The sequence below is a fragment of the Azolla caroliniana genome, unplaced genomic scaffold (genome assembly GCF_043228905.1).
Source record: "Azolla caroliniana isolate FFs.n. ecotype wild unplaced genomic scaffold, voAzoCaro1.0.p SCAF_7, whole genome shotgun sequence".
Taxonomy (NCBI): domain Eukaryota; kingdom Viridiplantae; phylum Streptophyta; class Polypodiopsida; order Salviniales; family Salviniaceae; genus Azolla; species Azolla caroliniana.
Genome location: NW_028230442.1, coordinates 5,943,144 through 6,015,232, shown reverse-complemented (window position 1 = coordinate 6,015,232; position 72,089 = coordinate 5,943,144). Strand labels below are relative to the sequence as shown.

The 72,089-nt window shown below is 38.9% G+C and overlaps 5 protein-coding genes across 10 annotated transcripts in view; all 5 read left to right on the top strand.

Moving 5' to 3' along the window:
* Positions 1-9,308, top strand: part of LOC147861703 (ATP-dependent DNA helicase Q-like 2) — a 13,054-nt gene extending 3,746 nt beyond the window's left edge. For 3 of the 6 annotated variants that reach the window (XM_087322185.1, XM_087322184.1, XM_087322189.1), the window contains 16 exons: positions 137-241; positions 2,096-2,218; positions 2,311-2,399; positions 3,324-3,360; positions 3,430-3,463; positions 3,570-3,622; positions 3,698-3,775; positions 4,279-4,344; positions 4,448-4,514; positions 4,619-4,672; positions 4,749-4,856; positions 4,946-5,037; positions 6,006-6,084; positions 6,169-6,389; positions 8,063-8,309; positions 8,737-9,308. In XM_087322185.1, the coding sequence (XP_087178311.1) occupies positions 137-241; positions 2,096-2,218; positions 2,311-2,399; positions 3,324-3,360; positions 3,430-3,463; positions 3,570-3,622; positions 3,698-3,775; positions 4,279-4,344; positions 4,448-4,514; positions 4,619-4,672; positions 4,749-4,856; positions 4,946-5,037; positions 6,006-6,084; positions 6,169-6,389; positions 8,063-8,290 (1,434 nt within the window). In that variant the 3' untranslated portion in view covers positions 8,291-8,309; positions 8,737-9,308. Of the gene's footprint in view, positions 1-136; positions 242-2,095; positions 2,219-2,310; positions 2,400-3,323; positions 3,361-3,429; positions 3,464-3,569; positions 3,623-3,697; positions 3,776-4,278; positions 4,345-4,447; positions 4,515-4,618; positions 4,673-4,748; positions 4,857-4,945; positions 5,038-6,005; positions 6,085-6,157; positions 6,390-8,062; positions 8,310-8,736 lie in introns of those variants that run through there. The other 3 variants (XM_087322186.1, XM_087322187.1, XM_087322188.1) reach the window with 3 other exon arrangements.
* Positions 9,309-10,877: 1,569 nt separating this feature from the next.
* Positions 10,878-13,617, top strand: LOC147861702 (pentatricopeptide repeat-containing protein At3g09040, mitochondrial-like). The gene has a single exon (XM_087322879.1). The coding sequence runs from the start codon at positions 10,924-10,926 to the stop codon at positions 13,477-13,479; it is 2,556 nt and encodes an 851-aa protein (XP_087179005.1). The 5' UTR covers positions 10,878-10,923; the 3' UTR covers positions 13,480-13,617.
* A 2,395-nt stretch (positions 13,618-16,012) lies between these two features.
* Positions 16,013-26,372, top strand: LOC147861701 (isoamylase 2, chloroplastic-like). Its single transcript, XM_087322364.1, has 27 exons — positions 16,013-16,160; positions 16,278-16,371; positions 16,468-16,551; positions 17,423-17,521; positions 17,918-18,010; positions 18,832-18,905; positions 18,974-19,120; positions 19,205-19,367; positions 19,498-19,599; positions 19,780-19,876; positions 19,956-20,040; positions 20,139-20,275; positions 20,382-20,451; positions 20,756-20,858; positions 21,011-21,126; positions 21,348-21,414; positions 21,508-21,708; positions 23,398-23,522; positions 23,605-23,700; positions 24,248-24,277; positions 24,383-24,446; positions 24,611-24,717; positions 24,814-24,919; positions 25,002-25,081; positions 25,155-25,286; positions 25,830-25,907; positions 25,980-26,372. Exons 1-27 carry the CDS (start codon positions 16,120-16,122, stop codon positions 26,059-26,061), a joined length of 2,673 nt encoding a protein of 890 aa, XP_087178490.1. The 5' UTR covers positions 16,013-16,119; the 3' UTR covers positions 26,062-26,372.
* A 25,611-nt stretch (positions 26,373-51,983) lies between these two features.
* LOC147861700 (auxin response factor 7-like) lies at positions 51,984-57,173 on the top strand. The gene is made up of 13 exons (XM_087322071.1): positions 51,984-52,163; positions 52,274-52,380; positions 52,563-52,724; positions 52,832-52,897; positions 52,991-53,200; positions 53,345-53,429; positions 53,726-53,816; positions 54,112-54,273; positions 54,651-54,776; positions 54,860-55,128; positions 55,257-56,026; positions 56,184-56,374; positions 56,515-57,173. Exons 1-13 carry the CDS (start codon positions 52,040-52,042, stop codon positions 56,615-56,617), a joined length of 2,466 nt encoding a protein of 821 aa, XP_087178197.1. The 5' UTR covers positions 51,984-52,039; the 3' UTR covers positions 56,618-57,173.
* A 14,576-nt stretch (positions 57,174-71,749) lies between these two features.
* EMB1273 (embryo defective 1273) overlaps positions 71,750-72,089 on the top strand; it is a 3,804-nt gene continuing 3,464 nt past the window's right edge. Inside the window, exon 1 of the mRNA XM_087322996.1 lies at positions 71,750-71,881. Within this exon, the coding sequence (XP_087179122.1) occupies positions 71,860-71,881 (22 nt within the window). The 5' untranslated portion in view covers positions 71,750-71,859. The remainder of the gene's footprint in view (positions 71,882-72,089) is intronic.

Below are 72,089 nucleotides of genomic sequence, written 5' to 3'. Positions count from 1 at the left end.
TAGTGAAGTTATTATATTTCAATGTATATATTGTGGACTGGATTCAAAAAACAGCTTGTTTGGGGGTTTTCTTCTTCATTATTTGAGCATTTTATAATGTTAGTTGCTCACAAATTATGGATGCTTCTGTAGAAAGGCTACAGCAACTGCAAGGGTTCAATTTGATTTAAGGGAAATGCTTCAAATGACAAAGTGCGTCAGATTTGTCAGCTCAGTCAACAGGCCCAATCTATTTTATGAGGTGAAAATTTTAAGAACTGTTTTGATTGATCTTTAACTTTTGTTGAGTGTTCATAGTAACAGTTTATGAAAGATCTTTTTTATTTTCCTACGTATACATTTTACAACAAATCATAGTTAAAAAAATGCATATTCTATGTCTAGAATATGTTTTAGAATACTCTGAAATATTTTACACGTATTCAATGTTTTAGAACTGTTATTTTTCAAAATTTCACACATTCTACGTATTCTACTTATTTAGCAAGTATTTGATGTTTCAAAAAAGCTTTAAAATTTTAATATTTTATTTTTTTGAAAAAAAAGTTCAAAGTTTAAGAAGTATTTAACATATTTTACATGTACTCTACGTATTTAAAGTATTGTACATGTATTCTAAGTATTTACGCATTTAATGTATTTTATCTGTAGAATACGTATTCTAAGTATTTAAAAAAAGTTAGAATACTTAGCATACACATTCTACGTGTATTTTATGCTAAATATTCTACAACAATGCAACAAATAAAATTATATTCTGAACCTTTTGATGAATATCATAAAATCAAAGCTAGATTCAGATGATAAACATTTGAGGTTTGAAATTACTGATCCTTCTGCACACGGATACTTTTCTCTCCTTTATGGTGTAGAGAGTTTTTGGGTGGAGACATTGCAGATGTTCACTTGTACAAGGCTGCATGATGTTGTCAAATCGCTTTGATCATGCTATGTTAATGTGCATCAACTACAAATATTACACTATAGCCTCAATAGCTCAAGAATTGCCACAATGATGATACAAGATTATGGGATAGAGCATTGAAATCTAAGAGGAGACTCCAACATAATTGAATTTCAGGAGGATAGCCAAAGGAGGAGGAGAAGAATATTGGACAGTGGCCTCTAGCACCCTATGGTTAACTCACTCTCACTCTCAACCCAATAAATCCACCATCCAAATGGAAGTTAGAATAGAGATAATACACATTGCGTCTTGTGTCCAAGCTGCCTGAAGACACTCAAATGTAGTTCATCATCTCGTCATTCCACCATACCAACCCAAATCAGACAAATGTCCTCGAGTCTTTGATGAGCTCCAACATGTTGCTACCTGAAGGAGATAGTTTAGCATTCTCACTCTGGCTCGTGAGCTGGAAGCATATTATGCACTGTGTGGTGGAACTGTTTGATCTTCCAGCACGCTAGCTTCAACAAGAAGTGGGCATCAAACCAGGACATTGCAAAGGGGTTACAATAGATCAGGCAATAGCAATTTGTTGCACACATAATCTCTAACCTCATGGACCATGATCCCCCACCATTGTCATTTACAGACCATTGCAGGTGCTTCCCTTGCTTTGGTGATCTGTCCATTCTGGACTGACCTATTCGAGAGATTTTTCAAAAATAAAAATGGCAATCTATCCGACTTGAGAATCTTATATTTATAGACAATGGGATTCTCTATTCACTTCTATTTTTATTTAGTTCCATTTATTTTGGTTTGTTGCCCTCAAAGATGAGACAACATTTGAAGATGTAATCTCTTGTTTGGTCTTATAGCCCAATTTGGCCTATTAGAAGACTTTGAATGTCTTTTTTTTCTTCTTCTTTCTATAGTTCTTCTCAGATGTTTAGTGTGAAACATAAACAAGTAAAAATTAATGTACTAGGAAATAAAACACAAAATTAAAACACATCGGTAATTGTAGTGTGTATATGATTAATGAACATTATAGTGGATGTGTTTGCATATGTACAACTGTATATATTTACTTTAGAAAGAATAATTATTGATTATATGTGAAAATGTTAAAGTTCTATTATTCATTGTATTCACTTTGCTCACTGAAATCTGAATTTATAATATTAGGTGCGTGAGAAGTCATCAAATGCCCAGACTGTTAATTTGGAAATTGTAGATTTCATAAAACAGTCATATAAGAAAGAAGACTCTGGTATAGTGTATTGCTACTCTCGGAAGGAATGTGAACAGGTAATACTGGTTGCAATATTATGAAAATCCACACATGAACTTCGCACGGGGACATGCTTGAAAAGTGTTCCATCGAACCATTTCTGATTTAGGTTGCAAAAGAACTTCGGGAGCAGGGAATTTTAGCAGCATTTTATCATGCTGATATGGAAGCTAATCAACGTGCAGTTGTACATACTCGGTACATACAATTGTGTTAATTTGGTATCTACCTGTACACAATTAAATGGACTAGTATTATTGTTTTTAGGAATCTTCAGATTAAGATACACCATTTTGAAGGGGATCTTGTATGAAATTGTTTTTCTGGTATGAAAAGTTCAAGGAGGTTGACCGTTGTGAAATAATTCAAAGAAATGCTCATGCCCAAGGTTGACCATATCATTAAGATACAGAGAGGTTTATCGATCGACCAGGAAGATAGTTAAATGGAAAGAGAAACTTATCCCTGCAGGTAAATACCTGAAAGAACGTTCCCAAATTGTTTGCTGATACTAGGTATCGAAAGTTGTGCAGTACATTTGAGGTTATTACAATTTGTTTTAAATTTTGATCCAGAGCTGAACCTATATACTAGTACAAACCATGATGAGCAGGAGACCCAGAACCCAGATGAGTGGGAACCTTGCCTGAAACTGGTCACCTGTAACTCTAAAGCTTGGTGGATCGTGGTCAGAACTTTGTACCTTTAACTTTGTATCTTGCTAGATTTAACCTGCTCAAGAAACTTTTCTATTCCAAGATGCACAATGTTACACCGTATCTTGCTATATTTAGTCAACCCTAGAAACTTGTCAGATGTTGATGCCATATGTGATGGATGAGCTTGATCCGAACATCTTGATGGTTACCAGACCAAGATACAAAATGCAGCTCATGGGGGTATTCTTGGAGCACAAAATTCTTCAGTTAACGTCTGCTACGATTGTGAAGGATTCCTGTTGCTCTCCCCCCCTTTTGTTACTTTTTCAAGAACTTTTCACTCTGAGAGGAGAAAGCTTGAGAGGTTTCAAATTTAGTGCGAAATTGATCTGCTATTAATTCTGTCATGTTGGTCTTTTTAAGTGCTTGTTGATTTGTATATCTGATCAGACCTTAATTTCAGGTGGAGTTGTGGAAAGTTGCAAGTGATTGTTGGCACGGTAGGTAAATTCTTAACAAAGATCAGACATCCGATTCTGTGGTTGTTTCTCATGGTGGCAATTTCACAGGTGGCATTTGGTATGGGGATAAACAAACCTGATGGTGAGTTCAATGATTTTTTGTCACTTTACAAACCTAAGAAGTATTGTAAAGATGGTTTCATTTAGATTCAGTTCATTGCCTTCCATTTCTATGAAAATTTTTCCAGTGCGATTTGTTATCCACCATAGCCTGAGCAAGTCGTTGGAAACTTATTATCAGGTTATCTTCATTTCATAAAATATTCATTTGATGCAATGCTGTTTGGTCACTGTTTACTGAAGAATGTGATAACAGGAAAGTGGTCGTGCAGGTCGTGATGGTCTTCCATCACACTGTCTCCTTTTCTACAGACCAGCTGATCTTCCTCGTCATGTATGTACAGACGAATACCATCTAATCCTAAAGAATTTCATTTTTAGTGTGATATCTGAAAGAAGAATGCAAAGTGATGTGTATTCTTATAATAATCGCATTTCAAAATATTCCCTCTCTTCAATAAAAAAGAAAAAAAGAAAAGGAAAGCAAGTAGGAAGGACATAGTAAAGGCATTTATAGATCATTTGATATATGTGATTTCTGGAGCATTAAAGGAAATCCTTACGTTACAACTGTTCAAGGCTGCATGAAATCATGTATAGCAGAGCTCACTGATTGGCACAACTTGTGAAAACCGAACCAAAAGTTAACCTCCCATTCTATCTACGATTGCTCTGAAAATGGGTATTCCTGGAAAACCTTTTTAACTCTCACCTCTGATGGTTTGAAGTGTCTTCTTCTCCTCCTCTACTTGCTTTTCAGTCTTTTAACTTTACTCAGAAAAGTAAAGTCATGCTCATGCCAGTGTTCTGTAATAATTCTGGCTTTTTGCTCCACAGAGCAGCATGGTCTTTCATGAATATGCAGGATTGCAGAACATTTATAATATGGTTCGGTTCTGTCAGGTATATTTCTATGTTATCCATTATTGGTGCTCCTATTATTAACTTTGATCAGTGCTAGTATTTCTGATGGTATAATCTACTAAGAATGAAAACCTACATGCAGTCAAAGCGTGAATGTCGACGTGCAGCCTTCTTCAAGCATTTTGGAGAACAGATGCAGGAGTGTAATGGTAAAACAATTCGTTTTTGATGTTCCTACCTATCAAATGCATGTGTACATCAGGTGATGCACATGTTCTTTTATAACTAAATATTTGTTTGTTTCCATGACCAGGCATGTGTGATAACTGTGCAGTTAGAGGTGACATTGTCATTAAAGATGTTACAGGTGCATATAATCATAAATTCATTTTCTTTTCATTTGTTTGAGATTCTGAATGAATGGAATTATGATATTTTTGTAGCTCATGCGCAATCTATCGTGATGACTGTGAAAGAGGTTGAAGAAGGAGATAAGAAGGTAACAATGTTACAGCTGGTAGATCTATGGAAAACTCGATCACCAAAATCTGGTATTCTAGAGAAATTGCGGGTAAATCTGGCATTTTTACAATTTTATTACTTTTTGACATTTAACTTCAGAGTGATTATCTTTTTCCAGGACAAATGCAACCAGATATAGAGCTCAGAAAAGATTTAAAAAAGCATGAAGTGGAGCAGATAATAGTTCAGCTACTTCTAGATGGTTTTCTGGTACCTTCGTTTCTTTACTATGTCAATAAGCGCTGACATCCAACATTAGGCACTCCCTGCTAATCATACACTTCGAATGTCAATAGTAATATCACTTCAATGTTAACACATTTTCTTTCAGAAAATTATTTCTCGTTTAAGACACAAATAAAATACAATCTCCATATTATTGAAAAATAACTACTAGCAACTTGGAGCTTACAAATTTAAATCGGTGGAAGATTTTCCAGAAGCCAGTAGTCTTACGGAAATAAACAGTAATATGGATAATTTCATCATATAGTTGATGGTCAAATATAAAATATAAGTAGAATAAATAATTTAATCATTTCAATAAACTTGTGGTTAATGAACTGAAATGCAAGAAGTTTAGGGAGACGTGCGGTAACAATCACTCCCTAGTGTGAATGTGCGTGCATGTCAATGAGTTAGGGCCTGAAAGCTAAAGATCCATCAACCCATAAAGTTGCTCTTGTATCTTTACCGAACAATGACCCTGGTATCAATTGGAAAACCAGTTGTCTATCAAATTGATTAAAGATGAGTTAAATTTTGTTTGATTTGTGTTAGTATCTTGGCGTGGTACATTGTCGCTATTGGATAAACATCCAAAAATAAGCATCACTAAAAGAATGGATTCAAAATAGGATATTTTTCATTGATATTCTGACCTATCTTCCTCCTTGAGTACTTGTAAAGAACTACATGTTCTGTGGAAAGAAGACTGATCTGATTGTGTGTTTAGAACACCATCAACTCCCATAATATAAACCCAAAACTGAGTTCGGAAAACCAACTATATTGCCATTGTGCCCTCGTTAGAGATTATATAGTCATATGTTTGTTTGCACTGTTTTTTTCTTTGTTTTTGTATAGTCATGCCCAAAGTCTAAAATTTTGCCTATTGAGACTCTTTTGAATCAGTTGATTGTTGGGGCAGAAATTTTAACTATTTTCATTGATTTCAGAAGGAGGTGTTTCAGCATACTGCATATGCAACCAATTCATATGTCTCATTGGGAACAGTTTGGCAGTCACTATTACATGGTATGCAGGGGATAATAAATGATACCAATCTTTGAATTAAGCATATTTGCCGTAATACACCTTAAGATGTCAGATCGTTGACAGGGAAAAGGAAAATCAGTTTTGAATTGAGAGAAGGCAAAGGATCCTGTGACATCCACATAGGCAGTGGCTTACAAGAGATTTTAGATTCAGATATGGCCAAAGAACTCTATAGCTTGCGTGAAGAATTGGCATTGAAACATGGACAAGTCTTTCCATATTCAATCCTCTCAACTCAGCAGATTGCTCAGTTGTGTGTACAGAAACCCACCTCACTTACACAAGTAAGGATTTACTTGTTCTTTAGCATTATCTTAAAGTGGCATTGATGTATGGTTTTAATTTGTGATTGGAAATGCTGAAAGAGATCATGTCTAAACTAGTAGTCAAAGTTTCAGAATACAGACCACAATTGGCTATTTTAATAGGCATGATGCTTCAGTTCTTTCTAAAACTGTATAACAGGGTGTTATACTAATTCGGGACTTCTCAACAGCAGATATATTCTATTCTAACACTATGCATTGAGATGGTTTTCCTTGTTCTTTAGCATTATCTTAAAGTGACATTGACTTATGGCTATAGTTTGTGATTGGAAATGCTGAAAGAAATTATGTCTAAGCTAGTAGTGGAAGTTTCAGAATACAGACCATGATAGGCTATTTTAATAGGGGTGATGCTTCAGTTCTTTCTAAAACTGTATAACAGGGTGTTATACTAATTCGGGCCTTCTCAACAGCAGATATATTCTATTCTAACACTATGCATTGAGATGGTTTTCCTTGTTCTTTAGCATTATCTTAAAGTGACATTGACTTATGGTTATAATTTGTGACATTGACTTATGTCTAAGCTAGTAGTGGAAGTTTCAGAATACAGACCATGATAGGCTATTTTAGTAGGCGTGATGCTTCAGTTCTTTCTAAAACTGTATAACAGGGTGTTATACTAATTCGGGCCTTCTCAGCAGCAGATATATTCTATTCTAACATGATGCATTAAGATAGGTTGTTCCATTACCACCATTTTCATGTAAACCACAAAATGTTTATTCCTAGCCTTGCAGTCAATCTAACGCAAATGGCTAGTTATCCACTGTCTAAAGTATTTTCTTGTCTTTTGAACCATTCTTTTCTATGCATGGTTCTAAGAACTTCTAAGCCTCTAATACCTGGCGAAGCATGTGAGTGTAATCAGTGTATAGTATTGCATATTTTCAAGATCAGAATCTTAGTGCGGTCCAAGGATGGTTGATCCAAGTTTGAAAGGGTTTTCTGCCCACACACAGTCATGTATATAAGGAATTTCTATTTCTTCTAAACATCTTAAAATTTATTAACATTTGGAACCCCTTAGGAATCAGTTTGTGTGGAGAATTTCGAGTTTTCTCTAAGAAAATACTCCACAAGACAAATGAACATGTCCTACACCCGTGGATGGTGGAAGCATTGGAAAAGATTGAAAAGATCACAAATAAACAAATAACAATTGACAGCAATTAGATAGATAAAGATAAAAGTAAAATAATAGAATGACAACACTAATACTGGAAACATAAAGAGAGCAAAGATGCCATTATCAAGCGCAGTCCACTGTTGAGAATGTAATGAATTATGAGGAGATTGAATCACCAACCTAAAATTAAATTAAAGTCAAGCTCATGCCTTCTAGCCTTCTGCTATCGCTTGCTTTGGGAGCATAACATGGCTATAATAAAGGGCATCATGGGTGATAGATGCTCTGGCGTGTCTATCCGACTTGAATTCCTTTTCAAAACTATAACCAATTTAGCTTAGAAGGCATGCTTTATTTGGTTTTTTCATAAGAAGAAACAAGGATAACTTAGAAGGTATGGTGACTCCATTTCCGCGAGAAATCTTCTATCAACATTTCATTTTAATTTGATCTTTCCATTGGTTGCTTAGTATTCTAATTGCTTAATGTTGATTTACTGCAGATTGAGGAGTTATTGGGCAAGAGGAAGATTGATTTTTTTGGAAAAGATATTCTAGACACATTGAACAAGATTGTAGGAAGTGAGCTCTCATCAAAAGAGGCTTGTACCCCTCACCAAGATAAGAAAACAACAAAAAGCAAAGTTCGTCCAAACCTTGAAGGCTCTAACAAAAGAAGGAAGAAAGAAACTGCAGAGAAATGTATATGCATTGATGATAGTGACAGTTAGAAACATGCATCTGCATAAGGTAATTATTAGTATGAAGGAAGAACCTTTTTACCTATTTTTTTATCTAATTAGTGAGGCAATCACATGGATGTAAGCCATCTGCAAACCTCAAATTTATTTGTAAAGCTCCTGCCCTGCCCTTTAATAATGAGTCAAACTCATTATCAAGGCATCAATATCTGTGAAATACAAAAAGACATAAGTGTGGTATTTTGGCAAAAAGAATGGCATTTTGAAAACAAGTCCCTGAATTTTATATCCTGAAAGAGCAAAAACATGACAATTGAGGGGGCAGTCTCATATATAGATTTGGCTGTACTTTTCTTCCCTTCTTGTTAGACTTTGTCGACAAGCATGTCAAATGTTATTGTCTTGGGGTAGTCTAGTGAACTCTATTCAGTTTTTGACCAGATTAAAAATTCTCTGATCACGTCGTTCATGTGCAGTTGCGCTAATCTCGCTTCAAATATTCAGAGGTAAGGCTACTTATGTACTCATCGAGGAAAACCTTGCAAAGCAGTAGAGGAAGCGGTAAGTAGGTGAAGAGTAGGTGAAGAAGAAAATGGTAGAAGAAGAAAAACAAAGCGAATATAACCACTAAAGCTTTCAGTGATGCTCTCTTGGACGGAAACTCAACAGAAGACTGCCAACAATGGAATGGACTCCTGATAAATCCGTTTGATCAAAGTGTTTTGGATATATTTTTTTGCAAAATGATTCATTGGACATCAATTGAATGACTCTTCATACCCCAACATGGTGCAGGGTAATGTTTCTTCATAGAAGTTGAGAGGGGTGTTGATATTAAATGTGTACCCAAATAACTTTGATACAAAACATGAAATCTGGTAGGGCCAAAAATGAATTTGCAATGCAAGCACCATGCATATTTAAGAAAGTGGAGTTTGCTATATCAAATACAGGTCACAAATTGCAAAAGTTTTTTGAACTGCCAGTGTTAGTGGAAAGATAATGGACATCTTATGAGCAAATGGTACCACCAGTTGGATTCAACCTTGATATTCCACGTCTGCTCTTTGCCAGCTTTTTGTGCGTGATTGAACGGTTTGCGTGGTTCTAGGCACTAATTATTTAATCCAAATGAATTTACTCTCCACATGAGATGACTACAGGATAGATTTGTGAAGTCTCAAAGGTGTTTGAAACTTGAGGCCCTTTTTTAGGTAACTCTATTATGTGGTTAATATGGGATCTCTTGTGTTCTAGTATAGACTTGGTCTATACTACTGAAGGCATTAGGCATTATATCAGCAATACTTTACACACAAGCATGTGGTGCATTTAAACAACTTATTTGATTTGAACTTGGAATGTTCCACATTGTCTAAGCTGACCAAAGTTGATTTGAGTGATCTATAATGATGAATAGACAGAAAAATAAAATATGGATCTCTATTCTCCTTTTTGTAAATGACACATTACTAGAACTTGCAACTGTTGATGGGACAAGCCAATGCATATGCTACTTGGACACTCAACTTTCACGTGGCATATCCTAGCTATTAGTAGATCAAATAATTAAAGAGAACTATACGTAGAGAATTGCATTACTAATGCACCATATATAAAATGTATCTTAATTCTAGAGAGGTGACAAATGATGAGACAACTTATCAAGTTTGGAGAGCACCTAGAAGATGCTGACATGCCTTTGTTAGAGAGGATCATTCATATCTTGTAGATGTAAGTTTATGAGAGCCATCCATTCTTTGAACAAGAAAGGATTTATAAAAACTGAGTGTATGTACCAGTTTAGTTGTTTAAGAGACATGAATACATTTTGTTTTGGTGATTCAACGAAGATTCTTTTGGATGGTGTGAATGGATTTTGTTTTGGCTGTTTACAACCATGATTGAATGAGACTCTTAAGGGGTCAACCTGTTGTAATCATAGGGAGAGGAAAAACGTCAAAGTATGCATTATGGATTTACAAATTACCACTACATTCTCAAGTTTTTGGAAAAATGTAGGACATTTTTAGCATTTTCCGATAAATACTTATGAAAGCATTCCCCAACATTTTCTAATTATTTCTAAATACCCCTGGTATTTGTCAATTTAGGGGTATTTTTGGTATTCTTCCATAATATTCATAATTGGGAAAATGCCCTTCCCCCGGACCAACCCCAACTATTTTCATAATTCTCTGCATACCCCTCATTCTTCTAAGAAATGTTTTCTCTGCAATCCCACACCTCCTCCTTCATCTCAGGGGGGTACTGCTGAATCTGGTCTAAACACTTCCAGCCAGAACATGGTTAGCATAAGATGGCAGCACGTAGGTCCTGTGACAGAGACCTCCTGTGGAAGAAGTATTTCAGGGATCCCTTGCAATGGTTTCACAATCAGGTAAACTCAACGGCTCTTCAATCACCTACTTCACCATCACCATCACCATCACCGTGGTGGTTGTCATAATAGCAACCGGCTTTTCCACAGGTCACTAGCTCTAGATGCCCCGAGCTCCACCATGCAAACACGATGGAAGAATTATGGATTGATGGGTTCATCCCTTTGCGGGTTAGCCAAGAACTCATGAGAAGAAAAGGGGCAGGGCTCCGATCATGCAGAGATTAGGGGGGAGGAAACGGATGGTATAAGTGATGTCAGAATGTACAACAATCTGGACATTACTACTTTTGCCTTACTCAAAGCTTGTGCCAAAAAGAAAGACCTACGCCAGGGCATCAGTGTCCATGCGGGCATTCTAAAGCAGGGATTGCTCGCTAAGAATTCTTACTTGGGAAGTGCCTTGATCAGTATGTATGCCAAATGTGGTGCACTAGCGAAAGCACAAGAAGTACTGGACGAGCTCCCTGTTAGGGATGCTGTCTCTTGGAATTCCATCATTGCAGGATATGCCCAACAGGGTTGTGCTAAAGATGCATTCAACTGTTTTGAGCAAATGAAGAAAGAGGGCCTTTCTCCAAATGCAGTCACCTTTATTTGCATCTTGAAGGTATGTGGTAGTTCAGGAGCGGTTGATAAGGGTGTGGAAATTCATAGTGAGATCATCAATAAGGGTTTGTTAAGAAATGTTGAGGTTGGGAATGCTGTGGTGGATATGTATGCCAAATGTGGTGCATTAGGAAAAGCACACCAAGTACTAAATGGACTCTTAGTTCAGAATGTTGTCTCTTGGAATGCGTTAATCTCAGGATACATAAAAAATGGGCAAGATGAGGAAGCATTGGACTGTTTCAAACAGATGCAAAGGGAAGGCTTCTTTCCTGATGCTATAACCTTTACTTGCATCTTGAAGGCTTGTGCCCGTACAGGATCACTCGAAAAAGGCGTGAAGATTCATGAAGAGATAGTTAACAAGGGCCTCTTGGCTAAAGATACCATGGTTGGCACTGCCTTGATGGACATGTATACCAAACTTGGTGAGCTGGAAACAGCACAAAGGCTGTTTGATGAACTTCCATTCCGTGACATAGTCACTTGGTCTGCCTTAATCTCAGGATATGCTGAGCATGGGCAGGGTGAAGAAGCCCTCAACTGCTATGAGCACATGCAAAGGGATGGCCTGTCTCCAAATGAAATTACATTATCATGTGTCCTTAAAGCCTGTGGTATTACTGGATCATTGGAAAAAGGAAAGAAAATTCATGATGAGATTATGACAAAAGGATTGCTGAAAACCAATATTGCTCTTGGAAATGCTTTGGTAGACATGTATGCAAGATGTGGTGCACTAGAAAAAGCAAAGCAAGTATTCGAGGATCTCCTGATGAGGGATGTTGTCTCCTGGTCTGCACTCATAACCGGATATGTTCAACAAGGACAGTGTGTTGAAGCATTAAACTGTTTTGAGCAGATGGAAAGGGAGGGCCTCCGTCCAAGTGCCATCACCTTCATTGGTGTGCTGAAGGCTTGTGGTAGTGTAGGAGAAAAAATCAAAGGTAAACATTTACACAATGAGATTGTTAATAAGGGGCTGCTGGGAAATAATATTGAGTTGGGAAATGCTTTGGTGGATATGTATGCCAAGTGGGGTGAGCTAGAAAAAGCTGAGGATGTCTTCAATGAGCTTCTAATTGAAGATGCAATCTCTTGGAACACATTGATATCTGGATATGCTCAGCATGGGCAGGTGGAAGAAGCTTTAAACTGTGTTGGAAGAATGCAAATTGAAGGGCTCTTTCCAGATGTTATTACGTTTGTCTGCATCCTGAAGGTCTGTAGTGGTGCATCAATCATTGACAAGGGAAAACAAATTCATGTTGTGGTTATGAACAAAGGCTTGTTCGCAAAATATAATGACCTAGGATCTGTGTTAGTTGATATGTATGCAAAATTTGGTGACATATGGAAGGCTCAGCAAGTGTTTGATGAGGTTGTTGATAAAAATGTAGTCTGTTGGAATGCACTAATTGCAGGCTATGTGCACCTGGAAAAGGTTGAAGAAGCTTTCAAGTGTTGGGAAGCTATGCAACATGATGGTTTTTCACCAGACTCGGTCACTTTCATTTGCATGCTGAAGGCTTGTGGCATCATGGGAGCACTTGATAAGGGCAAACAAATTCATGATGAGATTGTTGGGAAGGATTTGGTAGTGAAAGATACTGTTCTTGGCACCGCATTGGTGGATATGTATGTGAAGTGTGGTGAATTAGGAAAAGCACAAGAAATGTTTGATGAGCTTTCAATTCGAGATGTTGTCACGTGGAACTCTTTGATCTCAGGATATACTCAGCAGGGGCGAGGGGAAGAAGCACTGAACTGTTTCAGACGTATGCAATGTGACAACATTTCTCCTGACGCAGTGACATTCCTTTGCGTGTTGACTGCATGCAGTCATTCTGGTCTAGTTGATGAGGGTCTAATACATTTAAGGAGTATGAGTAGAAAATATGGCCTTGAACCAGTCATAGAGCATTATACGTGCATGTTAGATCTTCTTGGTCGAGCTGGTCACTTGGACAAGGCAATAATTATGATGAAGGAAATGCCACCTTCTGACTACCCAGTTTGGAGTGCTCTGTTGGCAGCATGTGAAAAATGGGGGAATGTGAAGCTTGGCAAATTGGCCTTTGAACAAGCAGTAGCACTAGATAACATGAATAGTAGATCATATGTTTATATGGCTAATATTTATGCGGCTGCAGGTATGCTTGAAGAGAAAGAAAAAGTTGAGGCCATGAGGTTGCGAATTTCCATGTAGGAGTTATGATACTAACAATGGAAATAGCCTACACAGAAAATGTCCACAAGTCCCAATCATTTTTTCGGTTAAAAGTAAGAAGTGCCTAACTTAGGCAATTGTCAATGGAGGTGCATAACCATTTTTGGCTAAAAATAAGATGTGCTTTAAGTTAGGCACTTGTTAATGGAAGTGAATAATCATTTCCTAATTTCTTGCCATGTTCTTTGAATCCTATATACCCCTAAGCTCTCATTTGTAGGTATCTCCAAAAAATTGGAGAAACAAAGAGAGTTTGAGATAAATTAGAGAATCAGAGAGGTTTGTCTTTTAGATTTGCTTAAGGTCAAAAAGAAAATTGTTTTTGAATGCCATGATGCACCTCATCAAGGCACACCTTGGATTACATATAACACTCACTCTTGTCTCTTCTCAGTTTTTATTGGCAAAAAATGCATCGTGAAAATCAAGGCTATGTAGGGAAATGCTTTTAATGTTGGATGAATCAGACTAGTTTACTTCTAACTCAAAGAAGCATTTGGGTTGTAGTTGATTGACTACAAAAATGGTCAAGTTTATTCCTACCAATACTACAATAATAACTCAAGAATTGGCTTATCAATTCATTGATGAACTATTTCATTTCTATGAGTTACCAGAGGATATAGTTATTGATAGAGACTCTAAATTTTCTAGCGTATTTTGGACTCGGCTCTTTAAAAATCTCAAAACTAATTTGAGCATGATTTCATTTGATCATCCTCAATCAGATAGACAAACTAAACAAGTTAACAAAATAATTGAGGACATGCTTCAAGCTTAAGTAGCCGAAAAACCAAGTAAATGGGAACAATATATTCCTTTACTTGAATTTGCTTACAATAGCTCTAAATAGGAGTTGTTGGATATGGATAGTCCTTTTATGTTGATAAATACTTTTCAACCATGTGCCCCAAACGATGTAAATATTCATTGTATTGAATTAGAGAGTAAACAAAACTTCCTTGGATATACAAGATATGCTACATTTTACAAGAAAAAATATTAAAGCAACTCAAGACATAGCATGCTTTTGTGCCAATCACAATAAGCAACCTCATTTGTTCAGCATCATGATAAATGTGTTTTTACACGTGCCTAGAAATTCAACAACTTTATCTATAGGAACTATATTAAATTAGTTCCTCATTATTTGGACCCGTTACTATCATTAGACACATATGTTCAAAGACTTATCAACTTGATCTTCCACAAGGTGTCAAGTTCATCCCCCACTTCATGTAAGTTGTTTAAAAGAACTCTACCATTCAACTTGTGACTCTTGAGGATTTATCTTATAAGCCTTGTAAGTTGTTTAAGACTTTGGTGGTTTGGCAAAGCTCTTGTTTCAATGCACCTATCATCTTTGTCTAATGAAACCAGTGTTACATCTTTAGATCATATTAGTGGTTTGAGACATTATTGGAGTTTAGGGATAATCTAAAATCCTTTACTTCGGAGGTGGTAAGAAGGAACAATGTCCTCAGTTGTTTATTTTTCAATAACATCATTAGTTTGATCTATTCGTAAAAACGATAATGTCTTGTTGGTTAGCAAAGCTCCACCATGGGGGATAGCACTTATCTAATGTCATCTTTTAATTAATTGAATGTGGTTCAAAATTGAATACTTTCATATTTACTGATTAATCAACATACGAGCTACTAGTGTATAACCTATGGTTCTATCCCTATGTAGAACTGCAAGCCTAGGGTTGCGACGACCCAAAAAGTGTGTAGTTCTTGATATTTGAGTTGAAACATGACAATAATTATTTTTATAGACATGGAGATTGTATGCATGTTAAAGAACGTTGGCGGATCATATTATTCTCGCAACTTGGATAAATCTGTCTACTTAAGTAGTGCCATTTGCATATGCTTACGAGAACAATTTAAAATAGCTATAAGAGGTAAAATTCATTTTGTGATAACTTCAACCATAAAGCCTCTTTTATAAGTAATATATTTTAGTTGCATGAATGGTTAAATGGAGTCTAAACACTTGGGCCTTAAGAAAATGGACATAAGATGAGAGTTCTCGGCCAACAATGAATGTGGATAGAAGAAAGGAAGCTATATGAACTCCTTTCAAAAGATCAAAATGGCTCGTGAGACCAAGCAAAGAAACATAGGTTAACTCACTTACAGAGAGACTACGCCATAAAATGTCATCTTCATCTTTGCGAGGAGCAAACCAGAATAAGTATAACTAAATTGGAATAGAAACCACCTACGGTACCAACTAGCTGAGAAGCACTTCGACATTCTGACCGGGAAGAAATCCTGAGTTGAGACCTCTATTGGGCACCACGGCTCAATTGAGAAATAGTTCGGAGATGGCCGCCGGACAAGAGAAAAGCGGCGACAGAATGGGATGGATATATCCGACGGATGGCCGGTGAGATTTCATTAGAGGAGAAAGAGAGAAGAAGAGGTAAAGGAAGGATTGGGTTGGACTGTGGACACCCAATCCCCCCCCCTTCCTCTTTTCCCATGGCCATGGCCATGCCCATCCCCATGCCCATGGTGCCAATGATGATGATGATGATGAAGAAGACAGGGTTCATGTCAGGCTAATCTCTGGAAACTACAGAGGATCGGAGCATCACCATCATTAGCGATGGTGGACGTGGCTCTTCTTTGCTGCTGCAACTTGAACAGGTTCCTCCATCTCCTCCTCCTCCTCATCAAAGTGCACCATTGCTAGCTGATTCATATACATGTGTGTGTATTCGTAACTTTTGTGTTTTTTTTCTTCTTTTGTTCATGTAATTTTAGATGCTGGCCGGCTCAGGTTAGAGTGGATAGACGACACAAGAGATGTATTGCATCGAAACTCTGCAGTCTCCATCTCCAGACTTTGGATCAGACGGTTGTGGTTCCTTTGCACTGATTCATATCGATTTCCTTCCTGTATTCAATTGCTACCAGGGTCGTCACTGACAATTTAACCGTGGTGATCATATAGGTTCCTGCACAATGTGCCACCTCTCGGTTACATCCTCAGCGTATTACATGTGCACATGCTTCGGCATCATCAGAGTCTATCATTGTACGTTTTTACTTCCTTTTTTCATATCTATGCTTGCATGTATGCATGCCTATATCATGTCGTGGATGCCAAGAAAAACCCAAGAGATTAGGCATAATTAATTATGTAATTTATGCCTCAAATTCAATAGTATTGTCTATGTGAAGTATGTAGCTTTTCCTCAAATTCAATAGTATGTAGTTTTTACTTCCTTTTTTCATATCTATGCTTGCATGTATTTATGCCTATGTCATGTCGTGGATGCCAAGAAAAACCCAAGAGATTAGGCATAATTAATTCTGTAATTTATGCCTCAAATTCAATAGTACTGTCTATGTGAAGTATGTAGCTTTTCCATTCATAATAAATATTGATGGATAAATATTCACAATGTACGTATGTAGCTTTTCTCCACTCGATAGGTATAGATGAATGGATTGATGCAGGCATGTATAATGCATATATGTATGTATGTACTCATATATGGATTCATGTATGTACGCATGCCAATAAATGGTGCTCAAACCTTTACCATTGTTTTGGCACTCACATGGACATATTTGGGCACAGCTCATTTATCATACCACTCCACTTAAATTACTCTCATGTTACAATGGCTTAGCATCTCTGCAGAAGAGGGATCCATTCTGTTGTCTAGCCATGAAGAATCTTACTTTCTTTCATTCTTTCAGTGTTTCTTTTTTTAAAGACATTTTTATTCTTGAAAGAGGCTTCCTTAGTTGGCCACAGTTTCTATATCAGAGAGAATACTTCTTGAGGATGTGCTAAGGTGCAATGCTTCTGTCTTATGGTTCCCGAAGGATGCTTTTTAGCACATGAACATTTTATTGGGATCTTCTGGAAGTCTTACCACCTCTTGTTTGCTTGTCAGGATGTTCAAAATACAGGTACTAAACAGAGAGAAGCTCCACTTAGAGTAATTGATAGAACAAGTAAAAAGTACCGATTCTATGAAGAGGATGGTGATGAGGTAATGTTGTTTCATTCCCATCTATAACGTCTTATCATCTATAAAGGCATTCTTCTAGAACTTGAAACGTGGAATGTAACCTGTTTTTTACTATATTACTGTTGATTTATGGGTCCTCGAATAGGATCATTGCATGTCATTATGTGCTAAGTTTGAACAGTCACAAAGACCTTGAAGATCACATCAAATGAGCCAAACTGAAAGTGCAGTGAGTGTGGGTAATGGACTGTAAATAATTATTAAAATACCAAACCTTGTTACAATATTTCTATTTTTGGCCAAAAATTAAAATGTACTGCAGTTCCATCTTTTGATGCACAATACCGCCAAAGCTGTTAATATGATAACATTCACAATTTTTTACATTATAACCAGTACTTTATCAATTATCTGCAGATACTAGTAACAGTGACTAAAGGTCTCAACTGCTACAACGTATGCATAACAATCTCCCCCCTGCATGAAAGGGGAACTTTGTACATGCATTGGGTAAGCAAATTTGATTGAGTTGATCACTTCCTGTTCCATAAAGAAAATAAAGTTAACTCAATAACATCTGAAAAATGAGTAAAGTAGATGTACAATATATATGTCCTGTGGACATCATTTAATGGAATATGAAATATTATGCTACCAACTGAATGCTGATATCTGTTTATGGGGTTTGTAGTATCTTCTAGAAGGGGAAAGGTGATGAATATTATAATATTTAAAATGATGAAATAACATGTACCAATCTGCCCATATGCATGATGATATTTTAAGAATGCAGCAATAATCATGACAATGGAACAATTGAAACTAGTGTGCATCAGTTACCAGAACACTGAAACACAGAAGTGGCATTCAATCTTAAATAAAAAACTTCAGAGAATGTCCAATAGAACCAATACTTCCTGAGACTTTGGCAGCAATCCAAAAGCTGAAATTGTGAATTCATAGTACATATAAAAACCATAGATTCAAATGAATTTATATGCATTATGAATTCACAATTTCAGCTTTTGGATTGCTGAGATTGTATATAATTCAAATGGCTCACCAATACTTTAGACTCATTTGAATTATATACAATCTCAGCAATCCAAAATCTGAAATTGTGAATTCATAATGCATATAAAAATCATAGATATTATGCTAATTGTTACAACAATATTCAATCCCTTTAAAAACATTATATTAATTACGGGAAATCTGTGATTACATCTGAATGCAAAGTATATTACTTGCTGATTTTGTACGTGAACAGTTTTAAGGTGTTCACATTTTGTTTAGAACTCTTAATTTTCGTTTCTTTTCTTCTGATATAGATGTCCTTTCAGTCACAGTCTAGTGGCTGCAATGTCTTTGATTTGCAGGATATACCTCCAGACACCTCAGTCATGTAAGACAATTAGATGGATTTCTATGTCTATAGTTTAAATAGTGTTTAAACGTTTTTCTTTCCTGCAGAGGTGAATCATTTCAGAATGCATTTAAGAAAACCAAATCAGGCGTATACACGCTAACTTTTGATCTGCAATCAAAATTAGCTCCTCTTTACATTGGCTTCTCACTTTCTCAAGGATCAAGTTCTTCTCCCGAAGGCACATGGGGAAGGTTATTCAAAATGCTGTTGGTTGATGTCTTCATATGCATTAATGTGTATTATATCAGACCTTATTCATGACCAAATTATTACAGGAATGCAACAGATTTTGTTTTCCCAGTGGGTTGTGGAAGAGGACAGCCAAACCCTTTGGGAACTGTGTTGCGAAGTAATGGATCTATAAATTTTGCAATTTTCTCAAAATCTGCTACAGATGTGTCCTTATGTTTGTACAATCCTGGGAGTATTCAGCCTTCAGTAAGTTTTTTATATCATGAAAGATTTGGAAAAGTATTAAAAAGCGTTGACATAGTTGGAAGGAATCTAGAAATTTATTCAAAATTTAATATATGAGAAATGTAAATAGAGCAATCTGTTCTTAATTCAGGTGGAACTACAATTGCAGAGCTCCATCAATAAAACGGGGAATACATGGCACATAGAGGTGGATGAAATTGAAATGTTTGATCGTTATGGATATCGTTGCAATGTAAGCATGCAACCCTCAATACTAATATTTTTGATAGTTTGTAAATTCAGAAAGTTTCTTCATAAATGTAAGTTAAAATTTTAGTAGATCAATTACACCAATGTTGGTGCAAGAGATTGTACTGCTTGATTATTGAATGTATTTTATATTTAGTATTGCTACAATTATAATTTATTTCAGGGTGATAGTTCATGGGAGAAAGGATCTCGATTTCATCCACGAAGGATTCTTGTTGATCCATATGCAAAAGCTGTGGCCACATTCCTACCTGGACAAGGCAAGTGACAGATCTTGGTGGACTCTTCAGCTGCAACATGAGATTGATTATGACATCTGTTTATTATCTTTTCTTGTAGATAACCTTCCTTGCCCTGCCAAAGTATTGGGTTTATTGCCAAAAAACGAGATATATTTTGATTGGGATGATGATATCCCTCCAAGGTATGTCATTAAATACTTCGAATTCTGGGCAATTTAGGTAGTTATATGAATGATTTAAATTAAGGCCATTGCTGAATTGTGTACTATACAAATTTCAGCATCCCCCTAGAAGAAGTTGTTGCGTACCGAGTTGATGTCACTGGTTTTACAGCAGATAAATCTAGTGGTCTGGAAGAAAGTCTATTGGGAACGTTTCAGGGTCTAAGTGAAAAAGTTCAACATTTCAAATCATTAGGTAGGTTGACCTATTGTGGTGGCTTGTATCTCCTATAAGTAATTGGAAATATATGTAATATGTCTACCAAATTTTGGTTATTATGTAATTGTTGATTCATTGCTAGGTGTGAATACTGTTATTCTGCAGCCAATATTCTCTTTTGAGCCAAAACAGGGCCCTTATTACCCATTCAGGTATGTTGAGTTCAGGTCGTGTATAAATATGAAAGCTCCATGTTTCACATAAGGTTTTTCAGATCATTGAATAAATTGTCTAAGTTTTTTTGTTCTACACCTTCATTCAGTTTTCAAATCCTGTTTCAGAAATTCTAATGTTTTGGAGTCTACTCTTTGTTGTGCTGGTTATTTTCAATCATGTTTGCACTCATTTTTCTTGCATGTGGCTTAAAATTATGAATAACAGCAGTAAATTTGCTTGTCTAGTAAACTGAATATTGAATAGCATTTTTGAAAACTGTATTTTGCCGCAAATTTCCAGCTTTTTTGTACCAATGGATATCCATGGGCCTTTGCGAACCAGTTTTTCATCTAGCATGTCCCTGAAGGAAGCAGTTAAAGAACTCCATAAGAATGGCATTGAGGTATTTATAAAAAATGTAGTTTAGTCCAGACTATTTGCCTTGGGCTTTTAATCAATTTATCACTATTCTTTCTCAGACGATCAGAATCCAATTCAGAAGATAATTTCTTTCTTTTATTTGGTGGGATGTTTTGTTTTTAACTCTGGAGACAGGTTATTCTTGATGTAATATTTACCCATACTTGTGAGAATAATGATGAAGCCCCTGAGACCATATCCTTCCGTGGGATTGATAATGCAACATACTATATATTAGATACGAATGGAAGGTTAGTGCATCTTTCACCTATTTACTTGTTATCTGCTATATGTGGAGTGAAGTTCATACGTAAATGAATGCAAATGTATATAATATGGGGTGTATTATTTCTTTATGTGTTTTCGCCAATTATTTGTTTTGTGATGGTTTTCTCTATGATGTATAATTCTTAATTTCATTTAAATTCAGCTCAATTTCTGTAACCTAAGTTAAAAGGGTATGTCCTTTCAGGTTTGCAGCATCTGAACAGGGAACCACCAACTGCTTCAACTGTAATCATCCTGTTGTGCAAACCCTGGTTTGCAGATTAATACCTGAGCATGTCAGATATATGTGAAAAAGATTGCAATTTGAGAAACTGATGTCTTTACCTTTCCTCGTTCTACAACAGATATTAGATAGCCTTCGACATTGGGTAATGGAGTATCACGTTGATGGATTTTGTTTTGTGAATGCGTCGGCACTAACAAAAGGCCCTCACGGTGAGGAATTGAGCAGACCACTGCTTGTAGAGGAAATATCATTTGATCCAGTTCTTTCAAGCTGCAAACTTTTTGCGGATCTTACTTCTCCCTTTACAAGTGTTACCAAGGTATGGGTTAGTTTGTGTATCTACTGCCATCGTTTGAGAAAACATCTTTTCCTCATAAGTTAGGATGGTTAACAACATAGTGCAGACATCCACATTCCAGAGAATGCGTTTAAAAGACAACATTTCTGTTTCTAGTGAGAATCTGCTTAAAGGCAGAAGAACTAAATGCAACCAAACATTGAACTCCATCTTAATCCTCAAATATGTCCTTTATATACTCTACTCCCCTTCATATCTTGCTCTCTCTGTTGTCATCCAACTCTCTATTCCTATTAGAGTTCTGCAGATACTGAGAATTACGACTACAATAACAGATAATGGGCTCTACACAGAGGTGTCACAGAATTTGTCAGTCCTCCAAGCCTTTAAACCACTATGCCATTATCAAGTTCCTCTATTACAGGAATTGGTAATACCAAACGAGGTTGAGGTGTGACTCGTAAGCTAGCTAAAGAGATTTTCAAAGCAGATCCAATCCATCATCACCCACATTTGGATCTCCCTTCACGATCTTTTGATGGAACAGAGTTATTCAACTATTACAGAGTAGCTTTTTCATTTACTTTAAAATAATATTGTAGTTTATAGTTTGATTCACAGAGTTTTGATGAGATATTATGATTGTAATAGTTCAGGTACCATAGGCCATTTTGGCCTCTTTCGAGACAATACATAATTTTTCTTTCTTTCTACATATGCTTCATCACCTCTTAATTGGAACTCTTTTTTCTTTTACCCGATTAATGAAGCATCACATTGATTATATTTTTGTAGCTTCATGGGCACGTGTCTGTATTTAGTTACTGCTAATAGCATGTAGTTGAGTGTGTGTTTTCAGCTGTAATCTAGAATTCGCCTTTCAAGATTTTGCTACTCTAGGAGGCATGCCACAAAATGTTGAGAGTCTCCTAGAATCTAATTATCCCATTTATGAAGGTCTTCTTGTGAGTAGCCATGCAAAATCCTCTAATGCCAATGTCTCATGCTTGTGGGAAAGAAATATTCTCCTACGCAAAAAAAAAAATCAACAAAAGTGAGATGGCTCAACCTTGCTACACAGTTGATATACAGAAAAGCTCACCGTCTCCCATTTCACGTAGGTAGTAACATCATGTTGTGGGCGTGGGCTCAAGAATAAAGCGTAAAAAACCTGTATTCCAGGTGGAGGAGAAGCTAATCTCTTCTTGGTACCCTCGAGGAAGGCCTTCTCAAAGTCCCATGATGGGAGCTCATTGGGTAGCCACAACAAGAGCAATTTGTGGTGCATGTAGGTCATGTCCATCTGAACCATGACCCTGTCACCCTAACAAATCAAGGCCATTATTACTTGACGCTAGAGGTTTTTCATCACTTAAGAGATCTCTTCATCTTGGATCAACCCATGTTGGAGATCTTCCAAAGGCAGATCTAAGCTTAGAATATGAAGTGCTTAGATAATGAGAATATCATGTACCTTAGGCATATGAATCTAGTTACATTTATTTTGGTTTGTTCTCAAAGATGAGACAACATTTTAAGATTTTCTCTCATTATATCTTTCTTTATTTCTGCATAATGTATATGATTATCTATGTCCCTAAGGAGTAGGTTTTGATTGATCTCTTCACATGGATCTAGATAAAATTTACATCATCTCTACGGTGACGCACTTTGGCATCTGCAACATACATTAAAATTTGCATTAACCAGGAACTGAGATTTCCACATTGGAAAAGATGGTGTCTGTGGAATAATAAGTATCGTGATGATGTTCGTCAGTTTCTAAGATGTGATAAGGGGCTGCTTAGCAACTTTGCGACAAGATTGTGTGGCAGGTATATTTCAATTTATTGTTCTTTTTATCATATGAGCAATGGAATGATGGCATTTAAACATATTACGTTTTACTATTTGTAGTGGTGATATCATGGCAGATGGAAGAGGACCTAGTTTCTCTTTCAATCATATTACCAGTCCATATAGTTTGACACTGGTGGATCTAGTTAGCTACAGGTATTCTTCCATGACGAAGAGAGTCAGCAATATTGCCTTATATCCTTAACATGAATTTCTTGTATGACCATTTTTATTCCTTTTTAGTCTATAAAGAATGTAAAATCTTGAAAATGTCAACCATTTCAAAATATGGCTAGCAAAAATAATCAACATCGAAAAACAAAAAACATTACAGAAAATAGTTGTTGTAAAGATGATGCTGTTATTATAGATTTAATGTGAATAGGAGAAACCATTTCATTTATTTTTTTCTAAATTCCAGTATATGCCACTTAATCCAATTACTCTTCTCACAGGTAGGCCTTGTGAAGCTTTAGATTCTTTCACCTAGTTTACTCTATCTCAAGCCTTTTCCTCTCTTCCTTGGCCTGATACTTTTATAATGGATGCAGCAGTTTTGACTGCTAGTTTTGAAACAGCTGGATATCAATTCAGGCCCTCTGCATTGGTTGCACTATATGTTATCTTAATATAACAAGGCAGGCTGAGAGAGAGAAAGAGAGAGAGAGAGGATAAAGTTTGACTTAAATTACTTGATCCACAGTGAAAATGTCAAGAATCAAAATGAAAGGAGGTTTGTACGAAATCACCTTCACTTGATATATGCATTATTAATTGTCATTGTTTGTGATCTAGGGCTTGGTAACCTATTAACAGAAAGTGCTGTATTATTTTGCAGTTGGAATTGTGGTGAAGAAGGGCCCACTTTAAATCAAGTAGTCTTGAATATCCGTCTAAAACAGGTTTGTAGTGTATGGAATCATCATTTAAATTCTGTTTGAAGGTTGATTTCTTTTAGACTTGGATTTTAAATATCCTAGCTCACACAAAAATTATAATTATAAAATTGAAGTATTATGGATTATAATTCTTTTCCTTTAAATAGATCCATGTGCTTTATATGTAGGTTCGGAATTTTTTGATGTGTCTTTTTCTGTCTCAAGGGATCCCTGTTTTAAACATGGGTGATGAGTATGGTGTCTCTAAAGGTGGTTCAGTCTCGATACATAAGAGGTAAAAAAAAAACTTGATCTAAATTCAATAAGCGCATACTTATGTGTTTTTAGAGTTATTATTGATTTATGGGCTTGCTGCATATGGTACATTTAGGAAGTTGTTCAATTGGGATGCACTGAATCTGGACTTTGGAAGACAAATCAGTCATCTCATTAGGTCTTTATCAGCCTTCCGATCCCGACGCCATGATCTCTTTCAGGTATTTATCCATCTTTTTACATAATTTTGATTGGGTGCTTGTGTTTGGATAAAAAGTTGTTTGATAATCGTACTTCATGTAGCAAAAAACATTTATCAAGCTAGAGAACATTCAGTGGTATGGACTTTCAGCCAATCAACCTGATTGGGATGATGAAGAGAGGTAATGATGCTATTATCAATACTTTTCAATGATGATTGGTTGTGGAATATCACATATTCTCTTTTGCTCATAGCACATACATTGGAGTGAGCATTCGCTCCGAGATTGCTAGTAAAGATGGTGTAGGAGACATTTATGTGGGGTTCAATTCAGGGGAGACTGTAGCTTTGGTGTCCCTTCCTGAATCTCCTCCAGGCATGAAGTGGTGAGAACTCTTTTTTATCTCATTAAAATTCAGCTATTTGCACCTGAGAGACTTTTTCTAACATGAAAACCCATCAATTGTACGAGACAGTGACATGTCACAGGAATAATGGCGACATTCTTTAACATTTGAGAGAAATCAGTTTGCAACAATGGAAGAGAGGTTACCATGGTAGAACTGGAAAACATGAGTAACGTAGTAGCACTAACAACATTTGCAACATTAGAACAGCTCCCCTAGTTTTGAACACAGAAAACAACATTGGATTGCCTAAAACTTACAAAATAATGGAATTCTTTTGTTGCTATGATTAGGGCATTAATGTTCTCAAACCCTTAAGAATCATGAAATGTGTAAATGACTTTGAAAATCGTTTGAACAACTACCATGTAAATAGGAGCAATGCAAAAAGTGGTGGCATTTTGGTAGCTATGACATGTAAATGGCATGCTGAGAGAAGTTTCATGGACTGCAAGTACAATTTACCCCGTGCTTTTTTTAAAACAATGTGATATTAATTTGCAGTGTTTCTGTTTATATTAGGTACCGAATTGCAGATACTAGTCTACCTTATCCACAGTTCTTCCAGGAGAGTGGAGTTCTTGTGAATGCAGAATCAAGGTCTGTGATTTTTCTTGAAGATAGTTTTGAATTTATAATTGGGTGACAATTGTAATGGGCGTTTCATGGCAGATATAGTACATATCAAGTTGAAGCCCACAGTTCTATACTATTAGAAGCTCAGATTGCTAATGGAAATGAAGAAGAGACCTGAAAGTGCACGTTTAATGAGGGGAAATTAGGGTACGATGGTTGAGTAAATTTTATGGATTAGCTTGTGAACAGGAAAATATGGCATGAGATTATGTATAGTTCATTCTTCCTTGGTTAAAGGTTTCTCAAAAATGAGCTGTATAGGCAATAGACTTACAATAAGGCACATGTGATTCGAATGCATGATAGAAGAAGATTACAAGTGTGCCATTGTATATGATGATGAAGCATATTTGCTGGCACATTTTCCTATTTTCTAGTTCCAAATGTGAAACAGAACAAAATCTTAAAATCCACAACTTTTTGCTGGCACATACTCTAGTTTTCATCTTTCTTTCTGTTCTTTTATTCTGCATTGCCTCTTTTGTTGTTTCTAGCAATCATGGTTGTGCCAAATTTGTGTTGAGTAATTAGAAAGCACTTTTTAAGTAACATGGGAGTCGAGCAAGGATGTCCACTATCACCCACACTCTTTGGCTTATGTATTGATAAATTAGAAGAAGTGGTGAATAAGGTTGCAAGAGAAGAAGCATTGAATGCCCCCAAATTGATGTAACATATTATCATATTGCTTTTATATACAGATGTTCCTTTCTAATGTTTATTTTATCAATAGAAAGGAACAATCCCACAATGTATACTCTAGTCCCATAGGTCAAATTTGGCCTCTTTATGGACGATAAAAATTTGAATTCCCACAATGTATACTCTATTCCCATATGTTTATTTCATCAATAGACTCATGCAAATTTCACATTTTTATCAAGAGTTGGGAATTTGCATCCCCTAATTGGTTTAACATATTTGTCGTTCATCCATCCCATAATTAAATACTTGTGGAACTTTTGGAATGAAATGGTGGAATGTTCAAGAGAAAGGCAAGTACAATAAACAGTTTATTAATAATTAGGTAATTAATTAAGGGTTAATTATTATCTAATTATGTCAGTAGTTAATCACATATGTGATTAAGTAGCGGAAGATTATGTGATATGTGTGAGTATGTGAGGAAGAGAGAAAGAACACTTATGAACAATAAGACAAGATGGGGGATGATTAACAAGAGTCTAATTAAATAACCAAGCTCTCTATATTAATAAGTATCATCAAGTTACAAAAGTACCCACAATGAGGTATATATAGATCTCATGTGCAAGAGTGCACATGTGTGAGGAGAATATAGGTACAAATATATAAGTTCTATATTAAATGAACATGTGAGTGGAGGATCTAGAATGTATCCCACTCAAGTACAGAATCCTATTTAAGGCTTTAAGGTCAACACACTAACTAGATTCTATTTATGTAACTACTAAGTTACGTAATTGACAAAATATCTAAATCTATTGAGCTTGATATCTCAATAATGTTTTTCCTTGTAGTCGACTCTCTTCTGTGATTACTCTCAATGTGACCAAATGGTCCACGGTGGAGTGCTCTTTTGCTTGTACTTTCAGCCCATGTGCTTATCTTTTGCTTCATAATAGTGCTATATAATTTAGCAATAGTTAAGCTCACCATTATTGTATGATAATTTGATACTTGATTTTTATCTCTGGCTTTACATATTGGTTTAATCCAATTCATAAGCCAATCATTTGGAAAGCCTTATTTTATAGTTGCTCTATAATTGTCATTTATCCAATGACAAGTATGTGGCCTTGTCCATTTTAAAAGCTCACTTGAAATGACGGTTACATTTGTTGTTTTCCCACTCGCCATCTTCTTTATTCCCTTATTGACATCAGCAATATACATGTATTGCATGGTGTTTCAATGTTCTCAACCATAGGAGCCACACCTTCATGCATATATAGCCTTTGTACATATTCTAGCATGTCTCCATTTGTAATGTGACCTTTTACATCTTCTTTCTTACCCTTGAGTTGTCCCCATGCTAATTTTGGTTTGAGCTTAACCAAGTTTTTCTTTTTCATCTTTTGTGTTTGGAAATTATATCTTCTTTTCTTTCTCCTCACTACTTCTTATATATGTGCCATGCAACAATCTTTTCATTTGCCCCTTCTGTAGACTGAAACCATTTGAGATACATCATACATTCATCATCAAGTTTTTCTTTTTCATCTTTTGCATTTGGAAATGATATATTCTTTTCTTTCTCCACACGACCTTCTTATATATGTGCCATGCAACAATCCTTTCATTTTCCCCTTCTATAGACCGAAACCATTTGAGATACATCTTACATTCATCATCAAACCAAGAATTACAAGGAAAACTAGACATCTTATGCCCACCAACAGGCCTCTTCAAGTATTGATATCCAAACTTAAGGATGATATCCTTCAAATGTTGCCAATTTTCTTTAACATCGCTGCTTATAGAAAAAATTAACAAATGGTTCTCCACTTCATTTGCATACATCTTAGCTTTTTTGTAGCAAGGTCAGATAATACATCTCTTTTCCTCTTTCACTCCATGACATCGATTGATGAAATGTGGAATTCCAAGCTCTAAGTACGATGGCTTGTGGTATGAGTCCGGATATAGAGAACCAACTTTAAACACATTCACCAAGGATAGATTACATGCCGACATTAATGCGTAATAAACCCCACCCAAGGATGGTAAACATGTGAGTACATTTGTCAAGGGGAATGCCTTTATACCATTTAAGATAATCAAGTTTGTGCAATTAAGCATATGTATCAAAAGTTTTCCATAATCTAACATGACACAATCCTCTGAGTCATGCAATAAACAACTTTCTACTATATCTTCTTCCAATGTCTCCACATTTTGGAATTTTCCAACTCTTACATTGGAGTCTCCCATAATTAACACTTTACCAAGCTTCTCAAATGAAAGTATATCATGGCATAATTCTGTAAAAGGATCATCAGAATCTAACCCAAACCTACCATAGTAGTTTGAGTCTTTGTGAGGAATGTAACATGCAACTATGTAGAGCTTCTCTTTCCCCAAATTAACCCCTATCCATATGTATCTCTTATAGTCATCATATTTGCATACTTTGATAGAATTATATAAGCTCTCATGGTAGATACATGGTATATCAACACACCCAATATTACCTTTGGAGTGAGGCCATGTTGATTTTATGAGGTAACCGTCTATCGTAGGTATATGTTTTGCCTCATGGTCCCATGTTTCAGCCAAAAATATAATATCTATACCTTGAGCTACATCATTGAGTCCTAAACCCTTATTCCATGGATATCCTCTACAATTCCAAAACATTACTTTCTTGAAGTATTTATTGTTCCATAGGTCGTTGCTTGCTATGCATTTGGATTTGCTTTCCTAGATGCATATGTTTGCCTCCTACATTCTTGCTCTTGTGGAGTTCTATCCTCTGTACAAAGAAACTTGTCCCTTTAAGTACACCTTATTAAGATCTAGAATGATAGCACTTTTACATTCATCTAGGATTGTACAAACAATAGTTCGAGATGAGTTTCCCTCTAGTTTCCTTTTGCCAACCCTATGCGTGGCATATACCACAACATCTTGCATAACAAAGTCATCTTCAAAGAATTTCGTAATATTCTCTCTAAGAGATAATGCATTCTTTGTTTAATTCTCTTGCATACCTCTAGTAACAATATTATTCTTTCTTTTTTCAATTTCATATTGCTACTTTGCATCTAACACTTCCATGGTATTAGAATGCCTTTGCGTGATCTTTGGTGTTTTTGTTTCAAGAGAACATCTTTCCACCTTGTCATGATGAAATTGGAAGGTGAAATCTACATAACTTAAAACAACTCAAACAACAAGGAATAAGAGAACTTGAAAACTTCCCGTAGGATGGATTTCACAAAGCTTTTGTCCAATTATTTGTCTAATGCATGACCCTTTATACATGCGGATAATTGTGTTAGTGATCGTTTTGTAGATTTGGCAAAAAAAATCTCTTGAATTAGCTTTCAACATATGTGCATTCCTTTCTCTTAATTGACGAGTGTGAATATATCAACCAAGGAAATTGGTTCAAGTTTGTTTTACATTCTTTTTGGCGAAAAGTTTATCATGGAATGGTTGACTTTCCAATGTATTGGCATGTGCTCATCACTAGGAATGTCAGAAAATTTATGGTTGTGCTCATACCAAATGAGCTCTCATTGCTAGAGATTGTGAGAAACACTTCATTGCTAGTGATTTGACACTGGGGATGAATAAGTGTTGTCACTTCACCTCAACAATTTGTCATTGGCAATGTATCGTCCCTTGCATTTGACATTAGATTCTAGTGCTAAGTCAACAATTCCACCATGAAGTTCTTCCATTGCACAACGTAATTTAGGGTTAGCTAAAGAATACACTTGAGGCCTTGACAAGTTTGTAGGGTATGCCATTATAGGTACACCAACATGGACTTGTTTGGCTACCAATGCAAATAGACTTCAAGGGGAGAATAGGATATCAAATCATACACTTGGTGACATAAAACCGTGACTTAAATGACACAACTCATTAAAGTATCTCAATACAAGGTGGAAATAATAAGGATTGAGGCTATATAAACCTATCACTACAAATAGATTTGAATCAAATGGAGAAGGTAAATTTCAACTACATTTGGAAAAAGAAACTCAATGAAAGGTAGTAGGAAAAATGGTTATATAAAACCTTGGTTACCAATACTTTTGAATAAAAAAAATCATACAAGGAAAGATTAGTTTCTAATACATAAGGAAAAGGAACCGAATACAAAGTGAAACTAGTAGGGAAAACAATTACATATATAAACAAACCCTCAAGTACAAATAGATTTGCATAAAATGGAACTCATACAAGGAGAAATTATTTCCAATTACATAAGGGCAATGAACAAGAGAAAGATATGGAGGCAAATATTTGAGTTGGCATGCGACATGTGCACCCTTCTCATTCTCTGCCCATCTAAATTCTTTTCAAACTAGATGTGTGGTAAATTCCCCCAAATTAGCAATTCCAAAGATATAACGGTCTCAACCAAAAAAAAAAAACTCATAGAAAAGAATGCATCTAAGCTTAATAGGGTAAGAATTTGATTGCAAGATTAATGTAATCAATAATGTAATAGATGTTGATCCATGATAAAAATCTTCTGAACAAATCTATTGTGTCAAGCTTTCCTCTTCAATTTTTCAACTTTTCAATACCTTGGTGGTTAATTTTGTTGGTTTTTTAGTTTAATGAATTAAGTCGGTAATTAAGTGTGTCTTTGAGCTCATTAAGTCATTAAGGATAGAGAGAGAGAGAGAGAGAGAGAGAGAGAGAGAGAGAGAGAGAGAGAGATCATGGGTTCAACCCCTACATTCCTCAGTGGCATCTAGTGAAATAAGAGATATCTATGGAGTAATAGAGAGGTGAGAAAATTGGGTTTCGAACCTAATATGTAATGCTAGTAGTATAATAACTTACCCCTAGGGTAAACTAATTACAGTAAAACGATATTGTTGAGAATCAAGCTCAACATAGTGCAACATGTGAACACGCCTTTTTAGAATCCATGATTACTCAAAGGTCAAGAGTCACACCACTACTCTCTACACATTAACTATGTGTCATAAAATATAGAATCATATTTTATGACACATAACTAATGAGTTACATATTCCCCATGACTATGAGTCTTCACATTCCCCAAGAGAGAGAGTGGTTGTTGTAAGTTAATGAAGAGAGGGGGTGACTCTATATAAAGCACCCTCCTCATAGTTAATACTAAGTCGGTTGTGGCTCCTTGTAATCCTACATATTTGTATCTCATATTCTCCTTGTGAATATACACCTTCTTCTTGAGTATTCTATTTTCCATTCTATCTAATCTATCTTATGCTTTCTCTTCTCTCCTCTCTTTCCTCTCACACATACACATAACACACATCTCTTCCGTTGCACAAGAATCATATCTGATTCTTTACAGATATAGAAAGAAAGAAAGAAAGAAAGATATATTAATGTCTTCTAAGTCCAAATTTGGCCCATGAGACAATTGGTGTACAACAAAATGGGGTGTTTATCCAATCATCAAAACAAATAAAATAAAATAAAAATAGAACTTAAGATAAAAGAGTTCTAGTATTGTACAAAACATGGTATGGTGTAACACTATACACATTCGATAAAGGAAATGACTTTGCACGAAGCCTAATTTCATTTCCACCCAAGCCTCTCAAAAAGAAGTGGGAGGTCAAAGGGTTTCGGTGTGGGTGTGACCCGTGGTCCCGGTGTAGAGAGTGCCCCAGCCATGGCTTCTAGGTAGTGTAGCGTAGGTTCCCCTTATTTTTTTAATTGCTTCTACACCACGTCGAGTTGCTTTGAAACCCATCATCCGAGGGTGTTTGGTTCTTCTTTGGTTTTCTGTTTCATCAAGGAAGAGGCCGAGTGGTGCAAGTGTGACAACATTCGTTGTCTCCCCTTGTCCCTGAAAAACTTTATTTGTTACATGTTGGCGAACATTAGAAACATTATTGTCAACATTTTGTAGCTTATTCTCTGTGTGTTGTTTTAGTTCAAGGATATATCTGCCTAATTTCTTTATATCTAAAGTATCTAATAGTTTGGGGAGGGTGGGAGAGGAACTAAGTATGTCTCGGTATTTTGCCCTTATCTCAGCGTAAATTGGACACTTGCATGTAAAGTGGTACTCATACTCTATCTCTGTCAGGAACAGTACTGAGACACAGAAGGAATTAGTACTAAACGAAGGATTAGTACTATGAGAGGTGTGGAACTTCTTCGAGAGAAGGAAGAAGTGAGCGAGACGGAGAGAAAGAGAGAGAGAGAGAGAGAGAGAGAGAGAGAGAGTGAGTGATGATAAGAAAGATATGTATTATATGAAGAAAATATACAATGGTGGCTAAAAGGCTTACGACTGGCGTTGAACCAATTTGGTTCAATATAATGCCTAGTGCCCTCTTTTATAGTGTTTTTAGGAGTAATCCTGAAGCTTCTAGAATGTTCCAGAGAAATCTGGAATATACACTTATTTCCTATAATAAAATGTAAATGAAAATAACGTATTACAATAGATGATCTAATGGTCAAGAGCTCGACCCATATAACCTAAGGTCATGGGTTCGAGTCTTGCCATATCATGACACTATCCCCCCTTTAAAACGACGAGTGTCACGAGTCGTCTTGGATTGAGGACCTGGTTTGTGTGGATATTGACGATGGAAGTCTTCAAGAAGAGCACGAGCATTGGTCACATTCTCGATCGGTTCCCAAGTACGTTCGCTGGGGCTATAGCCTAGCCAATCGACTAGATAGTAGAGCTTGTTGTGAACAATCTTGAAATCAAGGATGGCGGCAACCTCGTACTCCGGCCCATCTTCAAGCTCAATCGGGGGTGGAGGTTGGATAAGACGTCCTAGGATGGTGCTCTCGTGGTAGGGTTCGAGGAGAGAACTATGAAACACCGGATGTATCCGAAGTTGAGGAGGTAGATCGAGACGAAAAGCGACATCATTAATCTGTCCAATAATACGGAAAGGACCTAATCGCCGATAATCTAACTTCTCACATGAACGAGTAGTCTTGATGTGTCGTCGTAGCAGCCACACCCGATCTCCAATATTAAAACTGGATGGAAGTCGATGACGATCCGCGTTGTCGTGGCGTGGCTCGCCTAGAAGCGTAGCGTTGCGTAGACAAAAGATATCGTGAAAGTGAGGAAGGAATCACTGGGATTATGGACGGAAGAGACGAAAGAGTAGAGATAGATAAATAGTGATCAACAAGATATGACAAGTTAGGATATAGAATGATATTTGAAGCAATAAAAGAGATTTATAATTATTTGATGAAAGAGTTACAAAAGTGGTTGTTCACGTCGTTGAACCTCCGAACTTTGTCTTGCAAGGTAATCGCTCTTCTCTTTCTTGATCGTAGACCACTACAATCTTCACTTCAATATTTTAATGAAGATAAGGCTCGAACCGCCTCCCTCTTGTTGAGAGTTGACCACCACGACCGCCAAGCTAGAGCTCCACCTTTCTCTTGAACTTCTTCCTCTCTTTCTCTATTTTATGGTATCTCTTATGTAATACATAATTTGATTGATATCTCATACATATCTCCCCTTTGATCTTCTCTTTCACCATTTAAATAGGTGCCCCCATGCATATGATGCATTGGAGGGTACAAATCATGCATGTAGTGCATGAAATGCATGTGATGCATGATCGCCATTTGGCGTTCATGCATTACCTGTGATGCATGATAAACATCTCGCTCATTTGAGCTTTTATGTATGAAACAATATATGCAATAACAATAAACATGAAAACATAATCTTAAAGAGAAAGGGCCTATCCTAATGGTAGGTGTGTCAACTTTGGTGTATGAGGTTGTGGGTTCGAGTCTCAAAATGCTATTGAATACAACATACAACTTTATTTTTATATCATGAAGCAAATCCTTTATGTAAATATAAAGTATATATAAAGTATGCTTTATTTTATGTATATTACTAGTATAGAGTAAATGGTAAGATTTGAGAGTCATAGGGTGGGGTTATTGGTTCAAGTCCTCTCTTGTTCGTGTAATATAATATATTTATCTATATATATATATATATTATTTTTCTTTACATATATATAATATTATCATATGTGTTGTTAATATTATATAAAACATTATCAAATGTTATTTTAGTTACGTATTTATCTTATTGTAGACTTTTAATGTGAAGCTTTCGTACTTCACGACAGCGTAGACCTTGTGTGTTTGTTGAGCTTGCTGGAGATGAGTAGATAAATCCGCTTGTATCTTGCGTAACTACTCCAAATGATCCTCCGCGCACGGATTTGTGGACACCCCTGGGGTTTCAAGTACACTCCACCGGGGGTGACATCCCGTATAAGCATAAAATGGCGTAACTTTAGTGGATGCGTGGATAGAGTTGTTATAGGCAAATTCGGCGAAGTGGAGAATATCTGCCCAGTCATCTTGATGATAGCTGAGAAAGCATCGCAGATACTGCTCCAGCGTTTGATTTGTTCGTTCAGCTTGGCCGTCGGTTTGTGGGTGGTAGCGAGAGGAGAGGTTACAAGTGACCTTGAGCATGTTAAAAAGGTGCTTCCAGAATTTTGACACGAACTGGGGTCCACGGTCGTTGATGATACTATCGGGAAGTCCATGATGCCGACATACTTCACGCATGACAATTTCGGCAGTGTCTTCACTGGAGATCTCCTTAGTACATGGCAAGAAATGAGCCATCTTCGTATATCGATCGACCACCGTTAGAATCGCATTGAACCCCTTAGAGACTGGAAGATCTATGATGAAGTCTAGAGCAATGGATTGCCACGGCTTGCTTGGAATTGGTAATGGTTCTAATAAACCATATGGATGATGCCTTGGCATTTTCGCTCTGCATCATGTATCACAAGTCCGAACAAAATCCTCGACAAATTGTCGCATACAGGGCCACCAGAATGTTCGTTGTACTAAATGTAATGTTTTAGTACTACCAAAATGCCCAGCTGTATATGTGTCATGACAGTTTTGTACTACTCGAAGGCGGCAAGAACCATTAGGAACATACAAAAGTTCTTTAAAGAAGACTAATCCATCATGGTATTTGAATTGCCGATAGTCCGTACCTGGTGGTTGCGACTGTGAACACGACGCTCCAGAGGGATCAATTTGTGCTAGTATAGCTTGGGCGAACGCATCTGTCTTCAAGTCTTCACGTATGGTATCGATAACGCGGGAATCCATAGGCATGTCAAAGATCTGTGTTGCTTGTAGTCGTGCCGGTCCCAAGATGACTTGTTTTTGGTTATCGAAAGCTGGCTCGCCGGGACGGGGTGCTAGATACGAACGTCGTGATAAGGCATCTGCCTTCCCTTGGTGCCTCTCCGGACGATATGTAATTTTGAAGTCGAAACGCGTGAGGAAGTGGGCCCACCGAGCTTGACGTCGATTCAACACACGAGCATCCTGAAAGTAGGCAAGATTCTTTTGGTCACTAAATACAGTGACTGGATGAGAGGATCCCTCCAGAAAATGCCTCCATTGCATAAAAGAATCCACTATTGCCAATAGCTCCTTATCATGAATTTCGTAGTTGATTTCGGCGGCGTCAAACTTGCGTGAGTGAAAAGCCACAGGATGTAGCTTCTCATCATTCCCCTGTTGTGACAGAATGCTCCCCAATGCATGTGTCAGCTTCGATAATGAATGGTTTTTCCGGATCGACATGAGCTAGAATTGGAGCCGATGTAAATGCCTTTTTAAGACTCTCGAAAGCCATGTCCGTTTCTTCAGACCAGATGAACGGTTGTCCCTTCCTGGTAAGTTGTGTGAGAGGTAGAACGATCTTTGAGTAATCTTGTATGAACTTCCGGTAAAAATTAGCAAAGCCTATTAAGAAGCATTGCACATCCCGCACCAAACGCGGAGTCTGCCATTCCACCACCGTTTTGACCTTAGCTGGGTCCATGGAGATGCCTTCTGACGAAATGATGTAGCCGAGAAATTCCACTTGGTTGCAACCGAAACTACATTTTTCCAGCTTTGCATACAGACCATGTTCTCGAAATCGTTTTAGTACTAATAGTACATGAGAATCATGTTCTTCTTGGGTCTTTGAATAAACCAGTAGATCATCCAAATAGATGATCAAACAATCATCCAATAGATCTCGGAATATATCATTAGCCATGTGCTGGAAGACTGTCGGCGCATTAGTGAGGCCGAACGGCATGACCATATACTCGAAGTGCCCATATCTGGTGCGAAACGCGGTCTTCCATTCGTCTCCTGGTGGGATCCGTACGAGGTTATATGCTCCCCGTAAGTCGATCTTCGTGAAGAACCTGGCACCATTGATTCGTTCTAAAAGACTTGAGATAAGGGGAAGAGCATACCTATTCCTGATTGTAACCTTATTCAAGCCACGGTAATCTACAACGAGACGAAGCGATCCATCTTTTTTCTTGACGAAGAAAATGGGTGCGCCGGCTCGAGATTTCGAATGCCGAATGAAACCATTTTCCAAATTCTCCTCTATATAGGCCCGAAGGACTTCCAGCTCAGTTGGTGACAAATTGTAGATCGGTCCCGGTTGTAAATCGATGGGGCAATCGTACGGTCATTGATGAGGAAGTGTGTTGGCTTGTACTTTATCGAACACATCGGTGTAATGACGATTCTTCTCGGGAAGTTGAACGGTGGATTCTTCTTTAGTGGTGCTGGAGGGGTTTACTGATATTGCAAAGAGGAACATTTCCTCCTTGCGCCCTTCTTTATGCAACTGACGTAACGAAATGGTTGCCATCTTCTGAGTTGACCCTTGGGTTTGTCGACACTAGATTTCTCTTGTTCTCCAATCTATGTCTGGGTTATGTAACTCGAACCACGGTAATCCTAAAACTATAGGATGTTCTGGGATACTAATAATATTAAATGATACTACACATGTTAAGTTATCTAGGACAATATTAATGGGCTCTGACTCTTCTATGACATTTCCGGAAGCAATGGGACGTCCATCAATGACTACTACAGAGGCTGGACACTGGAGTTTTCTTAGGGATATCTTATGAGCTTGAGCAAATTTCTTATCCATAAAGCAAGAGTTAGCTCCAGAATCTAGGAGTGTTAGGACATGTACTGGAGGGGTACTTTTAGTACTAACTATTACTTGGGCTACGAACACATCACTAACTTGCTTAGAGGGAATGGAACCACTAATGGGTTGCACAGATCTAGGGCTGTCCAACCAAACGGCTCCTATTTTGGCTGGACTTAGTCGTTTAACTCTTCTTCTAACTAACTAAGGACATCAAATTTGTTTGCTAGATCTAGGATATTAGTACTATTAGGACTATCAGATATCCCTACTGAAATAGGCTCGGGTTTAGTACAATTAGAACTAGCGACTATTTGGTTTACCTGTCTTCTTGGCCTATGGGGGCAATTTATTGTGATATGTCCTGGTCCACCGCAGTAAAGACATAGTCAATTTGTACGGCGTCGCTGCTTTTCTTCTTCGGATAATGGCCCTCGACGACGTGTAGTGTCAATCTCCATCGGAGTCGGAGTATTCGCTAAAGGCGCATTATATGACTCCCTCGGAAAAGGTCTTGCTACCACTGAGGCGTAGGTGGGTTCTGATCTTGCCCTCGGCATCTGTAGCTGTCGTTCCGAACGTCGCTCAAAGAGGCGGTTGTCACATCTCACCACGCGACTGATTGCTTCTGTTAAGGACTTTGGCTCTTCGGGGAAGGTCAAGAGTAAGTCCTTGACGTCGTTGCGTAAACCATAACGGAATTGCTCCATCAACGCTTGATCATCCCAAGGGATATCGGCGGCGAGTAGGCAAAAATCTGCAGCGTATGCGGAGGCTGGACGGTCACCTTGGCGTAATCGCCGGATTTTGTTGATTGCGATCCTGATGCTGTCAGTATCTCCGAAACATGCTTTAAACTCACCTAGAAACTCTTCAAAATTGTTGAGTAACGGAGATTCCTTTTCTAATAGTGGAGCGAACCATGACAACGCTGAGCCACTTAACAAAGTGCCTACTAAACCCACTCGTGATGCATCGGTGGGATATCGGGAAGGATGCATTTGAATAACTAATCGTACCTGGTTAAGGAACCCTCTAAACTGCGATCGCGTTCCATCGAACTTCATGGGAAGGCCAATCTTGGGTTCTTTATGAATCCCTTGTGTTCCGGGTCCTTGTTTGTAAAGAGTAACGTGCGGAATCAAGTATGAAGACCGAACAGAAGGAAGAAAACTCAGGTTTAATGGAGAGCTTGAGCTTATGCAATATACGCGAGAGAGACAGAGAGAGTGATAGAGAGAAAACACAAGAACTATATTCAAAAAACTCTATTCACCATTCTCTATACATATGTGTGTTCAATGAACACTTTTATACAAGTCCTAGAAGGACTGACCGAAGTACTGACAGTACTTCAATGCTCACTAAGAGCTCCTACACTAACTCCCAAATATATTCCTCACGGAATATCTTTCCTAACGGCCTCCCGGTTTACGCACCGGTCTGCGTACCGGTTTACGCATTCGGCCTAACCGATTGGTCCCAACCGATCCGGTCCTCGGCTTCTTCAGCCGATTTGGCCGATGTTGAGCTTGTCTCTCAACACTCCCCCTCAAGCTCAACTTGAGGCTCTTTGGGATCTTCGGGCTCACAGCTCCGGTTCCTCCTGGCTTCACGCCTCGCTCGCGCTCCACGACCTGTTCGACTCCGCGCGCTTCGACCCTTCCGGTCGGCTTGTCTGCTCATGTGGCCCTCATCAGCTCTTCTGTTGTTGCGGTGTTGACGCTTCTTCTGCTGCCTTTTCTTCCGCTTGGGCCTCGATTGATTCAACATGTCTGAATCAAACATCCGAACCAACTCGGCTACCTCCGATCGGTTTTCTCTCTCGTCCGAGTTGGCTGTCTCCAACTCGTCTTCGGTCTTCTCGCCCTCGGTGGCGTCATCTTCCCCATGCGTGGTTGGCTTCGTCTCTCTCCTTCGGTTGCTCCCCTTCTGTCCTCTTCCGAACTTTTCCGCGGGTCCGCCCTCGGCTTCTTCAGCCGATCCGAAGTCGAACTCGACAACCGAGTCAACCGACTCGGTGGTGTTGCGGTCTCCGCTCCTTTACTGCTGCCTTGCTTGATCGTTCGGGACTGTTCTCCCCCTCAAGTTTGGCACGTCGAGGTGACGCAATCCGAGCGCACCTGAGAATTGCCGCAACTTGTCCATACCAAGAGGCTTGGTAAAGATGTCGACAGTCTGCCGATTCGTCAGAACGTACTGAAGTTCGACTTCACCGGAAAGGACACGCTCACGGACGAAATGGTAGTGCACCTCAATGTGCTTGGTCTGTGCGTGGAAGACGGGGTTCTTCGCGAGTTGGATGCTGCTGAGGTTATCGCAGTAGATCGTCGTTGGATCGGACACCTCCTCTTGCAGGTCCTTAAGTAGCCGCTTCAACCATATGGCTTCACATGTCGCGACAGCCGCTCCTCAGTACTCAGCTTCGGTGCTCGACAGTGCAACTGTCGGCTGCTTCTTACTGCTCCACACGATCGCGGCACTCCCGAGGGAGAACGCGTATCCAGACGTGGATCGGCGATCGGCGGCGTTGCCAGCCCAATCAGCATCGGTGTAGCCGACTAACTGCACGGCTGCACCGGTCCGATATAGCAGTCCCCGGTCCTTAGTGTCGTTGACATACCGAAGTATGCGTTGCGCACACTGAAGGTGCTCCTTGGTAGGTCGCGCCATGAACTGACTGATCACTCCGACCGGATAACTGAGGTCGGGTCGGGTGATGGTCAAGTATATGAGGCTTCCGACAATTTGTCGAAACCTCGTCGGGTCGCATACCTTTCCCATATCGAGACGAAGCTTGACAGTCTTGTCCAGAGGAGTCGAGACGGACTTACAGTCGGCCATCCCGAATTTGAAGAGCATACTCAACACGTAATGACATTGGCTGATCAATATGCCTTCGGGGGTACGGATCACTTCGATCCCGAGGAAGTAATGAAGGTCCCCCAGATCCTTCATGTCGAACGATGCCGCAAGCTGGAGCTTCACGCGGTCGATTTCACCGAGGTCGGCGCCGGTGATGACCAAGTCATCAACATATAGTAAAATACTAACCGGTCCGAGTCGACCTTTCCGAATGAACAGGGAAGAGTCCGATTTTGATGTGACAAAGCCCATCCGACGCAGTTGTTGCGTGATCTTCGCGTTCCAGGCACGCGGGGCTTGCTTCAGTCCGTAAAGGGACTTCTTCAGTCGGCATACTGCCAAGGAGTTCGTTCCAGAGTGAAATCCGGGGGGTTGTACCATGCACACCTGTTCCTCAAGGTCACCTTGCAGGAACGCATTCTTTAGATCCATCTGATGTAAGTGCCACCCCTTCGCCGCAGCTACTACGAGCAAAACACGGACGGTCGTCATTTTCGCAACCGGTGCAAATGTCTCATCGTAGTCGATGTCGTGTTTCTGCTCGTAGCCCTTTGCCACTAGCCGAGCCTTGTATCGGTTGACCAAGCCATCGGTGTTGTACTTGACCTTGTACACCCACCTACACCCGATCGGTTTTACCCCTGTTGGTGCGCCAACCAGGTCCCAGGTCTCGTTCTCCGCCAATGCGTGCATCTCTTCCTCCATCGCGGCACACCAATTTGCGTCTTTAGCCGCTTCTGCGTAGCTCTCCGGCTCACGCACTTCCGTTACACGGATCATGTACGCATAATGATGCGCCATGTACTCGTTGTATCCGAACCGCAAAACAGGGTTCTTCTAGCGGGTAGATCGGCGTAATCTAGCATTAGCCGATGTCGAGGCCTTATCGGTCGACGCGGACATCACCTTTAAAGACCCGTCACCGGTTCCCTCAGAGTCGGACTCGCGTCGGTCTGACTCATTCCTATCTGTGCCGGAATCCGACACCTTCTTCTTCCCTTTCTCTTTGCGCGTAAGCCGTCTCCTCGGCTTCCTGCGTGGGGAATGCACGGCCGAGTCTCCACTACTCGCCGGCTCTTCATCGGATTGGTCGTACCGACTCAGTCGTCCAATCAGTCCACTCGGTCCACTTAAACGGAGTGAAATCAGACTCTCTTCGCGGGTCTCGATTTCGGGCTCATCCGGAGGCATCTCGGCCTCTCTGACCTCATCGTCTGAGCTCGGATTGGAGTCGGGGTTCGGAGTCGGGGGCTCGTACCAGGACGCGGACTCGTCAAACACAACATTGCGGCTGACACGCGCTTGTTTGGTGCGAGGGTTATAGCACTTATAACCCTTCTGCTCGTCCGAGTAACCGACCAAGATGCATTTCTCGGCCTTTGCGTCCAGCTTCCTCCTTTTCTCCTTCGGTACATGCACATACGCAATGCTACCAAACACCCTCAAGGGTCGCAAGTTCGGCTTCGTTCCGAAATATAGCTCGTGCGCCGACACTTTGTCTCCGATCCGGTTCTGGATGTATACCGCAGTCCTTACCGCCTCGGCCCAGTAGAACTTGGGCAAGCTCTTCTCCTCCAGCATTGCCCGTGGGGCTTCCACAATCGACCGATTCTTCCTCTCAGCCACGCCGTTCTGCTCTGGCGTGTATCTACAACTGAATTCGCGCCGAATTCCCATTTGTTGTAGATAATCGTTGAATTGACCAGAAAAGTACTCTTTCCTACCATCCGACCACAGGCACTTGATCTTCCGTCCCGTTTCCGTTTCCACGAACCCTTTGAGGTCCTGGAAACAGTCGAAGACTTCGCTCTTCCTCTCAATGAGGTAGATCCACGTGTGCCGCGTGTGGTCGTCGATGAAGGAGATGAAATATCGGCTCCCGCCAAGACTAACGTTTTGTGCCGGCCCCCATACATCGGAGTGTATAAGTTCAAGCTTGTTCCGGCTCCGGTTTCGCTCGTTGGGGAAAGGAAGTCGGTGTTGCTTCCTGAGCTGGCAGGCTTCACAAATTTGTGCCTTTCGGCCACTAAATTTGGGCAATCCTAACACTACCTGTTTCGATTGCAGATCTTGAAGCCGCTGGTAGTTGACGTGGCCTATCCGCTTGTGCCACAAGTCGATGTCCGACTCGGATTTTTGTCCCTTTGCGAACATTGCGGTGCCGCCGTCAGTGGAATCGAGGATGAACATCCCCCCGTCTCTACGCCCTTGCGCAATCACACGGCCTTCTTCCTCAATGAAGCACCCGAGGTGTGTAAACCAAACCTCCATCCCTTGGTCGACGATCTGTCCGACCGAGACCAAGTTCTTCGTGATTGTCAGAACGTGCAGCACGTTCATGAGTTTCCCTTTCTGCCCAACATGGCTAAGGGGAACTTCTCCGACATTCGCGATCGGATGCGGAGTGTCGTCTCCAATTGCGACTACTCCAGGTTGTATCGGTTTTTCAAGGTACAAGAACCATTCCTTATGACTCGTCATGTGGTTTGACGCGCCGGACTCTACGTACCACACCTCGTCTGATCTCGGGGTGGTCCGTTTCATTGAGTTTGCTTCGTGTCTCGTCACGAAGACAAACCCTTCACCGGCTCTCCCGGAGTCTTCGGCATAGTGCGATCGCTGCCGATTTCCCTTGTCGGTATGTCCGGAGCCGTTTCCGGAACCGGTTCTCTCCGAATCAGCGCGCTTCTTCCAGCACTCACTTTCCCTGTGGCCTTTCTTGCCACAGTACCAGCACTCCGCGATGGCCTTCCCTTGCCAGTTCTCATCGCTTCGACTCCCCCTGTTTTCGGAGGGTCCGGAGTTGCTGTCGGCATCACTTCGGTGCCTTCTTCCTTGATCTCGTCGGCCGCCTCCATTGCGCGCCGACTCGCCTCGTCCTCCACGTCCACGGGGCCTATCTCCCTTCGTGTACAACATTTTGTTCTCGGTGTGCGTGCTTGTAGACGCACCCGCGTGGTTCTCCTCTACCAGGAGCATTGACTGTAAGTCGAAAAAGGACGGCGTATTCTCCCGGGTACACACAGCCGTTCGGAACGCTCCGAACTTCGACGCCAAACCTCCGAGACAGATCTGGACCATCTCGCTCTCCTCGATGTTCACCTCTATGGAGGCGAGGGAGTCGCAGATATCCTTGATCTTCGAGGTATAGTCCACCACCGACAAGTCGCGTTTTCGTAGGTTGTTCTTCAACTCCTGTCGGAGCTGAAGCTTCCTGGCTGTGGTGCTCACGGCAAAAATCTTCTTCAGATTTTCCCACGCACCCTTCGGCGTCTTTGCATCCCGAACATAGCTCAATAGTTGTTCGCCCACACACAACGCGAAGCAATATAATACCCTGCTCGCCGATTGCTCCCACGACGGGAAGTCTCTGTGTATCGATTCGGGTGCCGCATCATTAGCTCCTTCGACATAACTCCAATAGCCGTGCCCGAGCAGGTACTGGTGCATCTTGTAGGACCAAGACGCGTAGTTGGTTCTGTCGAGCTTCTCTGTTGGAAGCGAGCTCGCCATGCTTCTATCCATCGTTCTTCTTGTTCTTCTTCGTCAAGCTGTGTCGGCTGCAGAGAGGTTCTCAACCCTCGCGCTCTGATACCATGTAAAGAGTAACGTGCGGAAGCAAGTATGAAAACCGAACAGAAGGAAGAAAACTCAGGTTTAATGGAGAGCTTGAGCTTACGCAATATACGCGAGAGAGACAGAGAGAGTGATAGAGAGAAAACACAAGAACTATATTCAAAAAACTCTATTCACCATTCTCTATACATATGTGTGTTCAATGAACACTTTTATACAAGTCCTAGAAGGACTGACCGAAGTACTGACAGTACTTCAATGCTCACTAAGAGCTCCTACACTAACTCCCAAATATATTCCTCACGGAATATCTTTCCTAACGGCCTCCCGGTTTACGCACCGATCCGGCCCTACCTACGCACCGGTTTGCATACCGGTTTACGCATTCGGCCTAACCGATCCAGTCCTCGGCTTCTTCAGCCGATCCGGCCGATGTTGAGCTTGTCTCTCAACATTGTTGTTGCATCGCTACGATGGTTGCTTCGAGTTGTTGCACGCGTAACGCAAGGTCCCCATGCTGTTGTTGCGTTTGCTACTTTTCTAAGGAGATTTGCTGAAGATCCCCCAGCAATCGTTGGTTTTCTTGTTCCAAAGCATGGAACTTCTCCTTCAAGCATTGAAATTCCAAGAAAACATATTGATATTCTTCAGCGCTAACAGTGGCCATGGGATGAAAGAAAAGAGGAATAAAAGATTAGTAGGAAATGAGAGAGACAGAAGGTAGGGAAAATTGGTTCAAACTATCAGGAACAGTACTGAGACAGAGAAGGAATTAGTACTAAACGAAGGATTAGTACTATGAGAGGTGTGGAACTTCTTCGAGAGAAGGAAGAAGTGAGTGAGACAGAGAGAAAGAGAGAGAGAGAGAGTGTGTGTGTGTGTGTGACGATAAGAAAGATATGTATTATATGAAGAAAATATACAATGGTGGCTAAAAGGCTTACGACTGGCGTTGAACCAATTTGGTTCAATATAATGCCTAGTGCCCTCTTTTATAGTGTTTTCAGGAGTAATCCTAAAGCTTCTAGAATGTTCCAGAGAAATCTGGAATATACACTAATTTCCTATAATAAAATGTAAATGAAAATAATATCCTACGTATTACAATAGATGATCTAATGGTCAAGAGCTCGACCCATATAACCTAAGGTCATGGGTTCGAGTCTTGCCATATCATGACACTCTCTATGTGACATAGTCTACATATCCTTTCCTCCATAGGGACTCCATTAATACAACCATTCTCAATCTCAACTCAATCTCAAGTTGGTGAGCTGAGATTCGAAGTTGTCTAATGGCAACCCTTAGTGCATTTGGTAAGAATACATCTAGATTCTAGATGATTGTCTATTGGCAATCATGATGTCTTATTATGCATTTGGTTGCCTTACAAGATTTTTAAAGCCTTTGAAGACAAGATAAACCATTCCCCATGATGGGCATTTATAGCTCGAGTTGAGCTAGCTAGCTTGCCCATAACCAAATAAAGTTGGTCCTTACTATCACTACAATAAGCTCAATAATTGGTCAAAGTAGAGACCCATCCCAAAGACTTCGTTGTCCATAACCATAACACTTAGCCTAAGAGAACTTTGCCACAGAAGTGCACTCGAGGTAACATCACCTCGAGGACTACACATAACCCAAGATTATATGATAAAAGGCTGAAATTTGTTCCCATGGTAAGTTCTTGATATATGTCAATTATGTGTGGAAACCACCAATAAGGAGATATTTCTATCAAACAATACAAATTGTGGACAACAGGGAAAAAATAGTGCACTTAGCCTAAGAGAACTTTGCCAAAGAAGTGCACTCGAGGTAACATCACCTCGAGGACTACACATAATCCAAGATTATATGATAAAAGGCTGAAATTTGTTCTCATGGTAAGTTCTTGATATATGTCAATTTTGTGTGGAAACCACCAATAAGGAGATATTTCTATCAAACAATACAAATTGTGCACAACGAGGAAAAAATAGTGCACGACTCCTTTGCTAAATGATAATCAAAGAAACAACGCTTTCTTTCAAATATGACTCAACTTCTCTAGCATTACTAATATTGCATTCAATTGGTGCTAAGAGGACACTTATGTCAGTACACCTTCCAATATGCATGTGTATCCATATATCTAATATTTTCACTTTCATCCTAGTAATTCATATCCTTGTCCATTTGTATTGCAATGAAATAAAAAGATTATATCATCAATGAAATAGCATTCCTGATCATGTGCAATATGACGAACCCCAAATTCTACAATATTAATTTATTATTCCCATATTGACATCTATGTAATTGAAGGCACATTTATTTAAGCAAAGTTAATTCTTATCCTTTACTCACAAACTAAATGTAAATAGATAAGCATATGGATACAAACACACACACACACACACAATGACATGTTGGACATTGTAGAGCTAGTAGACAACCGCAGACAACCTTTTGAATCTTGATAGTAAACCATTCTTGGCTAATTGCAAACAAACTTGAACCTTTTGGCAACATTATTTCTTGGATCAGACTTACTTGACAACAATGTGCAACATATTTACACAGTGATGTACCACATCTATATGCACATTCTAAATTTGACACATGTACACATTAAGATATCGGATAAGCCTTAATGAACTCGAGGATGCTCAAGCTACCATTTGCTTTTATTTCCTCGTGATTGTAAGTTTGGTAAGAAGTTTATTTAGAAAAGCATGTACCATGGAGGAACTACCATGTTGTCCACGTTTTTGCATTTGTTAAAAGTTTAAGAGTTTTTGTTGGGATGTGTTTTGATTTAAAAGGACAGAATGAGATAACCTTTGACTACTTCCCAATGTATGTGTACCTTTTGTTATACATCTTAAAATAAGTAATTCATTTGTGGCATGGAAGTGCACATAAACATGGAGATTGTAAAGAAAATTTGTAGAAGCATTGAGAGTTAACAATGTTGAAATATCATTGTAAATAATCAAAACTAACATTGATGGCATTTAATGTAACACTCATGAATCAACCTACACATAGATTTCTATTGTATGCTAGACTATAAATACATATATGCATATAATACAAAGAGATCCTCGCGTAGATATGAAGGAACAAAGACTACTTAATCAAACACATTGCTTGACTAGTAATTGTTCGGATAAATTACATGCAAGTTGATACATCAACGTTCCCTCACATTTGATCTACACCATATTTATAGAATATAATCTAGTATTATCACTTATAGACAACATTTTGCTAACTCCCAAGAGTGCTAGTGTTGATTAATGTCTATGGTAATCAAATATATAATAAGGTTGCTTTCACACAAAATTTGTCAAACAACAAACCCTTTTTAACAAAGCACGAGCAGAAAGTAGTTTTTTCACTTTTACTCTCTCTCTCTCTCTCTCTCTCTCTCAAATACACACATAACTAGGAAATGTTGTACGCTTGTATGTCCTTGCCTTTTTACACACGTCGCTCTCTCTATACAAACATCACATCACAACAAAAAGTATTATTTCTAAGTTGAAAGAATTTTCTTAATGTATTGTTTTAGAAAAATGGAGAGATTTATATTTCATACTAAACGAATGTGATTGTCATTGCTCAAATATGTGACTAGCAAACGTTTATATCCTTTTGGGTTAATATGGTTGAATCAAACCTAGGTTTCAAAGACCAATATTGGAACTTGGAACCCACATGAGCATGCACACACGCATTCTCTCTCTCTCTCTCTTGGAGGCGGGTAAGCAAGCATACTATGCATTTGAGAACACATGCAATCTTGGAGATATTAAGTGTTGGGTTCTCAAGAAATATCTTTTCAACACTTTGGTGACATCGATTATTCTCTATGGGGTGGAAGTATGGGGCGGTAGCATCCCTAAATCTATGTGGAAAGAGTTTGAAAATGTCCAAAAACATTTTCTTACAAAGTTTCTACAAGTTAAGAAACAAATGCCCTACACCCGCCTCCTCCTTGAGATGGGATCGCTTCCCATTAAGATCATGTCCATGGAAAGGGTTGTTGAATACATGCTTAAGGTTCAAAAATGTCCCTCGCATCGACTTCCTAGAATTGTATTGGAAGCAAGCAAAAAGATCCAAAAGACGCATAAAAGCATTTTGTGTTCTGGTTTGGATGCAAGATATAGAAAAATGGTTTGGTAGATGGGGTGCAAGACACTTGCTTCATGATGTGTCACTAGATTCCTCAGTAAATGAGGCCTTTTTACAACGCCCATGTATTTGACATGGGACAAATGTGGAGGCTCATGTTTCACACATTATACTACACATGTTGCATCTAACTACAAAACCATATTCTTCGCGAAATGGGGAAACCATACACATCAATACCTGTTATCTACCGTTCGAACCATTGCTTCCATACGACTTAGGTCACATGCATTGCGATGTGAGACAGGGTGTGGGGGCGCAAGTGATGAGAGTGGTCGGCTATGCACACTTTACCCTAAACAAGTTCGTTAGTCTAAGTATCACACTTTGATACAATGCTCTGCCTTTGATCATATTCGACCATGCTTTCAACATCTCTTCGACCAAGCCCAATCCTTGCAAGGATTTCTATCACAACCACAATGTGCACTCGCGATTGCAACATTCATTGGTAAAGTTCTTGAACATCAAGAGTCGTTACTCACGTTCACATGTATCACGTGAAATGTAATATTTTTGGTCTTATAGGTCATATTTGACCCCCAAAGACGATAATATAATCTCTCTCTCTGTGTCTCTCTCATTGAGGTTTCTTTGTTATTGCTTGGGAGCAATGCTAAGGCTCATGACTCTCAGGTTATTTGCACATGTTGCACCAATTTACAAAATCGTCTTCTTCTTGTTCATTTGGGCAAAGTGCACTCGTTGATACATGCTAAAGCCATTCCTCGTGTTTGCCATCCACACTATAGCTTCCTTACAACTTAATCATGTGAGACAATTGTATTAGGGCATTAGCAAAGGAACTAATAACATATGCATAACTTTTCTTGAACAAGTTTGTGATCCTAAGTATCATCACACTTTGCATTGCTCTATCAACAATTTTCACTTTGCTTTGATCATATTTTCAAGTCAAAACTATACCTTTATACATTTCTCTCGTAAATCCAATGTGCATTCTCGATTACAACATTAAGAAGATAAATTATTAAACATCAAGAGCCACAAATCAACTCCACACATATGGCCCCATAGATCATATTCATGTCATATATGACCCACGAGGATGATAATAAAATTTATCTCTCGCAATGTAAATACCGAAAGGAAAACATTGGAATGAGAGTCTCCATATAGAGCATAGAACTTGTGGGAAAGAGAAAGTGGTGCACATAGCTATAAAAAATCCTTAAAATGCCATCTCATTGTATACATTCCTATCGAACTTGAGTGCAATTTCTGAATTATATTCTCGACATTTCATGGCACATACATGTATATATCAATGTGTGTGGGGAACATGGAAATAATTACTTGATTATCATCATGTGTGCATGCACCCATGTTTGTTATAAGATATATAGATAAGGGTTAGAAGATTGGACATTGATCGTGAGACCAAATCATGATAAGGCTATTTGAAGGCACCCTATTGCTATGTGCTCTACTTAAATAGGTCATATCACTTATACTAAACATGGGTTCAAAATCAATGTATGTATGGATAAGGTTTACAAGATCTAATTGTGGTAGTAAGCTATGGTTCTCCAAGTGGGGAATCAAGACGATGGAGCTTACTTATAGTCAAAGGTCTTAGAGCATCTTCCCTTAACCTGGATGTTCCATTGTACATGCATCATAATATTCTAGAGTAAAGGACTTAAGAATATTGAAATGGACATGTGAACTCTATGCATGACCACATTAACCAAATGTAAGTATAAAACTAACACATTCTGAATATTTGATACTTTAATTAGCACATGTTGTGCTTTTGAGTACAATAATTGAATGGAGCCATATATGTATGTGGAATTATTCATGTATACATATACATATATAAATCTATAGAAAAAGCAACACATTTTTAAGATCAAAGACTACTTTCGAACTATAGGAGACAGAGAGAGGATTTTGAGCATTTTACATATATTTATAGAGAGAAGTGCTACACTCGAGAACATAAAGTAATAAGTCTATTAATTATCATGGATAGCCAGAATTTGATTGTTAGCCTTGTTAAAACAGCTTTATCATCAATGTTTCGGGTGTTGTCATCGGATTAATGGGTCTTGGTGGGTGGCTAGGTGACAAATGTAACATCTGAATATGAGGGGACTTAAAGGGAGGTAACTAGTGGCTAGCATTAAGGTAGTGGGTCTTAGTCGACTCTTGACGGATATAAAAGGAAAAGACCATTTGATTAAGGAATTAAAAAGCTTTGCATGGAAAGTCTAGACGCGAGGATAGGAATGGTGATGGCAAGGATGAGTGGAGCAAAAAATATAGAAAATTGGTAAAACCAAAAGGTATGGGGCATAAAAAAAACATCAATAGCAAGTTGAGATTAAATAATTTATAAGTAGCAACATTACAAACTATTTTGTCGAATAAATCGAACGCCCCCGCATGCATATTGTTTTGCGAGGGATTGTGGAGTGGGTTTTCCAAGTAGTCTAACTAACGACACAATAATGGTTATTTGAGGAAATCCCAAATCCCAATTTGATCTTGAACTTTTTGAGTATGTACATATTAAGATGGACATGGACAAGTACAAGTTGCAAAACTCAAAATAAGATTCATAAGATACAAAGGAAATCCAATGCTTAGACTTTAGTCATGGAATTATTTTCTTTTACTAATGGAAGTACGTAATAGTTAACGAGCCTCTGCTCCGATAGACCTATTTCTTAGTTTGTAATAATATGACTCTATTTGAAATGTCTGTGAATCCTAGGTAGGGTTATGCGCTAATGCTCTATATATTTCAAGGTGGGGGTTGATATGAACTTCAACACGAACAAGCGAAACAACAGTGGTGGTTCACCACGCCGATTAGGTGAAGCTTACAGACACAACCTAACTGACAAAAAAATGTCCCCACCACATTGTCCCTTCATCCCTCCAAGTAAAAGTTTCCTCCAAGTGGTGTACCTTTTGTTCACCATCTTGTCTTGTTCAGCTAGAGGATTGGGGGGAGAAGGGGGGGGGGGGGGAGATGAGATAGAAGCCAGTATTTCTCATCTGTGTGCCTCATCCTCCCCGCTTGCTCTCACAACAACACCCTCCAAAGCAAAGTAAAGCTTTACTCCATCCATCCAAGTGGGGCTGCCCAATTATATATATATACATATATACTGTGGGTATCGCGGATTGCTTCGGAGCGAATCGTGCCTCCTCTCTCGGGCGGACGAGAGCAAGGAGCGTGGGACCAGGTAGGGTGGGTATGGCATGTTGTCTGGGGAGCCGATAGTGAGGTATATACTAACAACTACATGGTGTCAGAGTGGGTGGGGCATATGGCGAGTCCGACACCCCCACACACCCCCCCTGCCTTGCCTTGCCTTGCCTTGCCTTACCAGAATGTGTGTGTGTGTGTGTGTGTGTGTGTGTGTGCTTTGTGGTTCTCAAGGTCATTTTCTTATTGGGAGGGGTCATTGGATAAGGTAAATTAAGTATGAAGGAAAAATGATAAAAAGAAAAAACTTATGAAAGGAATAATACTTCCTCATTCTTTCTTTCTTTCTCTCCTCTCCTCTCCTCCTGCTCTCACTCTCTATCCTCTGCTTCTCTCTGTCTCTGTCTCTGTCTCTGTTTCTTTGTGTTTGTTTGTTCTTGGACATCCCCTCCACCATAGCCATGGACCTTCAATGGAACCTCTTTGGTAAATAGCTACACCTTGTTATATAGCAAACTATGTTGGCAAGCCCCCCTTCTTTAATCAGTTCCTTCTTCTTCTGCTGCTTCTTCTCCTTCTCCTTTCTCTTCTTTGTCTCCCTCAAGCTTCTCCATGGCTTGTAACTTCAATTACAGACCTGGTTCTCCTTGTGCTCATGACTTCTCTCCTCCCCCATTCATCCAAATGCATTCTAATGTAAGCTATCCTCCTCTCCACGACAACCATAATGGTGCAGGTATATGTATTAAAAGCCAACTATTTTCCACTATTTCTGTTTACTATTCTGATTATTTTGGTTTGATATAAGTACTTCTCTCTGAATCTGAATCCCAATTTATGCTTCAGGGTTAGAGCATTCTGAGGAGCTTTGGCAGGAGTGTGCAGGACCTTTGGTTCATGTACCCAAAGCTGGAGAAATGGTCTGGTATTTCCCTCAGGGACACATGGAACAGGTTCAGAAGAATAATCACACATTCTTTTAATGTTTTTAGCATTAGTTATTTTTTGTACTTTGGTAATTAATCTTTGCTAAGTAATTATATGTAATTTATGTATGTAATGCTTTAGGGGGTTTTAAGGTTGGGGTTTATATAGTAAAAAAGAAAACTAATTCCAATTATGGTTGGGCCATCAGGTGGCTGCATCAACAGATCATCAGCAATTACCGAGTGAAATGATTAGCACCCATGATCAGAAGAATAAGAATGATGATGATAACGAGAACAAGAAGAAGCTCCCAAACTCTGCAGGATTGGATTCTCAAATACTCTGCCGTGTTGTGCACAGATCTCTCAGTGTAAATAAATGAGTTTTTAGTACATCATATATATATATATATATATCAGCGTTGATGATTTCTCAGACGTGAATTGAACCCTAATTGAGTATATGTACATATGACAGGCTGAACTTGACACAGATGAAGTGTATGCCCAGATCTCTCTTCTACCCATAGCTTTGTCAGATGAGGTATTTCGTTGTTGTTCTTTTAAGGATTTGAACCTAGAAGCCAGTTTGTGGTGGTTACTGTTAAGGATTTGAGGTTGTAATATTTGTGACAAGGTCGTTGGAGACCCAATTGATAAAACCACCAGTAGTGTAACAGAGCAAGCTTACACCGAGTCCACCCTAGCTCATCCTCCTCATCAGGTCAGATCTGCAAGCTCTCTGAGCATGCGAAGGTTTATCAAGATACTCACCGCCTCTGACACGAGCACCCACGGTGGCTTCTCTGTACACAGGAAGCATGCTGAAGAATGCCTTCCTCCACTGGTATTTAATCAAGACATTACTGATTCATAAGGCAAAAACACAGGAATGCTGTATAGCCATATCGGAAATGATTTCTCGCTATCTCTTCATTGTTCTGAATCTACTGGCATCAAAATTTTGATCTCTGTATGATATCTCTGTCAGGATATGTCACAAGACCCTCCTAGTCAAGACCTCGTTGCTAAGGACCTCCATGGGCACGAATGGAAGTTCCGACACACATTCCGTGGTATTGCTATTTTTTAACGAAACAAAATCTCCCCTTTTACTCCTTATTTTGGAATGAGCTGATTCAGTGGTAAGCACTTAGGTTATCACCACAATGTGGTGCGTTCAAATCCCTAGTTTCACAAATCTTTGTTACATCATATATCAATTCTCGTAAACTACATGTTATAATTGGTGTATTGAGCTAATGACGTTCTTCAAACAGTTGACACAGCCATAAACTATGGTCAGATTGGCTGTTGACATTTCTTTCTCTCTTGGAGCTCTTATACACTGTTTTACTGGTGTGAAACTCAGGTCATCCTAGGAGGCACTTGTTAACGACCGGTTGGAGTGTCTTTGTGAGCAACAAAAGACTGTTAGCAGGGGATGCTGTGATTTTTCTAAGGTAATTAGTCTATTATAGATCCATCTTATAAGCTACCTGGTGGTTTTGTTAGTTATTTTTAGCTTTTCCCTCCGAGTTCATCTTTATTTCCCTAACAATGCTTCTGATCAACACATACAGAGCAAAACGGGAACGTAAGTGGGAAAAGGGGTTTCAAGGGCATTTGTGGAAATGGCAAAATCTTAGAAGTTTTGGGGGAAATGAAAAGATAAATTTGGGGGGTATTCCAGAATTTTCCCCTAATTCTCTTAATGCTTAACATAATGTGATGGAGATATTGAAATCAATGCTCTAGGGGGGAGAATGGAGAGCTTAGAGTTGGCATCAGGAGGGCAAAATGTCAACAGAGCAACCAACAGGCTGTGATGTCAAGCCACAGCATGCACATGGGCGTGGTTGCTACAGCAAACCATGCTATCATGACTCGTACCATCTTCTCCGTCTTCTATAAACCAAGGCAAGTCATCCTCTTCTAGTAGTAGCACCAGGGTTATAAAACATTAATAAATAAGACTATCCTGGGCCTTACCAAATGTAAGTGGTTTTGGATGAAAATGAATTTATACATTGTTGGTAAACCCTATGTAGTATGGAAATTTCGGCTAATCTTCACAATATTTAGCTATTTTTTCCTGATGTTTCTTACTTGTTCCTTATTTGACTGGTTGTCGAAATAGCCAAAATTATTCTGAAATGCTCCTCCAAATCGAAATAGCCAAAGAGTTTTGGAAGAAAGGCAGATTTAGCTGTAGAATAGCTCCAAAGTTTGTCCTGTTTGACCCCACTCTAGTAGTATCTGATGTCTTAAATGGCCATATCTGTCTATTTTTACAGACTGAACCTTTATTCTGCATTCCTTGTCCCAGTGGAGAAATTATCCAAAGTGGCATCACTAAGCTTATCAGTTGGGATGAGATTCAAGATGAAATTTGAGGCAGAGGATGCATCTGACCCGAAGAGGTATATTCCATTCTCTGTACCTCATGAAGCATACATGAGTTATTATTATGATTAAGCATTATGTTGATTCATGTAAATTATAGTTGTGCGGGTACCGTAATGGGAATTGAAGGATTGGATACTACCAACTGGCCGGACTCGAAATGGCGGTCAGTTAAGGTGAAATGGGATGAGCTCACAAGCAACATTAAGGAGCGTCCAGACAGAGTATCGCCTTGGGAAATTGAGATACCCAGTGCTTCTCACTCTTCTCCGGTCATGAATCCCTCACTCCATCTGGTCCGTAATAAGCGTGTCCGCCAGCCATCATCATCCCCTACTATGATTTTAACAGAATTCCCAGGATCACAAAGTAAAGGACCTTTCTAACTCTTACTGCATTTTAAGTTGATGCAGCACACCTTCATACGTAGGTCTTCCATATTTAGGCACAGAATGTAGATGTTATGTGGATTGAACCATGTTTTATTTTGTTTTCAGATTGTGGGAAACCCTCTAATACTCAGCTAATGAATCCAAGGGACTTGCAAGGTGAAGAACCTTCGAGTCGAAGCAACATGGGGAATATGGAATCTAGTCTACATGAGACATGGTCATCAAGGACATTGCAAGAAAGCCTGAATAATAACTTGCCCTGTATGCATGTTCTGCGACAACATAAGCCACAACATCATCAAGCACAACACCATCACCAACAGCACATGGGAGGTGTCTCTAGTGAAATGAGCCGAATGCAATTACTGAGCTCAAGCCTAAATAGCCATGGTGGTCATGGGTCAGCATGGGCAACCAGTACCATTCCGAATGAAGTTTCTCTAACATGGCTTACGGGCCAAGATAGGTCCCTTGTAACAGGAAATGTGCAGGGAAGTAAACATCACCTACTATATCCTAACCCCCTATTTGCATCATGGGAGGCATCCGTACAACAACCTGAGAAGATTATAGATAGTCATATGGTAGGAAATGCTAATGCTTCCCTTCCATCACCACCAATACCTCCTACAGAGACCAGTGGATGCAAGTTATTTGGAATATCTTTGACTAGCACCCCTGCTCGCATTGTTAGTGTTCCTGTCATCAAGCACATTGTTTCTGGCCATTCAATAGATAATATTGCTATTAATGAACCTATTGTTGAATTGTCGAGACTCATAAAGTCAGATGCCTCATCTGAGCCTGAAAAACCAGAACCAGAATGGAATGTCACAGAGTCGTGCAACAACCCCAGGACAAGGAGTCGAATTAAGGTTAGTAGTTGAATTCAGTGTTGGATTGCATAGCATCTACGGAAACAGAATAATCTACCATCTCCATCTACCATCATCACCTACCATCTATCATCTACTATTCATGTCTCACTCACTTCCTAATAGCTATCTTTTCATTGTGACCTTCCCTGTATAGGTGATTAAGAAAGGAAGCAGAGTGGGACGAGGAATCGACTTGACTAAATTTGATAACTATACAAGCTTGCTGGAGGATCTGGAATCCATGTTCAACATGAAAGGACAGCTCACAGACCCTACAACAGGGTGGAAAGTAGTGTATAGTGACAGAGAAGGAGATACTATGCAGGTTGGAGATGATCCTTGGATGTAAGTAAAACCACTTCATTCACCCTTTTTTTATTATATTCTTATATCTTATCCTTTCACATTCAGGGAAATAGAGGCAGTAACATTGTTTATGCGAAATAGTTATATGTATACATATACAATCACTTTTTTATGTACAGGGAATTCTCTCGTATGGTTAAGAAGCTATATATCATAAGCCCAGAAGAAATCAAGAAGAAGAATGGATCTAGTGCACGTGAGGAGGGGCTATTGATGGGTTGATTACACATGGCTAAACTTTCCTTTGCGTATACCTGATCTCATGGTTATGTATATGCAACTTGGAAGCAAAGCAATGGAGAATTTCGGGTCAATACGTTTTTCCGATGTTTTTCTTGACATTTTTCTTAAGCAGAGTGATAATGTCATCCGGTCACCTTGCCAGTTTTTGCATCTAACTGCATTGCGTATGCAGCTATATATACATATATACATACATACAAACATACATATACATACATACATACATACATACATACATACATGCATGCATACCTACATATATATACACATACACATACATATACGTGCATATATATGTGTGTATGTATGTATCTTATCACACCCATATATATCTATATATACATATCCTTCATTAAACACTTGGTGTATATGCCATTAACATAGACAGATTTGTGTAGTTATATCAGGAAACAAACAAATGACTATTTTATTTAGCTGGTAAGTTTCTGTATGCAAGCTGATTCCTTGTTTGATCAGGTTGTTGTATTCCTAGTATTTTCTTTGATAATGATATATATACAGACTATATTGTATGCTTTCAAAGGATAAGGTTATGAATGATCATTTGCCATCTTGATGAAGGATTTTGGAAAGATACCAGCAATTGAAGAAAATTACAAACAAGTGTTTCAACATGAAGCTTAATAGAATCAAATTCCATTTGGGATCAAAGAAATGCAGATATTGATGAAGTTAATTTATCGCCCAAATAAAGAGTATTACTTGATGCTGTTGAATTGGAATGATAGGCATATGATACCTCAATGGCACACACACAGGTTTCTGCTTAGGAATGGATATGCACTTTGTATTTGCGGCAAGTGGATCACAATCACTTTAGTGTAGTATTTTCGTCATTACACAATGTGATGTGTTTTTTGAGATTGGTTCCCTCTCACACGCACAAAACTCAAAATCAAAATAATATTAGTTTTAGATACAATAGAAGCTGTACAATTGCTGCTAGTCTTGGTCCCAATATATGCTTGTCATATTTTCTAGTATAATCTTTGTGTATTTGTGACATAAAATCGATAGATTTGCTTGAATATAAACTAGCAAATAAGTTGTCACAAAAAATGCATAGATTTGCTTCTATGTAAACAAGCAAATAAAAAGGATTGGGACCAGATTGGGGTAACACAAGGATGCAAAATCTTGCAAGTATCAGAGGGATGAAGAGACGATTTTGATGCAAGGTATGAGGGAGACTGTAAAACATGTTATGAGAAACAAGCCTTGAGTACACACTTAGCACATGAAAACAGCAAGCATGCTCATGTCCTATTCAGTTTGAAAAGACAAGGGTGATTCTTGTTCATCAAGGACACAGTATTAGGAATCGAGACATGACATGTTTTTATTCTCATGAATTCTTGGAGTATTTCTATTTAAGCATGTGTTCAAATACATGGATGATATGGAAAACAAGAGGATGTTACAATTAGAACATGGAAAAGATCTGTATTCTTATAGGGTCTCTTCAAGATTGTCAAAATGATAAGAATATTGGTCTTAGAATCCAACTACCTACACTTGGTGAAGTGGCCAAGATATTCAAAAGTCCCAAAATCAATGTTTTTTGTTTGTGGGATTTTGTTCCCCACTATTTTGGTGAATGAGTTCACCAATTTTCTGAGCTCGAATCAACACTTAACTGTTCACAATGTCATAAAGTTATGCTATATGCTAAAACACTATATTTTGCTTAGAATTATAACCATGTTTCAATGCTTATGCTTTGCTAGTGATTTCATTCAATTGATTTGTTTTTGTCTAATTTTTGTAGATGGCCATTTGGTTCCGAATCAATTTAAAAGAAAATTTAACCCACAACCTTGGCATTGAACCCTTCAACTTAAACTAGTGAATCACATAGCATGTTTAGGATATCCTAGCCAAAACCACGCATGAGTGAGGGGTTTTGCCATTTGTTTGATTTATTGTAGAGCTTTATAAAGAGGGTTTGCACTTAGAGCTTAAAAGTCCTAAAGTTATGATCGATAAATCTCAAATTTCCATTCATGTTTTTTATTTGTGTTCCATCATATTTTACCAACTTTCAATATATGTTTTTTTTGCTTCCCTCATCCTTGTCATTAAGATTAGAATCCTTGCTTGTAGAGTAGATGTCTATCATATGTGCAAATTCCATAATCTAGTGCTCTTTTCCTCGATATTGCAAGCACTCCAAGATCCACTACTTAGCCTAGCCACTAGTTACCTCCCTTTGAGGCCCCTCGTATTCAAATTTATATTTGCTACCTAGTGACCCACGAAGACTGCACACTCACTAGGAAGTGGCACGCTTCTCATTTGCCATTTCTGTTCTACTTTTCCCTTACCTCATTACCTCGAAAAACCATATGCACGATGTTTCATTGGAAAATTTTACTCCAACACACCAAATGTGCTACTACTAAGCATTGGGTATTCATGATGATGTTATTATACATTCACATCCGATGAATTTGATCATGCATAGAGTTTATATGTGCATTCATTCAATAGATATGCTTGAATCATTATTATTGAATATCGTGATGATACCTAATGGAACATCTAAAGCAAAAGTTTAGAGAATCTAAGTAAAGTGAGCTTGTAGCCGTTATCCTTCCATTTGACGACTGTGAACTCCTGTCCTTCATGGCTAAGAAGAAATATATGTTTCTCCATTTTCCTACACCACATCAAGAAGAGAAAGAGAGAAATGTTACTTTTATATTTATTTGTCATTTATACGAAAGGAGAAGAGGGAAAGTGGTAAAAGATAAGGAGATATGAGTGTGAAAGCAATAAAACTACTTTCCGCCCATAGTATTTTAAAAGGGGATTGTTGTAAAGCATATTTTGTGTGAAAGCAACCTTATTATATATTTAATTACCATGGGAATTAAGAAACACTAACTATTGTTGGGAGTTGACAAGTGGTAATAATTCTTTAATTTGAATATTCTATAAATATGCACTAGTGTTGGTGTATGTACTTGAGTGTAGCTTATCCAAACAATTGTCATTATTGTAACATATCTAATTAAATGTAGCATTTGTTTTGTCGTACCCAACCAAATATCTCTTTGTAGCATGTGTATGCGATATGCTTCGAACATACCACGGAGATGCAGGTTAGATATGAGTTTTTGTGATTTGTCTCCATACTTTCAGATTATTTAAGATATCATTGTATTAATGATGACTATCACAGACTTATTGCGTCAACTTTGTTTATGGTCTCCATGTTTATGTGTGCTATAGAATAATCCTACATTTTAATATACATGCGGTAAAAGTTAGTCAAAGATCATATTATGCTCTCCCCTTTAAATCAAAACATAGATATTTTTCCACAAAATTGATCATATTACGCTCTCCCCTTTAAAGGATGCAAAAGGTTGGACAATCTTGTATTTTGTTTCCAAATATTTCCATGGTTCCATTAGAAGTCTCTTGAATTGGCTTGTGGCCATCAAAGCCATGCCATATGAGTATTCAAAATTTTGACTCTTTGCTCGAACAATTTGTGAACCACGCCACCACTATATGAGGACCACGACGCTCAATTGCTTCTAGTTGGAGATCATTCAATCAAGGACCATGACTCTCGGTTGCTTCTTTAGTTCTTGTTTTAGTACTCATCCATTCTTTATGCCCTTTTAGTGTTGCAATTTCTTCTGCTAGCATATGTTATCATTGTACCCAACATGCATAAGGGTAATACATGCTAATGTATTTGTGTGGAGTGTGCTTCAACATCTAGTTCTCTCAAATGTACATTGGACTATTCTTGGGATTGTTGACAATGCGATGTGGTTTGACTCTTCCTTTGACAATGAGATATAGTTGACTCTTCCTTTGAAAATACAATTTAGCTTGACTTTTTCTTAAATGACAATGCGATGCAATTCCCCCCATGCAAAATCTTCAAACACTAACAATGGTTGGATTGGTGTGTTGACTTGAGGTGTTCATGTCGACTGCACATCTTTATATTGTCAGAGTTGTATCACCATGTTGGTATCATTGATCAAAGAGTTTGGGTCGCAGTATATCCTATTGATGGCAAGTCGGGTGAGAGCAGTTGTCAATTGCTCTTGACTTGCTAGCATAATTTACTCTAGCCTTGCAAACCCTCACTCACACTTCACCAACTCTAATTACGAAGTTAACTAATTCCTTATGAGAGCTAAATGCTAAGTATATGCACACATAAGAGAAAGATACTAACATGATATCACTAACCACACCACAATTAAGTAGAGAAATCCACATGACATGTACAAAAGGAGTGATTATGGTTTGGTTAATAGCAATGAACCCTAACCACTCAACTGACTACAAAATATATTGTGTTAAATGCACATAAAGAGATCAAAACCAGCCCACTTAGCTTCTTACTCCTTGATGTCACTTGCTCAATTTATCGTCGATACAAAGGTACCCATTTGGGTTGGCTTAGCTACATGCGTGCTAAGAAGGGTGTGCTAAAAAGGGTGGGTGGCTTAGCTACATGCATGCTAAAAAAGGTGTGCTAAAAGGGTGGCACAAAGGAACACAAGTACACCACAATGTGATAAAAAAGGTAGGAGAGAGCTCTAGGTTAGGTTAAATGAGAGAGAGAAAATTAAAGATCCAACAATAAAACCACATAGTCACAAAAGCAACTTTTACATCTCACTTACAAAAATGTTGTCTGCTTTCACATTGGGACAACCATTTGGCCTAAAGCTCTTGACTCAATTTTGTTTTATCTCCTTTTTCTTGGTCTTGCACTATTGTGAACGCTTATGTATTCATGATGTTATATTGGATAAGTACTAACAAACAACCTTTTTGATAAATTTTTAAGCAATCATATTGTTGACTGTTAAGTGTATAAACAAGACATTATCAATCTCTTTTGTTTGCCATGGTGGGGATTATGTTTGCTTCTTACACTGAGGTTCTTTGATTCTTCGATGAAGTAGGTCGAAATGCACGAAATCCACTCTTCATTTTTTGTTGGACCCTTGGTGAGGTTGGTGTTCACAATTTTTGCGGAGTCAATGCATTCTCTTGTGCTCTTCTCAATCCACTCGTTGGCTAATGATTTTCAATTTGTGAATTTCATTGATTGTTTTCATTTGTTAAAAGTGTCTTGAAGGGGTAATGCCAACGTTTGGACTCTTGTTTTGGGACGTAAAAATGGATTGGAACAAGAAGGAAACATAGCTTCACCTCATGTAGATTTGAGGAATCGTTTTGAAGTGTTGCAAGAAGAGGAGGTCCTATTACAGGATCAAAGGACAACTAATGTGGAAGAGGTGGTAGCGTGCACACCCGATGTCTTCCTAAACAATACACAGCTCAGACAAGAAAATGTCATGATCTCCCCCTCCTCCATTGGTAAAAGTGGAAGTATTGGATTGAGAGCAATGAAAAAATGGTTATGCAATGGGAGATGTCAAGAAAGATCATCCACCACTTCCGAATTTCAGAAGCCGCAAGAGTCGCGACAAGTAAGTAGGGAGGCACCTGTCAGAGTTTCTGTCAATTTTGTTAGGTCCAAAAGATTGGAAAGGGGCACACTAGGCATGGGGTGCAAGTTTAGCCAGCAGGCTCTCACGAGACTGACTGATTTGTGTCATGAGGAAGCCCTAGGGCTGAGGGTTTATGTGATTATTGCTGAACAAAACAAGTTGACGAAAGTAGGCTTCTCATTTGGCCTGATGGACCTGGAGGTTTCGGCTAGCAACATGCCACGGATATCTAGCTCCATAGAAGTCAAGGCGCACAAATACTTTAACAACATGCCAATCACCTTGAGTGGGGATGAGTGGATGTCGATGTGGATGAATGTTGGAATGATATGTGGGAGTTTCAACAATGCTTGCATTAAAAAGCAACTACTACTATGCCTAGAGGAGAAGGTAGACTCCCTCGATGAGGTGTTACACTTCCATGAGGAGGAACTGGAAGAAGATATAAGGCAGGATGTGGTGTTAGGATGGGAGAAGATCAATGAGGGAGGTTGGGCATGGACTCAGGGGGAGGGACTTTGTCCTTCTTGGGAGACCTCACAATTGATTTCATGAAATTAATCACGTGGAACATACAAGGTCTTGGTGGAAGCAAATGCATGATGGAAAGGAAGAACTTCCGTCAAGAGTTCAAATCCCCGTGCTTTAAGGGGATCCCGGACATTTTGCTCTTGCAAGAGCATCATTTGAGTGCGGACAGAATCTTGAGTATTGGCAATCCTCTTGAGGGGGATTGGCATACTTTTTGGTCCCCAATTGAGGGTGAGCATGGTAGAAAAGGAGGTGTTTGTACATCTATTAGGAACAATCCGGATATTGTTGTCATGGGTCAGGACACCATAGTGGAGGGACATGCCATTTATGTGACTGTCAGATGGCATCAATGTATAGTTGGGATAATAAATGTGTATGCACCTAATTCATCAACTTTGTAGGCCCCTTTTTGGAGGCAATTGGTTGATGGCTTGCCATTTGCAGATACGTGGATTCTTGCAGGGGATTTTAACATGACTTTGCACACAGAGGACAAGGTGGGTGGCACTCATACAGTGGTCCAAGGGTTAGAGTTAGTTGCATGGGATTTGTTGATGGGACGATTAGAAGTGAAAGATGCGTGGTATGTACTAAAAAAGCCTCAGAGTTCGCTAAGCTTTTCAAGAGTAGGCGGTATAAATGGCTTTTGCATATCTCGCATAGACAGAATATACATAAGTTCAGAACTTGAAAAATATGGTAACAATGTTGAAATAATCGTTGGTTCAGCTTACTCTAATCATATGACGGTTAAGATTACATTAGTCAACCAGAGGAGGCCAAAAAGAGACTACAACATGAGGATCAACATTAAGCTTTTTGAGGATGTGGAAGTGGGAAGAAAGATAAGGAGCATATGGGCAAGTAATCTAGCTGGTTGTGGTACACATTGAAGTCTCATATGGATTATCAAGAGATTTTTTTGAAATTTTTTGGGAAGTGATTAAGGTTGAATTGGTTGATGGTCTTAATGAGGCATGGGCTGTTGGACGCTTACCTGAGCATTTTAAAGAGTGGCATGGAGTTGTTTGATCAAGGCGAAAAACCAGGGTGGACTTGGGTTGGTGGATCCAGTTCACCAAAGTAAGGCTTTACTCGGTAAGCTACTTGTGCGATGTTTACAACTTGGACCTGAATTGTGGAAGATGCTTCTTAGGGACAAAGCTGACCTTTGGTGTCCGAGGAATGGCGGCCCTTGGAAGGTAAAGATGTGGTGGTTGTTTAGTCCAGATCTAAAGATGAAAGTACCAACTAGCATGGAGGACAGGGTGGCATGTGCCATAATGATGGCCTGGTCAAGTGTAAAAGAAGGGTTGGTCTTAATACAACTGAAAACATTGGAGGAACAACTTTGACAACTGCTATTTTGGAACCCTAGGATTAGAAGCGAAGACGGCATGATGCTTGGACAGAAAAAATATTTGCCATGGGGCGCATGTTAGGGTACAATGTTAGTTCAGTAAGAGATTGGGATGTTTTCAGAATGAAGAGGAGTGAGGGTCAGTTTGGTAGGCTTGAGAAGGTGACCCAACTGATAAACAAGGTTGTTGATGGTCATTTTGGAGGAGACTTTGGGCATTGGATATGCCAGAAAAAATAAAGGTTTGGTTTTGGCTTCTTAGTCATAAGGCGATACCCGTAGGGGAGTGGATGAGGTGTCGTGGTGGGGAGGCTGGTTGTAAGTTATGTGGTCACTCTTTGGAATCGATACCTCACTGTTTTTGGAACTGTGCAGAGGCAATCAACATTTGGGGTAGAAGTCTCAGGATAGTGGCAACATGCGGTGTGAATGGGAGAGTTGTGTGGGGCTCCTTACAAGGTTTGAAGCTAACTAGGGAAGGCTGGGCGGAACAACTAAATCCAAATGGTCATGGAATTATAGTGCAGGGTGGTAGTGTATTCAAATGTGTTGGAATGAAACCTGGTACAAACTCTGGTTTTTTTGAGGAGATATGGATGTTGGTGGCATGCTTCTCGGTCTGGCACATTTGGATCAGACGATGTATGTTTTTTAGCAACGAAAACTCACACACGGTGAAGTGTTGCTAAACATTTGGTTCAAGCTAGTATCTTGGCTGCGCGGACGATACAACTCAATTGAAGGGAACTTGGGTGAAGCAGAAAGGGCTCGGTCAAAGTTTTTGCTGAAATGGGGTCGTTCTCCTATGATGGTAAATTCAGCATCAGGGCCTAAATGGAACTACCAAGCACCGAGATGGTTGTTTTCGTCATTGGCTTCCATTAGTGGACAGAAGATGTAATTATGTGGTTACCATGTAAAAAGAGGGGGATTATGCTTAGTTTTGTGTGGAGTGGTGTGAGTTTTGTTGATTATGGCTGAACTTTGATGTACTTTGTTTGCTAACTAATGGGAAGTAGTGTTTTTTTGGAAAAAAAAAAGTGTCTTGAAGGGGGTTGGATTCCCACAGTTCGGTTTACAAAGGTTATAAATCGCTTGTTCTTTCTCATGAAACTTTCAAAAATAAAAGACTACAATCTTGGTTTGCACAATAATGTGATTTTGAAGGAAACCCGCTATTTGTTTCAATTTTGCTACTCGTTTTCCATTTTACACTATTTGGATTGTAACTCCTTGATGGTGTACCTTTTATGGGTATCCTTTTATTTCTACAAAAAATTAAATTAATCTATCACACACACACACAAAAAAAGTAACCTCTAACATAAACAAACTTTTTAAAGAAAATATGACCATACCACAACAATGTCTTCTTATGCATGGCATCACCAAGATAGCAACTATTCATAATGAGTTGATTGAAATCAACATGAGGATTTTACTGAAAGAATTTGTGCAAGTTTGCACAATGGTTTGTTTCTATGGAAATTGCATGAAGGTTGAACTCGAAGAGTTTGTGTGCATTTATACGACAATTTCTAACCTTGCGCTACCTAAGGTTGGGGGCCAAGTAAGTGAGAAGACAATTTTCATTATCTTTCTTCATCAGTAAGATTGCCACCGAGTAAAAACTAAATAAAAACAACACGTCAAAACACGTAGAGCTAGCAGCTACCTGCAAAAAAAACGAGTAACCAATTCCATTCTGCACAACATGGTTGTCCTGCTGTACTATTTTATTTCCCGGTCGACTTTGATGAAAACAAAACAAGAAGATAATCCAACAGTGGGCACCCAATCATCTTGGTATTATTTTTGTTGGACGACGAGTGATAGGTTAACAAGTTAGGATGGAATGCTAGGTGCATATAGTGGACAGAAGTATAAAGTGTTTTTCAATTGGGTTGTGCAGGGGCAGGGGATGCCCGGTTTCATCCATGGTGTCGTGCCACATGCCCGGACATGCATCATGGGTCCGATGGGTGGGGTACTCAAACATATGCTTCATGGGTTTGATGGGCAGGGGTACGCGGACATATGCGGTCTCCTTTTGTGGTGGTTAACAATCGGCACCGCGAAACCACGGCTTAATGGTTTAAACGGTTCGGTTCGGTTTCAATTGTCCGAAACCGCGGTTTAAAACGGTTTTTTATTTTTTTATTTTAAAAAAAGTGTTTTTAAACAATCTTTTTATATTTAGACCTTATTCTCACATTTTAGAAGCATCTTTAAAATTTTAAAAATTTAAAAATAATGAAATATTTGAAATTTTAAAAATTGATCGAAGTTGAAAACCGAAACCAAACCACGAAACCGCGGTTTTAACGGTTTGAAAAAAAGGTTTTAGTAGTTCGGTTTAAACGGTTTTGTGGTTCGGTTCGGTTCGGCTCATGTTTTGAAAAAATGTAAAACAGTTCGGTTCCAAAGCGGTTCGGTTTTGACCCTCTCGAACCGAACCGAACCGTTGCTGATTGTTAGCAGTTGGAGAGCAGAGTGTTGACAATAGGTACATATTGTATATTATAGGAGAGCAAGTATATGTATGTATGTGAGTGTAAAGCCATGGCCCATACATACATACATGGGATGGGGTATGTATGTATGTATGTATGTATGTATGGGGTAGGGGCAGATTTGACCTGAGAAGCAATGAGAAACAAATTTCTAGCCGCCATAGCTGCCCATCCGAGAAGAGACTCAGACAAGACAGACAGACAGACAGACAGACAGACGGAGTCCTGAGTGTCTAGCAGACCCCAAACATCATGGCACGCTGGATCAAGCGGCACGTGAATCGCGTGCAAGATCAATGGTCCTCTGCCATCGCCAAATCACAACACAATCAGGTAAGCCTTGCCCTTGTCCCTGTGCTTCGCGCAACCAATCATGACCAAGAAATGCTCCCCGATGAAGCGGCGGTCGCTCAAATCATCGTCGGCATCGGGTCGCAATCCCGAGTGCGCGTTTCCCGCTGCGTGCAGATGATTATGGGAAGGCTGAGCAAGACACATAGCTGGGTCGTCGCCCTAAAATGCCTCATCCTCATCCATAGATGCCTATGTGAAGGAGGCTTCATGTTCCAAGATCAGATCAGCTTCCATAGAGAGCTCAGTAGCGGCCGGAATTGCCTGAATATGTCGAATTTCAAAGACAGGGATTCCGCTCTTTCTTGGTCGGCATCGGGTTGGGTCCGTTGGTACGCCGGCTTTGTGGAGAAATGGATCCAAACCTCAAGAATGTTAGGGCTTTTCTTCAACTGTGATACTGTTAGGTCGGATTGCGAATCCGACCACATCGTGGCATTGCCCACAGCGAATTTCGTCACGCAATTTATGTGCCTCCACGAGTTCCTTCAGGAAGCATCGATGGCCATGGACTCATTTGTAGATCATCTTTTAGTGAAGGAGAGCCTGAAGCTCGTGATGATTGTGGTCGGAAGGGCATACGAAGAGCTTCAATGCCGATTCAAACAGATTGCGGCGAGGATCTCAATGTTGACGCGATCCGAAGCAGCGAATCTATTGCAAGTATGTGAGAGACTCTCTAGCCAGACGATGTTATTGACACACTTGTTTGAAGTATGTAGTGATGTTATGGATGACAATGTGAGGTTCAAGGAGATCCTAATAACTGACTATGAATTGCTGAACGTCAAGACTCATCTTAAATCGGTCTTATAGTCATGTCCTTATTTGATGAACTCATGAAATATATAAGATAATTGGTGATGCCTTTTCAACCTCATTTTTATGAGGCATGGCATACCACCAGGGATAATGAACAAAAGTAGTGGGAATGAACATTGGAGCTGTTTATAATCATGCATTAATAATCAATCTGATTTGCCTAAATTCATCTAGGCATCTCCTTAATGATGGACTCATGAAATATATAAGAGAATTGGTGATGCCTTTTCAACCTCATTTTTATGAGGTATGGCATACCAGGGATAATGAACAAAAGTAGCTGGAATGAAAATTGGAGCTGTTTATAATCATGCATTAATAATCAATCTAATTTGCCTAAACTCATTTCAATATCTGAAATTTGCCCTTTAACACCTTTAGCGTTGCATTGTTTTCAGTCCCCAGGTCATTTTGTCTCGCCTTACCACTTGCCACCCAAAATTGGAGTAGAAGATTGAATTTTGGTAGGATGTTAGAACAAGATATTGTAACAATGAAATAGATTTTAGAAGAAGTAAAGTCACCGCCAGCAAAGAGGAGTTAGGAGGAAAAGAGGGAGAAGACAATTAAATTATACCTCACAAAGGTAGAAGATTTGTATTGCACTAAGACCACATTTTTACAATGGGAAGTTTTGATGGGGAATGAGGCACTTCTTATTAATGATGATAGGCAACTAACTATAAATCTAAAACGCAATATGGAGTATAGTTTTGAGAAATTTGAGACTAAAAATCAACAAAATTTTAGGGGAAAAAACAACCTTTCTATTTCATGGTATTGGGTTTTTGCTGAGGATCACTAATTGTAGAGATAGTTAGAGGCATCTTAACTAATCGTGGGGAGCTTATTTTATTTTCATTCATCCAAATGTTTTTTTGGGGGGGGGGATTCTAGGAATTCAGGTATTTTTATAGTGATTCAATGCTAAGCATCCACTTTTCTCACATGGCCTATAACTATCTTATTTGACTTTTATCACATGGCCCATCTAAAATTCAAGTGTGTTTCCAAAATCTAAAGGGGGATCTATAACTATGTTAAATGGAAACTATTTTGGAATTATGTTCAAGTTCCACCCACCAAATATAGTGTGGTCAAATAACATAAGCCATAAGAAAATGTATTGGTCAAACAATATGCTTTGCTGGCTATATTATATTTTATGTCAGCCAAGGAAATGCTTTATGATTGTTAACTATAGTAAAGCAAGAGATTTTTAATCCCATTCTGGCTTATAATGACATTCATTGTACATGGATGGTCATCCGTCGCATCAAGTGTGGAGAAATTTATGAGTGTGGTCTCGAAGCATCAAGCTTTAAAATAAAGAGTTGATTTGTGGTTTAGAATACTTTTATATTTGGGGATTTCAATAATACTTTAGATTTTAGAGACAATTGCTCAATATAGTGTGGTCAATAACATAAGCCATAAGAAAATGTATTGGTCAAGCAATATGCTTTGCTGGCTATATTATACTTTATGTCAGCCAAGGAAATGCTTTATGATTGTTAACAATAGTAAAGCAAGAGATTTTTAATCCCATTCTGGCTTATAATGACATTCATTGTACATGGATGGGCATCCATCGCATCAAGTGTGGTCTCGAAGCATCAAGCTTTAAAATAAAGAGTTGATATGTGGTTTAGAATACTTTTATATTTGGAGATTTCAATAATACTTTAGATTTTAGAGACAATTGCTCAATAATTTGTAATATGCTAAATGTGGAGAGCACAATTATATATGAAAGTGGCAAACTATATTTTCTATCATGTATCACATTCTAAATAGTATGCCAAACTTGATGGTACATGATAAACTCCATCCAATATGCAAAATATTGTTGTGATCTATCGATTGACCATATATCTCAACTTTCTAATCATCCACTAATCTTTTTTATCATACTTGCAATTTGGAATCCAACGTAATGATGCAAAATATTGTTCTAATCTATGGATTTACTTTACATCTCAACTTTCTAATATTGCACCAATATCGATCCAATTGCAATTTGGAATCAAATATGATGATGTGCCTCTTCATGGTCAAACACTGTTGATTGTTAATGACAATTATCTCAAATATGAGATTTCAAATCTATGTCGTCATGAAGCTCACACTTGATGAGGCAAATTTGGTGGATTTTGGCACCAACAACTAGGCTTAGTAATAAGGGCAATGTATCAATGAAACGTTCAAAGACTAAGTTGTAGCATCTCAAATGTCTAGGCCATAGTTGTGAATTCAAAAAAGGATTGGTCTAAAAGTAAGAAAGATTATTGTTTTCATTATGAATTAATATAGACCCTATATGTATATCAAAGGTCATATGTGTAATTTTAAGGAAGGTTCTAGAAACTTGAATATGGATCATTAAGGAGCAAGAGTGTAAAATGAGGAAGAAAACTAATAATGATAGAGAAGAAAAAGAAGACGACGATAGTGATAAGAGAGAATATCACACGAGCTTTCACTTGTCAAACAACCATTGAGAGTTAAGATATCTCTCCCTATACATATATGAGAAGTTTTAAGTTAAGTTAATCATCGTACATTCTCGAGAGTTGAGACGATAAAATATTGTGTTTAAGTGGTGTAAATTGATATATATTCAAGCAACAAGAATATTCATCCTCTTCGGTATGCATCCATTCCGCATAATTCCATGCTCTTTAGCCCAACTATTTCATTGACTTCTACAATCTCCCCTTGAATAAAATCCCAAAGATTCGGGGCTACATAGTTCTAGACAAATGTGCTCGTCAAATGTCTTAGTGAGAATGGATACTTTTGCGACAATTTCTTTAAAAAAGGATACATAGTTTTGGACAAAAAGAAACAATTAAATATGTGAAATGTGAGAAGGGAAGCAGACTCACATCCAACACCAATTTGCATGAAAATATTTAGTGCTAGATTATACAAACTCAAAAGGTGTTAGGTGTTCAAAGAATTCTTCTCTCACATGTAGTACCCATCATTAACTAGGTAGAAGCAAATAAACTAGACTCTGGCCTTTGCATAAGTGGAACTACTTGAAGCAATAAAAGGTCTATGGAAGTGGAAAGCCCCAACCTAAAATGGAATCACAATAACATTTATGATTAACTTCTCATATGTGCTGAAAGATGGAATATTGTATAACTCATCATATTTCTCGTGAATTACCTTGTACGCTGAGCGTGGGATAAGTAAGTGATATTCATCCTCCAGTAAGTTTCCATTGCATACCTTGTTTCTATGATGATTCCATGATGCTACCTCAACACCGAACTTGTGCGAACGTGTTTGAAGAAGTGTTAAGGCTCTTCAAGAGCCAAGGCTTATGGGGGTAGTGAGATGCAATTGGATAAGTTTTGCCATTTTCTCCTTGTATTGGGGCCAATATTAGGGGCTAATATTTGCAATGTAATTGTTCCGTTTTGACATTTTAGCATCACGTCACTTCATAATTAGGGCCTCTAGTAATCTATTCTTAATGATCACATACTTCATAACATCATCCAAGAGATCCAATAGATCTTTTACACCCCATCCATTTCATAATGTCAAGCATCTAGCCGAATAAGAGGTCTTTGATCTTATTAGTGTTTTGTACCTTGCATACAATGTTCCAAGCTTGTTTGAGCAATCTATGATCACATATATTCTCAACTTTTGTGATATACTTGTATACTCTTTACATGGCTAGCATGTGCGCGCGCACGCGCACACGCACACACACACACACACACACACACACACACACACACACACACACACACACACACACACACAGATTAACGTCTTCTAAGATCAAATCTGGCCCATGGGACAAAAGGAGGAGAGAGTGATATTTGTAGAAGTAATTGATGTGTCTGTTGGGGCTGGTGCGAAGCAAGCAAAGGCCAGATGGGTGGCATTGGGAGGGCATGGGGGAGAAATAAGGAAAACCGAGGGGCATTCTGGGAAATAAAAGGAAAATTGTTTGATCTAACACTAAACCCACACAATGCTGGTTTAGTTAGCCCCTTCCCCTGTTTCTGTCTGTCTGTCTCTCTCTCCCGTCTCCTGTTCCCAAAAGGATTTCTGCGTGATTCTCTGTTTCTTTTCTTTCCCCCGAGCTTCTGCAGAAGGATGCATCTACTCGTTGCTCCGGGTGAGTCACCGTTTCTGTTTCTCTTCCCTCCCACATCACTTTTTTGTTCTGTTTTTCTTTTTGTTTTGTTTTGTTTTAGGAACCCAAGGTTACCCGTGTGACACATGCCTTTGTGCTGTGATTTCCATTCATCCGATTGCGTTACAAGGAGCAATACTTTTGTGATGCTTGTCACGAAATTGATCCCAGAAATGTGGATATACTCGAA

Coding starts and splice junctions, on each gene's coding strand:
- LOC147861700 (XM_087322071.1), top strand. CDS start 52,040: ATGGCTTGTAACTTCAATTACAGACCTGGTTCTCCTTGTGCTCATGAC. Junction 52,164..52,273: donor CGACAACCATAATGGTGCAG/GTATATGTATTA, acceptor TTTATGCTTCAG/GGTTAGAGCATTCTGAGGAG. Junction 53,201..53,344: donor AAGAATGCCTTCCTCCACTG/GTATTTAATCAA, acceptor TATCTCTGTCAG/GATATGTCACAAGACCCTCC.
- LOC147861701 (XM_087322364.1), top strand. CDS start 16,120: ATGGTGGACGTGGCTCTTCTTTGCTGCTGCAACTTGAACAG. Junction 23,701..24,247: donor GTGGATCTAGTTAGCTACAG/GTATTCTTCCAT, acceptor CTTGATCCACAG/TGAAAATGTCAAGAATCAAA. Junction 25,082..25,154: donor GATTGGGATGATGAAGAGAG/GTAATGATGCTA, acceptor TTTTGCTCATAG/CACATACATTGGAGTGAGCA.
- LOC147861702 (XM_087322879.1), top strand. CDS start 10,924: ATGTACAACAATCTGGACATTACTACTTTTGCCTTACTCAAAGCTTGT.